At 44.1% G+C, this 72,089-nt stretch overlaps 1 protein-coding gene across 1 annotated transcript; it reads left to right on the top strand.

The window, feature by feature from the left end:
- Window positions 1-48,357: 48,357 nt before the first annotated feature.
- Window positions 48,358-53,281, top strand: cbln1 (cerebellin 1 precursor). Its single transcript, XM_078210256.1, has 3 exons — window positions 48,358-48,918; window positions 49,767-49,886; window positions 52,194-53,281. The coding sequence occupies exons 1-3, from the start codon at window positions 48,667-48,669 to the stop codon at window positions 52,389-52,391; spliced, it is 570 nt and encodes a 189-aa protein (XP_078066382.1). The 5' UTR covers window positions 48,358-48,666; the 3' UTR covers window positions 52,392-53,281.
- Window positions 53,282-72,089: the final 18,808 nt, after the last annotated feature.

Below are 72,089 nucleotides of genomic sequence, written 5' to 3'. Positions count from 1 at the left end.
AGGTGTATTATTCAGGGCAAGTGGCTTGTTAACAAACTAAATCACAAACTGTGGACAGTTCTGTTTTATCGATAGTTACCCAGAAAATGTTAGAAGAATTAAAGTCACTTCAAACTTCAAGGTAAATATTCCAGAGAGCCATGCTGATTCCTGCCATAGGACTAACCCCCCTCACCTCCCATCCTCCCCCCCCACTCCCACCCCCACCCCGCCTGGGGGTCTCCTGACACAACCCCACCAAGGCTCGAGGCCTGACACCCCCCCCCCCATGCCTGACTCCCACCCAGACCTGTTCCGCATCCCCCCCCCAACCCAAGTCCTGATACACAACCACCCCCACACCCCCCCCACAAGGACTGACCACCCTACGAGGCCCTGCACCTCCCGAAATCCCCACTTACCTTACATACTTAACATCTCCCTGCCTTGTCAAGACCATTTAAACTTGGCTGGACCTTTAAACTTAGCTGGTTTATGGCAGCTAGTGCTGTAAAAAAATGGGGTGTTTCCCCCTTCCCTTCAACAGAGTTTGCCTTTGATGCTAGGCCCCGGAGACACGGTACACTGCCAGATCCCACCCAGCCTGAGTCGGAAGGTCGGGGAACAGGGTGGAAAAGCATTTCAGATGCAAAACTGGGAGTGGAGTGGCAATCTGACTTTGATTACCACTCCGAGGAAGTTCAAGCAGAGACAGTTGTCAAAATCATCCAAAAAAAGAAGAGAGGGAACAATTCAAACTGATTAAAATATTCTTTGAAAGTCCTCATGGCCAATACCTTGATTTCATCATTAATCTGGGCATTTAGAAATGGAGTTAAGATTTATAACATTACAAATACATAATGATGTATAGTTCAGAATAAAATGTTTAACACACCAACTTACATCTTACATTTGTACCACTATCAGCACCTTCTATAGACCTCAACACTGCCACTAACATTTCCTTTGTCTTGTGCCCTAAGCATCTTTTTCCAATCTCTCCTAGCTCACACCTAATCTAGACCTTCTACTTTGTTCTACTTTCTCCACCCCTCTTAAGAAGTATAAGATCCATCATATTTCTCCCTCTCTTAGCTCTGAAGGAATCATACGGACTCGAAACGTTGGCTGGAGTCTTATCACCGTTCATGCCAGCGGGATTTTCCCATCTCGCCGCAGTGAACAGAGATTTGGCTGGCTGCCAAATTCTCCAACTTCGCTGCAGTGGGAGCATGGCGTGAATGACAGGTAAGATCGCGCCCCCAAACTCTGTTTTTCTCTCCACAGATGTTGCCAGACCTGTTGAGGTTTCTTTTTTCCAGCTTTTTCTATTTACCTTTCCAATTTCCAGCATTTGCAGTATGAACTTGCTTTTATGTATCACCTTTAACAGAGTAAAATGTCCCAAAATGTGTCACAGAAAAATTTGATGTCAAGTTAGACATGGAGATGTTAATACAGATCACCAAAGGCTTGATCGAGCTGGCAGCTTTGCAGACCCATCTGGGTGGAGGAACAGATGCAGGCCATTTTCTGGAGGATTCAGCACCCTCCCCACTCCCCCAGCTTCACACTGGTGCCCTGGATGCAAAAGCCATATTTTCATTTCAATTTTAAGAAGTTGCAGAGGGGGTGCCTCCCTTTTAAAGCGTCCTCTCTTTAATTACCTTCCATTGCACCATGCTTCTTCAGTCCAACCCCTTCACTCCTGACTTCATAATCAGATGTGAGTGGCAGGCTGAGGTTCTGCCCTGGCCACCTGGTGCCAAGACTATCCCAGAATCGGAATATCAAATATCTCTGCGTTGTTGTTATTAAGGGGAGGTTGATCCCCTCTCTGAGAGCTAGCACCTAACCACTCAAAGAGGGGTACCTCACTTTATGATCCGTTAAAAGTGTGTGAGAAATAGTAAGATCTGCCCTTCAGCAACTTTTACTGGTTAAATCAAAAATAACTATCTGACACACTCTGTAAAATCAACAAGTAACACTTTATTTATCTAACTAACAGTGAACAGGTTAACTAAACTATTAACAAACCAAATAAAACACTATTCTAATAGAATGCTGTTTAGATAAGTACAATTCCCACTTATTAACAAAAAAATAGAATTCTTTTAGTCACTCTCAAAATACAACCAGGTTTTATCTTCCAGAATCTTCTGTCTTCTTTCTGCTTTCCTTTGTCTGGAATCTCTGGCTTCTTTTGGTATCTTTTCTATTCAGATGAGGCTTTGAGCTAAAAGCTATTAGCTGTGGCAGAGAGAGCAGTTGCTGTCTGTCTCTCTGGAGCTGAGAGCTGGCTCTTATATCCCTGATGACAGACCAACATCCCCACAATAGGATTGGTTCTTAGGTTACCAAAACATCAAATTCAAATCTAATAGGCAGCTGTTAGCTAAGTGCCGAGCTTAAACTGATTGGGCAAAATTCAAAAATAGCTTGTTGTCTTGGCGACACTACTGCCTGGCCTCTCGATTCAAATGTTTCACTTTTATATGCACCTGCATCTTCCCTTTTTTTTAAAACTCTAAGCACAGAAAAAGCAAAGCCACCTTTTTAACAGACAATTTTACAAACACCAACTTTGCAACAGTTGTATTTATTATAACCAGGAGGTTCTATTACATAAACATTCTGGAATTGTGTTCAGAACCTCTCTGTAAATGTCGAAAATGCGCAAGGTTTATGATTAACTAATCAGAATCGATGCTTTAGACCAGAGCAATCATGACTGATTATTTTTGAGCATAAATGTGAATAAAAGAAATTCAATTGATGTTAAGCATTTGTATGTTACAAAATACAAAGCCAGTCTCTAAATCACTCTCACCTCTCCACATTTGCAAGTTTCCCTGCCAGCTCTGAGCTTCCTCCTTCCTTTAACTGTCATTTTAATTACTGCTGTCACTGATTCTACAGTTCTTCATCAATGACTAGCAGCTAGTTTTAATAAAGACCCAATTCTCGGCTGGACTCAGAGCAACAATTGCTTATCGGGATTGATCAATTCTCCTTCTGCCTGTCAGAATCAACCCACAACATATTTTACTTTGATAACCGCCATTGTCCATTTCCAACATACAGCTAAAATTACAATGGTGTGAGTTATTATTATGTAACAATTTCTACTCCAGTTTTTACCTGCATCATCATTCTAGTCCCCCCCAAAAATTAATGTACTCCATTTGAAAAAAATATTAAACTTTCTGAAGAATACAATAGCTGCTCGCTCAGACGATGCGAGGGGCAGTTGCTGATGTATTAGCATGGTGTTCAGTTACTTATAGAGACCATAAGACATAGGAGCAGAATTAGGTCACTCGGCCCATTGAGTCTGCTCCGCCATTCAATCATGGCTGATATTTTTCTCATCCCCATTCTCCTGCCTTTTCCCCATAACTCCTGACCCCCTTATTAATCAAGAACCTATCTATTTCGGTCTTAAAGACACTCAATGACCTGGCCTCCACAGCCTTCTTAAACAGTTGCATAGAGGCTAGAAACGTGATTTGGAGGTAGCAAGAATTTTAAAGGTAAGTTAAGTTGTTTTGCCTCTCAGAATTTAACAGGTTAAAATTCTAATTCTCCTTATATTTGATAACTGAGCCTTTTTACATTTATGTTTCCAACATATCTGATAACCTATATTTTTAACTGTAACGTTTAAACTGACTAAATTTGATGTTTTTTTGTGTCCCCTGTCTGCTAACTCTTAAAATGATACACATTTGAAGAGAATTAAATACTCCATCTGTACCCATTTTCCTGAAAACAGATTTGCTGAGTGCAACCACTGCTCGTGAGAGATGCAGCAAGCCTGTAGATTGGTATGGATAACATTTGTGTCTTTTAAAGTTGCCGAACTTGAGTTAATCCTGGATGAAATTGTCCATTTAAAACAGGAGAGCTAGATTCTCCTCGGAATAGATGTGGGCTTTTGAACCTGCCAACACCTAGAGTTTTCCAGCCTTCTTCCTTGCCTCGGCACTGCCTAATCGGATGGCTGACCTATCTCAAGGTCAATTAAGGCCCCAACTCCCAGAAAATCCAGCATCCTGGCAGGCTGGGGATGGAGACGGATTAGAGATGTGTAATTCACCCTGCTTCCCAATCCATAAGTTTCAGCTGCAATGTCCATTGCAGTGATTGGAAAGTTGGACTCCTGTACTCTTGTTGTGACGATTACACCTTCACAGCCTGTATCTGAGTCCTCACACAATGAACATGACATTGCGTCAGCCATAGATTCCAACTTCAAACTGCGATCTTAAATGTTGTAGTCGCACTATGAGAGAAGTACAGCCTAGCACTGCCACCTTGATGCTACCATTGCCAGTATTACAGACTTTGGTCTAGGAATAGCTACAAGCACTTTATGATCTATTGCGAGCATAACGCTTCTATCCTTTAAAAACTGGTTTTGATTCCAAAGCTGATTCCAACGCTTCCTTTTCTATCTGGGTGTGGTTATGTTCATTCTTGGTCAGTGTATGTGTCTGTGGACTTCTCATGTTTATCATCTGTGACGTGACTGATCACTGCTCCAAATCCTTAGTTTGAAGCCTCACGTATTAGCTTCTAGTTGCGATTTGTGGCATCACTGGTCAAGTTTCTTTTGCATGTATCAAACATTTTGTTGTAGTTTAGATCATTTCCATTTCATATCTTTCTTCAACAGCTCACGTAGAGGAGCACATGCCATTGCAAGCTCAGGTCGAAACTATGGGTGGAATTTTATGATTTTTTTTTCAAATTGATATCTCGGGTGGGAAAAGCAGAGAGCAGCCCACCAGCTGCCTTAGAATCATGGAACCATAGGGCGCGATTCTCCCATTGTGACGCGCTAATGTTTTGGTGTGTTGGGTTGGGAGATGTGTGTGTCGGCCATTTCGCGGGATTCGCGCATGCGTTCCTGATGCATGTGCGTCTCACATCGCCGGAGAACATGCTCGTTTGAGGCCACGCTGGAAACCAGCGGGAAGACCATGGGCGGCACAGTGGCACAATGGTTAGTACTGCTGCCTGACAGAGGCAGGGACCCGGGTTTGATTCCCGGCTTGGGTCGCTGTCAGTGTGGAGTTTGCACGTTCTCCCCGTGTCTGTGTGGGTTTTCTCCGGGTGCTCCCGTTTCCTCTCACAGTCCAAACATGTGCGGGTTAGGTGGATTGGCCATGCTAAATTGCCCCTTAGTGTCAGGGAGACTAGCTAGGGTAAATGCAAGATGTTATGGGCTGGCCCAGGCATGGTCGTGGGGGGGCGCAATTGGGCCATGGGGAGAATGGAGGGGTAGCAGTGCGGGGTCCCAGATTGGCCAACTTCGAGCTGGCCAGCAAACAGGAGGCTGACAGATCGGGGCCACTGCGCATGCGCAGAGTTCCGGAGCTGTCAGACTCCGGCGTGAATAGGCTCCACCCCCCCCGGGCTTTTAATAATATTCACGATTGTGACCTCTGCATTGCACAGAGTGGGGAGATTTGAGTTTGAACTCCCATTGAAGAAATAATTGCGATTTGCATCAGTTTTCCTGCCAATTCAGCACTTGGAATTTTGGGGGGAAAATCGGGCCCATAGACTCCCTACAGTGCCAAAAGAGGCCCATCGAGCATACACTGGCCTTCCTGGCTTTTCCCACTAAATTTTCAAGCACTTTGAAATAGAAAGGAAGGGGTGGGACCAATGGTGTCACACTGATTCTGCGGGCTTATTCAGAGTCTGCTCTGCCAGCAACCTTGTCTCCTGACAGATTGTGGCGCTGTTTTTAGAAGACATCCTTGGAAATGGAAACCCCCATCCTGCATGAACAAGGCCCCCACACTCCAGGGATCCCCACCCTGAACTTCCCCAATGGAAGCCCTACCCAGCACTATCAGCACCAGAGTACTGCCTGGGCATGACCCTTCCTCAAACCACAGAACAGCTTCATGTCGGAATATAACCCTATGCACAGAATCTGACCAAAAATGGCAAAGTGTCAGAGGCTGTTTCTCTGCAGAGACGCAGGCCTGTTTTCTCTCCAGATGTTATGGCACTTTGTCACAAAAAAAGAGAGGGGGTGTGTTTCACACCGTCATGTTGCAGGTGTGGGGGTGAGGGGGAGTTTGGGGACGGGGGTTGCCCATACACGCTGGCAAAGCCCAGCTGCACTGAGATTAGGATGCCCTGATCAGAGGAAAGAGTAACCTACTCGCCATGGTGCCAAACTGGCAGTACCCACCTGTGCCAGGGGGCAGTGCCGGCAGCATAGCCAGGCCACTGCTTGGCCATGTCCCTCCCCTCCGGAGGTTATACACCCTCGGGGGAATCCCCATGACAAGTTCACATTCTAGGTGAATCTGTTGTAAATCTTGTCAATGGGACGCCACGTCAGTGCAGTGTGAATATACGGATAAGGGGGAATATATAGTGGAGGAGGGTCTTTAATGATATCGCATTTAAATATATTAAAATCAGGTTCACACCTGTTGTAGGCATGAATCTGATTACATCGCTGTCGAGGGGTGGTGAAAATCAGAGATCACTATTTCGTTGGTGAGATTCGCAACTTTCGGGTTTCACCGTATCTTCAGCCCTTGCCACCATTTTCACGGACGGAGGGTGCATGCTCAAGATCGGCCCCTATGTGTTTATCATGAGATACTGCTGACTCTCTTGATCCACGTTGAGCTGTGCGTTAGGGACAAAAGGAACTTTGTGAATAACGAGGATCCCGCAAACTCTGTTGTACTCTTTGCCAATGTGACGTCACTTGAGAGGTTAGTTGTGGATATTGTTCATCACGCACTATCTAGTTGATTCTGATTTGTAGACCTTGCGTAATCTTATGGTTTTGTCTGACGTGAGCACTTCCACAATTGGGGTTGCCAATCATTGTGATCAGTTTTCACTAGAACACCATGGAAACAGTCCATTTAACTGACCCAAGAGACTCCACACAAACCTCTCATGATAAGATTGGCCAGCAGAAATTTCTTGATTGTGTTATTTGGGGCAGCACAGTGGCACAGTGGTTAGCACTGCTGCCTCACAGCACCAGGGGCCCAGGTTCGATTCCTGGCTTGGGTCACTGTCTGTTTGGAGTCTGCAAATTCTCCCTGAGTCTGCATGGGTTTCCTCCAGGTGCTCCAGTTTCCTCCCACAGTCTGAAAGATGTGCTGGTTAAGTGCACTGGCCATGCCAAATTCTCCCTCAGTGTACCCGAACAGGTGCCGGAGTGTGGCGACTAGGGGATTTTCACAGTGACTTCATTGCGGTGTTAATGTAAGCCTACTTGTGACTAATAAATGTTTCTGCCAACTTATGTTAATATGAGCTCAACCCTGGACAGTTTAGATCTCATATTTCAGTTTCCGCAGAAGTCAGAAAAGGAAATTTGGCATGTCAGCTACGACTCTCACCAACTTTTACAGATGCACCATAGAAAGCATTCTTTCTGGTTGTACCATAGCTTGGTATGGCTCCTGCTCTGCCCAACACTGCAAGGATCTACAAAAGGTCATGAATGTAGCCTAATCCATCACACAAACCAGCCTCCCATCCATTGACTCTGTCTACACTTTCCGCTGCCTTGGCGAAGCAGCCAGCATAATTAAGGACCCCACGCATCCCGGACATTCTCTCTTCCACCTTCTTCCGTCGGGATAAAGATACAAAAGTCTGAGGTCACGTACCAACTGACTCAAGAACAGTTTCTTCCCTGCTGCTGTCAAACTTTTGAATGGACTTACCTTGCATTCGTTGATCTTTCTCTACACCCTAGCTATGACTGTAACACTACATTCTGCACTCTCTCATTTCCTTCTATATGAACGGTATGTTTTGTCTGTATAGCAGGCAAGAAACCATACTTTTCACTGTATGTTAATACATGAGACAATAATAAATCAAATCAAAATCAACTATGAGTCTTTAATTTACTGTAAGTTATGGTAATAACCATATCACAATGTTAACTGGTATTGAATGACAGAATGGAACCAAATTTTTTTTTTCCTTCCAACCTTACCCCGCAAGTTGGTCAGTCAGGATGATCAACCCTGCCTCAGACAAAATGGCCCCACCTGAATTTCCAAATTCCGGTGACTAACCTGAGCCTGACACTCATCCAGAACAGACTTGTCCTCCAGGAGGGTCTTATCCCTAAAATTGAGTGCGGAAATCCAACTGCCGCAGCAGGCGTGGAAGACTTTCAGCCACGATAATGGTTGTTGATGGTGGTGCCTTTCTCTGCTTTGTACCAGACAAGTGAGCATTCTCTGGATGCAATAAAAATCAGTTCTAAATTATCGAAAGCAAATTCATACCTAAAACTGAAATGCAAAAAATAGTATTTATTACTTGCACTTTCCTACAAATCTTGACAGGTCAGCCCAACAGAAGGAGTGTTGGAAATGATTCCCCTGTTAAAATGACTTACTGGTGTCAGTGGATTCTTTAGTTTTTCTGGATGTAATATATTAACTTGCAGGCTTGCACATTTAGTTGTTAACACGTGGCTACGTGTGGGTAACAACTCTTGTTTGTGGTGTTTAATTAGCAGGATAGTAAAAGTGGAAGAATGAAACTCAAGAAAATAGCTGAAAAATATCACCAGTTTGGGGATCTAATCTATATTATTGCAATGAGAGCCACGCTTATTAATATTTATATATAAGGTCTAAAAGCAGGCAGGATAACACAGGGGACACCTCCAGGGGACACCTCTGTCTCTTTTTCCTTGACAATCCTGAACATCAGCCCACTTTCACACTCTCAGGCCAGGATTTTACGAGGGTGCATGCTGGGAAGCATAGGGGAGTGGGCATTGAGGGTGGCGTGTCCATCGCCTGCCCAGTAAGGCTGAAATTTACCAGCAGTGGGGAAGATGGCAGATGGTCAGCTTACGCTTTGACCAATTGAGCCCCTTAAATGGCCAATTAAGGGCCACTTACAGACCTCTTCCTGCCGCCGCTGGTATTATATTGGTAATGGGGTGGGCATTTTGCCAAGTGGGGAAACCACCAGAAATACCTTGGCAGCCTCTTTGCGGGCTTATGGAGGGGTAACCTCATAATCAGTCATCCTATGACCCACTGACCCCTTTGTCAGCAAGAACTGCCCCGACCAAAAGACCCTTCCCATCCTTGATGAGCGATCACCCCACTTCCTCCTTGGGTCTGCCTGATGGGCCCTCACCTCAATTCTGGGGCCTGCTCCATGGATGTAGCAGTGGGCTAGCTGCAGTACCAGCAGTGGCTATCACTCTTGGTGGTACTGCTGAACCTCAAGAGGTGCCAGGTATCTGATCAGCCAGTCACTCTTGGATGCAGGAGCCTATCTCTTAAAGGAGTGCCATGGTCAATTAATTGCCAGAGATCTGTAAAATCCAGTCATGGCTATGATGATCAACCAAGGCAGAGTTATGCCCAATTTTCCAGTGGTTGAAATGGCCACTTACCAGCCCTTAAAGACACACTTTCATAGTGAGCCCTGCAAACTGCTCTCTTATTACGGGGCACTAACTTGGAACATGGGAACATCAGTAGGCCATTAAATCACATCAGTCGGTTCTGTTATTCCATGAGATTCTGTGACCTAGCTCCATGTTCTCACTTTTGCCACTTATCCCTTCATGTCTTTGGTTAATAAAAATCCATCAACGCTTTTTATATAATTAACAACTAATATTGCATTTTTTGTGGAAGTATTTGTTAATTTCGCTCCTGAAAGGGCGGGCTCTAATTTTTTGATTATACCCCTTAGTCCTTGATGCCCCAAGCATCTTGCACTGTGCCTGTCCAAATTCCCCCATAACAAGTGTCAGGGCTCAGGGCTAAAACACCTTCCTCTCCATCAACAGCTTCATAACCCCATAACATTTGCTTCAGCTCGTCAACTTGGCACATTCTCTTCAATTATTGACATTACTCACTCAGCATGCTTGCAGAATAAATTGGCACACAATGCCAACAAAGGCAAGACACTGGAGGGGGCACCCCCACCTTAAAGCCCCTCATCTCCTACAATGGGAAGACAATGAAACCAATAGGCATTCACTGAGCCCTTGCTGTGAGATATGGCGAGCTTGGTAATGTTTTCCCAGTGCAAGGTTGGAAGCTCTCACTGCTACCTTGGTATCTCCATTTAGAATCACGCAGCCACAATCTTCCATCTCCTCCCCAGTCATCCTAATCCCAAGGAAATGAAGCTCGGTCTGGTTTTAGCTCCTGTCTCACACAACAGAAGGCAGTGCATGACGGGGAGGAGGAGGATGATGATGGGGCAGCACAGTGGTTAGCACTGCTGCCTCACAGCGCAAGGGACCTGGGTTCGATTCCCGGCTTGGGTCTCTGTCTGTGTGGAGTCTACATGTTCTCCTCGTGTCTGCGTGGGTTTTCTCCGGGTGCTCTGGTTTTCCCCCACAGTCTGAAAGACATGCTGGTTAGGTGCATTGACCATGTTAAATTCTCCCTCAGTGTACCAGAACAGGAGCCAGAGTATGGCAACTTGGGGATTTTCACAGTAACTTCATTGTAATGTTAATGTAAACCTACTTGTGACACCAATAAATAAACTTTGAACAATCTAGTAAACCTCCTCTGAACTGTTAGAATGTAATTGGTGACAACTTTGTATCGGATGTAATGTGACCAATGGAAACAAGCTGTAAGTGTCAGCTGACCCAGTAAACCATGGAACCAATTACAGAATGATGTGATGGTCAGCTGATCAGCTGACTCACTATAAATAAGAACCTGTTGGGAATTGTAAGGAACTTGGAGTGGCTCAGGGCATGGCCCCAAGTTTGGAGTAATGAAGTTTCTTTATTAAACTCTATCTTTGATTTATAAGTTGGAGTAAGTTTTGTTATATTTTTATTGTCTGCATTTGAAGAGTTCCTTCTGAAGAAACCTGAACTGCCTCCAATGCACTTACATACATCAAAGCTGCACACAGTATTTGAGATATGGTCTCACCAATGCCCTGTATAACTGAAATATAACATCCATACTTTTTTATTTTCAATTCCTCTTGTGATAAAGGAGAACATTCCATTTGCCTACTTGATTACTTGCTGTACCTGCATGCTAGCATTTTGTGAATCATGCACTACAACACCTAGATCCGTCTGCACCTTGGAGTTCTGCAGTCATTCTGTTTCTGTAATACTCTTCCTTTTAATTCTTCTTGCCAATGTGAACAACTTCACATTTTCCCACATTATACTTCTGTGGTGAACCATCGTTGGTCCCCACTAGATAGTACTGAGCCAGGGTCTGGCCAGTACTACAAGTATGTATATATGTTGCTGTTGGGGTTAGGGATGGGTTGTTCTACTTGTTGCTGTTGGGGTTAGGGTTGGGCTGTTACACCTTGTATTATAGTTATTGTGGTACATCCCAGTCGGGCTCCGCCTCCTGGGAGAGGTATAAAGGTCACTGCTCTGTCTGAGACCCCTCAGTCTGGGATCGTGTATATAATTAGTAGCTTCGTTGTAACAGCAAATAAAAGCCTTTATTTCCTGAGCATCTCAAGCCTCGTGTGTGATAACGCTCATCAACTTCACTTGCCAGATTTTTGCCCCTTCACTCCACTCAACTTATCTATATCTGCCTGCAACCTCCTTATGTCCTCTTCACAATATATTTTTCTACCAATCCTTGTGTTATCTGCAAAGTTAGTTACCAGGCCTTCACTCCCCTCACTTAAGTTACTGATATAATTGTAAACAGTTGACGCTCGAGCACAGACCCAAGTGGCACTCCATTTATCACATTTGCCAATCGACAAAGACCCATTTACACATCCTCTGTTTTCTGTCAGCTAGCCAATTTTCAATCTACGCTGAAATGTTACCCCTACACCATGAGCTCTTATATCCTACAATAACCTTTGATGTGGCACCTTATCAAATGTGTCCTGGATCCAAGTGTAGCACGTCTACAGGCTCCCCTTTATCCACAGCACAATTTACTCCTTCAAAGAACTCTAGTAAATTGATTAAACCTGGTTTCCCTTTCACAAAGCCATGCTGACTCTTCCCGATTACGTTGAGTTTTTCTATAATCTCCTTAATGATTGATTCTAACCTTCCCCATGACAGATGTCAAACGAACTGGATTAGTTTCCTATTTTCTGCCTCCCTTCCTTTTCAAGAGAGGTGTTATATTTACTTCTTTCCAGTCTGATGGAACCTTTTCAGAATCTAGGGAATTTTGGAAAATTAATACCAATATATCCACTGCCTCATTGCGGCCTTTTTTAAGACCCTAGGATGAGGTCCATCAGGACCCAAGGACTTGTCAGCCGCAGCTCCATCAGTTTGCTCAGTACCACTTCCTCCTATGATTGTAATTCCACCAAATTCCTCTTTCTCTCCTGAATTACAGCTATTACTGGCATGTTTTTTTATATCTTCCATAGTGAAGACAGAAACAACATATATGTTCATTTAATCTGCCTTTTTGTTATTATCTATATTTAATTCCTAATTGTCACTACCTAGATCTACATTCAATTTATTTCATCTCTTCCTTTTTAAATTCATGTAGAAACTCTTTCTATCCATTTTTACATTTCTAACCATCTTCCTTTCATACACTAATTTCTATTTCCTGATTTAACCCTTTGGTCATTCTTTGCTGTTCTTTATATTCTGACAATCATCTGACCTGCCACTCATCTTTGAGCAGTGATATCCTTTTCCTTTAAGTTTGATACATTCCCTAACTTCTTTGGTTAACCACGGATGGTGAAACCTACCCTTAGATTTTTTGGCGCCTAGCGGGATCTTCCGTTCTGGTGGAAGTGTATGGTATTTTGTATGGTTTGCCTATTCTGTCGCCATAGAACCCACCATGGGGGGATTGCTTTCAGCGGGACTGGAAGATCCCACCAGTGGGAAAGGCTGGAAAATCCCACACTTATTCTGAGTATTCAGAAATATCCCCTTAAATGTCTGCCACTGCTTCTCTATTGATGTATCCTCTAGTCTCATATCCCAGTTCACTTCAGCTAGCTCAGCTTTCATGCCCACATAGTTGCCTTTATTTACGTAGGGTGGCAAGGTGACATAGTGGTGAGCACTGCTGCCTCATAGTCCCAGGACCTGAGTTCAATTCTGGCTTTGGGCAACTGTGTGGAGTTTGGTTGATCTCCCCATGTCTGTGTGAATTTCCACTGGGTGCTCCAGTTTCCTCCCACAGTCCAAAGATGTGCAGGTTAGGTGACTTGGCCATGATAAATCCCCCCTTAGTGTCCAAAGCTGTGTAGGTTAGCTGGATTAGCCATGGTAAATGCGTGTGATTTCAGGGATAGGGCAGAGGGGAGGGCCTGGCTGGGATGCTCTTTCAGGGAGTCGGTGCAGATTCAATGGGCCAAATGTCCTCTTTCTGCACTGTAGGATTCTATGGTTCTAAGTTTAAAGTATTAGTCTTGGACCCGCACTTTTCCCATTCAAATATAAAATTCAATCATACTGTGGTCGCTGCTACCTGTGGGTGCCTTTACTCTGGGATCATTAATTAATCCTGTCACATTACTCAACACCGAGTCTAATATAACTTGCTCTCTGTTGGTTCCAGAACATGTTGCTCTAAGAAACAATGTCCAACGCATTCTATAAACTCCTCATCCATTACTGCCAATCTGATTTTTCCAGTTTATATGTGGATTAAAGTCACCCATGTTTATTGTTGTGTTTTTATCACATGCAACCAATATTTCTTCTTGTATACTTTGTCCTGCATTGCGGGTACTGCTCGGAGGCCTGTAGACCATTCCCAGTAGAGACTTCTTTCCCCCATTATCCCTCATCTCCACTCAATCCTATTCTATATCCTGATCTCCTGAACCAAGGTCCTCTCTAACTATTGCAACAACGCCATGGTTGATTAACAATGCTACCCCTCTACCTTTACCTAGCTTCCTATTCTTCTTGAGTATCATATATGCCTCAATATTCAGGACCCAATCCTTGTCATCCTGCAGCCATGTCTCTGTAACGGCTATCAGGTCATAACTATTTACTTCAATCTGCACTGTCAATTAATTTACTTTGTTATGAATGCTATGTATATTCAAATACAGAACATTTAGTTTTGTCTTTGTTATCTTTGTAACCTCAAGTCTTTTGACTGTTTGTGTTTTCTTCGATTCTTTTCTCTCTGTCTCTTCCTGCCAGTCTCTGACTGTCATTTCCAACATTACTATTTTACTCTCCTGCCTTGACCCTATCCATTGATTTTCTACATCTGGCCAAGCTTGATCCCTCACCCTCCTTGTTTAGTTTAAAGCTCTCTCTACCTCCCTAACTATGTGGCTCACTAGAACACTGGTACCAGCATGGTTCAAGAGCTGCTATATTTTAAACTTTAAAGTAAATCAAATCTGAAAACTTTTATCGCTGCCTCTTTAAAGATGGTAAGAAGTCTAACAACACCAGGTTAAGTCCAACAGGTTTATTTGGTAGAAAATGCCACGAGCTTTCGGAGCGCTGCTCCTTCGTCAGGTGAGTGGGAGATCTGCTCATAAACAGCAAACAGGATATATAAAGACACAAACTCAATTTACCGAATGATGAATAATGATTGGAATGCGAGTCTTTACAGCTAATCAAGTCTTAAAGGTACAGACAATGTGAGTGGGGAGAGCATTAAGCACAGGTTAAAGAGATGTGTATTGTCTCCAGACAGGACAGCCAGTGAGACTTTGCAAGTCCAGGCAAGTTGTGGGGGTTACAGATAGTGTGACATGAACCCAAGGATCCCGGTTGAGGCCGTCCTCATGTGTGCGGAACCTGGCTATCAGTCTCTGCTCAGCGACTCTGCACTGTCGTGTGTCGTGAAGGCCGCCTTGGAGAACGCTTACCCGAATATCAGAGGCCGAATGCCTGTGACTGCTGAAGTGCTCCCCAACAGGAAGAGAACAGTCTTGCCTGGTGATTGTCGAGCGGTGTTCATTCATCCATTGTAATCCAATCATTATTCATTATTCGGTAAATTGAGTTTGTGTCTTTATATGCCCTGTTTGCTGTTTATGAGCAGCTCTCCCACTCACCTGACGAAGGAGCAGCGCTCCGAAAGCTATTGACATTTGCTACCAAATAAACCTGTTGGACTTTAACCTGGTGTTGTTAAACTTCTTACTGTGTTTACCCCAGTCCAACGCCGGCATCTCCACATCTTTAAAGATGGTCAATATAGAAACATAGAAATAAACAGGAGCAGAAGCAGGCCATTTGACCCATCAAGCTGTTCTGCCATTCAATGTGATCATGGCTGATCCTCTATCTCAATGCCATACTCCAACTCTCTCCCTTTAGTGTCTAGAAATTAATCTATTTCTTTCTTAAATACATCCAGTGACTTGGTCTCCACAGCGTTACGTGGTAGAGAATTCCACAGTTCACTATACTCTGAATGAAGAAGTTTCTCCTCATCTCTGTCTTAAATTGCCCTTCCTTCATAGAAATCATAGAAACCCTACAGTACAGAAAGAGGCCATTCGGCCCATCGAGTCTGCACCGACCACAATCCCACCCAGGCCCTACCCCGATATCCATACATATTATACCCACTAATCCCTCTAACCTATGCATCTCAGGACAATAGGGACAATTTTAGCATGGCCAATCAACCTAACCCGCACATCTTTGGACTGTGGGAGGAAACCGGAGCACCCGGAGGAAACCCACGCAAACACGAGGAGAATGTGCAAACTCCACACAGACAGTGACCCAAGCCGGGAATCGAACCCAGGTCCCTGGAGCTGTGAAGCAGCAGTGCTAACCACTGTGCTACCGTGCCGCCCCTAACCACTGTGCTACCGTGCCGCCCCTGGGCCATCCTGGGCCCATGACCCCTTGTTCTAGCCACTCCAGCCATAAGAAACATTGTCCCTGTCAGAACTTTATATGTTTCAATGAGATCTCCTCTCACTCTTCTAAATTCCAGTGAATATAGGCCTATCAACCCAATCTCTCCTCAAAATAGAACCCTCTCCTCCCTTGACTCAGCCTTGTGAACCTTTGTTGCATGATATTTATGGCAAGTATATCTTTTCTTACGTAAAGAGACCAACACTTTTTTTTATTAATACTAATTTCCTTCAATTCTTCCTTCCCACTAGAACCTTGATTCCTTAGCATTTCTGGAAGTTATTTTTGTCTTCCTTCATGAATTAAAGTAGTTGTTTAATTGCTCTGGCATTTCCTTTTTCTCTGTTATAAATTCTCTTGTTTCTGACTGTAAGGGACCTACATTTGTTTTCATTAATCTTTTTCTTTTTATATTCTTATAGAAGCTTTCACAATCTACTTTTTGTTACTTGCAAGTTCACTTTCATACTCTATTTTTCCTCGCTTAATCAATCTCTTTGTTGAATACTGAACTTTTCCCAATCCTAAGGCTTGCTACTTTTTCTAGAAAGTTTATAGGACTACTCTTTGGATCTAATATGAAATTTTTGGTAAGCCATGGTTGGGCTGCTTTTCTTGTTTTGTTTTTGCGTCAGAAGGGAATGTAAAATTGTTGCAATGCATACATTCATTCCTTAAATATTTGCCATTGCCTATCCACTGTCATGCCTTTTTCTAATCTAAGCCAGTTCATGCCTCATACCTTCACAGTTCCCTTTGTTTAGATTTAGCACCGTAGTTTTAGATCAGACTTCTGTACTTTCCAAACCCTCCCTGCAAAAGACCCCAGACTTACCTTGGCCAGGCTCCATGGGTCCTTCATCCTGTGCCTGCTTGCATTCCTGGCAGCACCCACTAAAGTGCTCTTGGCACTATAGGGACTGCTGGAACCACACTAGCCAACAGCTTTTGATAGCTGGATTTCCTCCCCAGTACGGAGTGGAAGCACCACACTGCACCATTTTAGCCCATCCACAGCGCATTCTGGCTGTGAGGTTGGTTGGTATAGAGCAGGTTGGATCCATGCTGACATTGCTTCTGGAAGGAAGTACCACCCTGGTAATATATTGCCCATCAATTGGAGAACAATTTAACCCTCTCTGAGGGGATGACAGGTATAGTGGATGGCATAAATGCCATGGATTTGTACATGGACCTTCTCAAAGTCTTTGACTAGGTACCATACAGAAGACAGTTGAAGAAAAGGGAATGGAATTAATGGTAAGTAGCACATTTGATTATAAATTACTTATAGGGGAGGAAATAGAGAGTAGTAGTTAAGGATAGCTGTGATCTATGTGTTTATGTTCTGGTACTGCATCTATTCACTGTGATTATTGATAATTTTGAAGTGGAAATGCCGGCGTTGGACTGGGGTGGGCCAGTAAGAAGTCTCACAATACCAGGTTTGACTCACCTGATGAAGGAGCAGCGCTCCGAAAGCTCATGATTCCAAATAAACCTGTTGGACTCTAACCTGGTGTTGTGAGACTTCTTATGGATAATTTTGACATGGGTGAACGGGACTTGTCCAACCTTGCAGATGACGGTAACATTGAAAGGATAGTTTAGAAAAAAAATTCTTAGGACTACAAGGAGCTGCAAGGGCACATTGACAGGATGGTGGAGCAGATATTTGGATAGCATGTAGGTTGAATCCTCCAGAATTCAGTTGCAAATTAAACAACTGGAATTGGAGTCAGGATGGCAGAAACATGAAGAAGAAAGAGCAATGTGAAAACTTGAGTTTCAAGGAGTAAGAGAGAAAAAAATTCAAAAGGGAAAATCTTGTTTTTGAGAGAGAAGGGGAAGAAGGAAATTTGATCTCAACAAATCAAGCTCCTTGAAAGTGGAGTCACAGGTGGACAGGGTGGTGAAGAAGGCATTCGGCATGCTTGGTTTCATCGGTCAGAACATTGAATACAGGAGTTGGGACGTCTTGTTGAAGTTGTACAAGACATTGGTAAGGCCACACTTGGAATACTGTGTGCAATTCTGGTCACCCTATTATAGAAAGGATATTATTAAACTAGAAAGAGTGCAGAAAAGATTTACTAGGATGCTCCCGGGACTTGATGGATTGAGTTATAAGGAGAGGCTGAATAGACTGGGACTTTTTTCTCTGGAGCGTAGGAGGCTGAGGGGTGACCTTATAGAGGTCTATAAAATAATGAGGGGCATAGACAAGGTAGATAGTCAATATCTTTTCCCAAAGGTAGGGGAGTCTAAAACTAGAGGGCATAGGTTTAAGGTGAGAGGGGAGAGATACAAAAGTGTCCAGAGGGGCAATGTTTTCACACAGAGGGTGGTGAGTGTCTGGAACAAGTTATCAGAGGTAGTAGTAGAGGCGGGTACAATTTTGTCTTTTTAAAAAGCATTTAGATAGTTACATGGGTATGATGGGTATAGAGGGATATGGGCCAAATGCGGGCAATTGTGATTAGCTTAGGGGTTTTAAACAAAAAAAGGCGGCATGGACAAGTTGGGCCGAAGGGCCTGTTTCCATGCTGTAAACCTCTATGACTCTATGACTCTAACTTAGATTCTGTGAACAGGGAGGAGCAGGGAAACTTAACTCTGGGTTGGGCCAGGGCTATTCACCTGGTACCAAAATTCAGGAGGAAGAAGTTGAAAGGGATTTTGTGTTGTTTGAGAAAATTACTGCATGTTACAAAGGTCACAGAGAAGGTGCCATGGTGGCAATGTTGTTACACTAGGGTGGGATCATACTCCCACTGTGGTAGAATTTGAAGTTCAGTCAATAAGTCTGGAATATGAAGTCAGTCTAAGTAATGGCAACTTTGACAATTATCTTCAATTATTGTCAAAACCCATCTAGCTCACGAATATCCTTTCGGGAAGGAAATCTGCCATCCTTACCTGCTCTGGCCTACATGTGACTCCAGACCCACAGCAATATGGTTGACTCTTAATTGCCCTCTGAAATAGCCTTGTAAGCCATTCAGCTCAAGGGCAATTAGGGATGGGCAACAAATATTTGCCCTTGCCAGTGATGTCCAAATCCTCTGAAAGAATGAGGAAAGCATTAAAAGTGCACTCACTCATTGCTTTCAGGCATACTATTTCATGATTATGATACAGTGAAGAAAGCTGTTCTCAATGCATGTAAAATAATGCCAGAAGCTTACAAGCAAAATTTTAGAAACTCAGGAAAAACCAGAGTCACATAATTGTTACAGCATAGTAAGAGGCCATTCAGCCAATCATGTTTGTGCCAGCTCTCTGAATAAAAACACCCAATGCCATTCACCCACCTGCTCCCTGTAACCAGATTTTTGTGGAATTTGCTCGGGAGAAGAAATGATATTTGATGCATGGTATTGGACTATAAAGTTTGAGCCAGATTTTGAAAACCTTAGAGAGATGATGCTAATGAAAGAATATAAAATAGTGTGCCTTTAAGAGTATCGTCCCACCTAGAAGACCATGACAATTCTAAGCTAAGAGCATCTGCAAACATAGTTGATTATGAATTGTCTGACAAAGATGTGAGTAGAGCAGACTATTGTTTGCAAACCCACACAGAAACTGGAGAGATCTGATAATGAATAGAATATTGATTACAGTGCAGAAGATGGCAGAACGAAAAGACAGATGTGCTTTAGTAGTAAAAAAAGGATGGTATGGAGAATAGTATGATTCAAGAGGACCAATGTGTAATTTTATCATTGGAAATCATCTTAAGGCAAGGATCGAAAGTAGAAGCCAAAACTAGCATCTGCGTGCCTGCATATCATGAGTGCAGGAAATGTACCTATCGGTGGCTGTGGCAAATCAGTACCATTGAGTGTGTTTACTATCGCAAAAGATCAGTGCATAGAGAATTGTGAGGATTTTATGTTCGAGGGAGGTCTCTGCATTTTTGAGTGGTAAAGCAGTCAAACAAATTAAAATTCTTAGAGATATGGGGTCAGCTCAATTGCTGATGGTGGTAGGTGAAGGAAAACTCCTTCTAAAACTCCTTCTAAACTATTCAAGAAAGTATTGATTAAGGGTATGAATTAAGGATATGGGGTGGCATGGTGGCACAGTGCTTAACACTGCTGCCTCACAGTGCCAGAGACCCGGGTTCGATTCCTGGCTTGGGTCACTGTCTCTGCGGAGTTTGCATGTTCTCCCTGTGTTTGCGTGGGTTTCCTTTGGGTGCTCCAGTTTCCTCCCAGAGTCTGAAGGATGCACTGGTTAGGTGGACTGGCCATGCTAAATTCTCCCTCAGTGTACCCGAACAGGTGCTGGAGTGTGGGATTTTCACAGTAACAGTGTTAATGTAAGCCTACTTGTGACAATATAAAATAAACTTTAAATTTTAAGAATGGGGCTGTTTAACAACTCTGTTACATAAAGTCAATTTAAAATTTAATTTCCGGTACTGTTGTTGTGGGAATAATGTCAAAGTTGCCTGTTCACAGTGTCGATTTCATGTTGGAAAGTCAGCTCACGGGAGATAAAAATGTTACTATCTCCAATGATCTCTGTCCAATCTTTGCCCAAGACTGCAAGAAACTACAAAGGGCCGTGAATGAAGCCCAATCCATCACGCAAACCAGCCTCCCACCCATTGACGCTGTCTACACTTCCTGCTGCCTCGGAAAAGCTGCCAGCATATCTAAGGACCCCACGCACCCTGGACATTCTCTCTTCCACCTTCTTCTGTCGGGAAAAATATACAAACGTTTGAAGTCACATACCAACCCACTCAAGAACAGCTTCTTCCCTGCTGCCATCAGACTTTTGAATGGATTTACCTTGCACTAAGTTGATCTTTCTCGACACCCTAGCTATGACTGTAACACTACATTCTGCACTCCTTTCCTTCTGTATGAATGGTATGCATTGCCTCTACAGCATACGAGCAACAACACTTTTCACTGTGTACTAATACATTTGGCAATAATAAATCCAATCAAATCAAATCAAATAAATCAAATGAAAATGATGCCAAACAAATCCAGCGCAATTGTTGAAATTGAAAATGTGGAAAAGTAATCAAATGATGTACAGAAGTCAGTGACTATCTGTAATCCTGTTGTTAAAATCACTGCTTCAACTAAAGATGTGTCCAAAGAGTCAAAAGCTCAGACTTCTGCGTTCAAAGAGACAATGGAGCATTAGAATGACAACAAAGAGTTAATAAATTAAAACTGAATTAGGCCTACAGCAGACCCTAAGTAAGACTTGTCAAAGCAGGTAAGAGCAGCACTCAAAGCTGAAGGTAGAACAAAGGGAGATAGTGCTGTAAAACTAAATGTCTCTGCTGTAAATAACACTGATACCATGGAGATTGAGGAAGGATTTGTTTTCTTGAACATACTGATTAATCTATTGCTCTAGTGAGAGAAGAATTGAAGCAAGTTTGTGCTGAGTGGGAAATCAAAAAACAAAAAACATTTATAAGAATTTATGACTAAAAAAATGCCAGAGGGAAGGATTTTCTGAGGAGAATCGAGAATGGCGGAGGGAGTGGAGAATTGAGTGAGAGACCCAAAACGGCTTTTACGTCGGTGGGATTTCCCCACTTGATTGTCCCCGATACTCACCAATGACATGATGGGGATCCCAACTTCAGAAGTCTAACAGAATCCACCAGAGGTGCACAAGATATAGGCAAGAGAGGGTCATGCCTGGATGGTACCCTGGCACTGCCCCTTAGCACTGCAGTGCCAAGGGGGAGAGAATTTCAGGGGGTACGGGTTCTGTATCCTTTGGGGAGGTTCCATATCAACTGGAGGAGGGGGGGTGCAGTTCTGTGGGGTGTTCCTGTTTTTAATTTTTAATTTGTAAAACTGGGGTCATGATGTTTTGAAAGCCAAAGTTGCTGGTGGGGCGGGCTCACCAGTGTGGCGCTGCGGAACCCATACCTTCCACTTATTATTTCAAAGTGTTTAACAGTATGGCAGGAAAAGCCTAGAAGGCAGCTAACGGCTGCCCTATGCTTCTCCCACCCGAGACAACACTTCGAAAGAAAATTGGAAAATTCCGCCCAGTATCAGGATTTTTTGATTTATAATCTACATGACCTGAACTGAGCTCTGAAAGCAGCGATAGTGGCAATGTTAAAGCTACTGAAGAAAAAACAATGAAAGCTTAAATCATAGGAATGAACTTCTGAGTGACCATGTTCTGTGTTGTAGGCGTATTACAATCACTAAAATTTAACACTTCTGAGCCTTTGGGAAGAAAGGACGTGTATAAATCCAGAAATGTGGCTATTTTTGGTGATGTGAAAAATATCTACTGTTTCTTCATAGATTTTTTTGATTACTCCCATCACTCAGAAAATATCCCTCACTTGTGTGTTTCAGTCTGTATTCTCTAAACAGCCAGCAGATGTCCTCTATGTATCTGACAGCTAATTGTGCTCAAATGAACTATTCACGGAGTCACTGATGAACAGTAAAAATAATTTTCTGACCTATAAACTGTAATTAATGATCAATATGCTTTGGGCCAGTAGATAGATAAATATTATCTCTAGTTCAGTAAATCATATTGTAATGTGAAACATTAAGTTTTGTAAGCTGATTTCAATCCATTTGAGCAATTAAGGCTGCAAAGATTCTGAGGAAGCAGTCTACATTAGCTCATGATGGGTTACTAAGGCAGAAAAAGAACAAAAGATCTCAAACAATCAGAAGTATTAACAATAGTTCACAAAAAAATACAGCTAAACATCCGTGCCTTGATGAGAATAAAGGTCAGATCAAGGATAACATAAAGGATCAGAGAACAATTACAATTATAAAATAGGAGTATAGAAGCACTGTTAAAATTAAACCAAACAATGATCTATGATGATTAAATTGTGTGGATAGCAATGTACACAGCATCCATTATAAAATGTGGGAATAGGAGGCAATAATCTGTACTGAGGAACCAGGTGTTGCATGAGTAACTGAAACATGGCTACATAAGGAACAGGACTGGCAACTCATTATTGCAGCAGTGTATACAATATACTCAGAAATGAGAAGGAAGGAAAATCAGAGTAGCTGTATTAATTAGTGATAACACAATGACAGTAGGTAAAAGGAATATAACTAACAGAAGAATAGAAACAGAATCTATATGGATTGGAATAAAAAATAAGGGGGCAACAATGTATACTATAGACCAGTTAATAGCAGCAAAGAGTTGGAGGAAGGAATATGTAAGCAATTTCAGGCATACAAAATTCTAACTGGGCTGGACAGACTAGATGCAAGGAGAATGCTTTCCCTGGTTGAGGAATTTAGAACCAGGGGACACAGTCTCAGAATCTCATTTAGGAATGAGTGGGGCAGCAAGATGGCACAGTGGTTAGCACTGCTGTCTCACGGCGCCGGGGACCTGGATTCAATTCCCAGTTTGGGTCACGGCCTGTGCGGAGTCTGCATGTTCTCCCCATGTCTGTGTGGGTTTCCTCTGGAAACAGGCGCCGGAGTGTGGTGACTAGCGGATTTTCACAGTAACTTCATTGTAGTGTTAATGTAAGCCTACTTATGACACTAATAAATAAACTTTTTTAAAGATGAGGAAAAAGTTCTTCATTCAAAGGGTGGTAAACCTGTGGAATTCTCTACCATGGAAGGCTGTGGAGGCCAAGTCACTGAATGCATTCAAGAAAGAGATAATTTTTTTTAGATTTTAATGACATTAAGGGGGATGGGGGAAAGCAGGAATATGGCATTGTGATCGAGGATCAGCCATGAGCATATTGAATGGTGTAGCAGGCTGGGAGGGCCGAATGGCCTACTCTTGTTCCTAGTTTCTATGTTTCTGTTCTTCATGCGAAATTAGTGAAGGGCATAGAATAATAACAATTATAGGAGATTTTAATCACCAAATAAACTAGCAAGAAGAGGTAGTAGTGAATGTGTACAGGACAGCTTTGTTGCAAAGTATGTAAAAAGCCTGATGAGAGAGAACAGAGCTAAATGTAGTAGTGGGAAATATAACAGAATAGGTGATGTAAGTGTAGGCAACATCGCGGTAATAATGATCATAACATAATAAGGTTTAAGATAAAGATTGAGGACATAAGACAAAGGCCAAAGTAAAAAATTGAGGGAAACAAAGCTTGATTTGTAGAACGAGAATGGAACTAGGCAAGTTAAACTAGAAAAAAATTACTTGCAAGCAAAGGAAAAAAAATCAGCAGTGGAAATATTTGAAAATAAATATCAGCAAAGTGCAGGAGAAATATATTCCACTAAACAGCAAGAATGACTACCAACTAATGACACATTATGGATGAATAAATAAATAAGGACAAAATTGAAACTAAAAACGAAGTATATAGACAACAAAGGAAAGGATGATAAAAGGAAATACGAAAAGATTAGGAAAGGAGTATACAAAAAAGATTAGGAAGGCAAGGAGAAGCTCCAGAATTAAATTGTCATGGATTATAAAACTAACTGGTGAAGTGTTCTACAGTCACATTATAACAAAGAAAATCAGGATAGGGATAGGGCCAGGAATGGATATGCATGACATGTTTACAGCGATTGACACTGAAACACATCAATATATATTTAAAGAAATTAGGGAAGAGGTATAAAAAATCATTAGGAAAGGGAAAGTGCCAGAGGACTGGCAGGCAGTTAATAAGATTTATATGTTTAAAAAGGAAGATGGAATAAGTCCTGGGAACTGTAGACCAATTAGCTTAATGTTACAAAGAACAAAGAACAGTGCAGCACAGGAACAGGCCCTTCGGCCCTCCAAACCTGCGCCTATCACGTTGTCATATCTAGACCAACTGCTTATATCCCTTTATTCCCCGTTTAATCATATGCCTATCAAGATAAGTCTTAAATGTGGCTAACGTAACTGCCTCGACCACCTCACTTGGCAATGCATTCCAGATCCCCACCATCCTCTGAGTAAAAAATATTCCCCCACACATCTCCACTGAACCTTTCCCCCCTTATCTTGAACTTGCACCCCCTTGTAATTGTCATTTCTACCCTAGGAAAAAAACTTCCAACTGTTCACTCTATCTACACCTCTCATAATTTTATAAACTTCTATCAGGTCGCCCCCTCAACCTCCGTCTTTCCAGGGAGAACAATCCCAGTTTATTCAATCTCTTGGTAGTAGGAAAAATAATGGAATCCTTATTCAAAGGTATTGTAGAAAAACACCTACTTGATTTGATTTATATTTGTCACATGTATTAGTGTGCAGTGAAAAGTATTGTGAAAAGTATCGAGCAAGTGAAAACACAGGAAGTGACCATGAATTTCACAAAGTCAGGCAATGCTTCACCAATCTTATTGAATTCTTTGAAGATGTAATTGAAAGTGTAGACAAGAGTAGATATAATACATTTCAACATCTAAAAAGCCTTTGTTAAGTAAGGTCGGACCATATGGAGCCAAGGCTAACAAGTTGGCTGTGAATCAGGAAAGTGGGTAGAGGTTAGGGATTGTTCCTCAGACTGGCAAGGATCAGTGCTTGGGCACCTATTTTTCACCATTCACCGTATAAACTCATGTAAAGGACAATCTCAGGTAAAAATGGACACCATGATTTTTGGCCTGAAAAGCTGTAATTTTTCGTATACCTAAAAGATTCAGAACCAAAGTATAACCCTAGAGGTGAAATGTATATCAGTGGTAATGTCTTAAGATGAATAAAAGTTAGATAATTAATATGGATGAATTGTATACCGTTTTTAATGTTCTAAAATAAATTTGCATTAGAGAGTGAATACTTTAGTATTGTTGGTTTTTACTTTATTCCATTTGACCATCTTTTCTGGATTTCATTTCGTCCAATTCAAGCATGCATGTCAACCCCTCAAAAATACCACCTGTGTAAAAGTTGACCCCATAACTTTAAGTCTAAAAAAATTGACATTAATACAAATATATAGAGCACCTAAATGACTTGGACTAGAGAAGTAGAATATCAAAATTTGAAGACACTATCAAATTGGGAGTGGGGATTGGAATTAATACAGAGGATGACTGTGACAAAATAGGAACATATTAATTCACACAGAAACAGCAGAAAAGTGGAGTTGAGGATCTGGCCATTACCTGTTGAATATCAAAGAAAGCTTAAAGGGCCAGATAACCTACAGCCTGCTCCTATTTCTTCTGCTCTTATGTTCTAAAGTTAATTCGCAAATGAACTTCAATATAGGTAAGTGTTGGTAAATTTTAATAGAAAAATAAAGAAGCCACACAAACTGCATACACATTGCAAGATCAATATCTAAATCGAGTAGAGGAGCAACGGGACCTGGCCATTCAAATTATTTGAAAAGAATGAGGAGTGAATCTCATAGAAACCTATAGAATTCTAACAGGACTAGACAGAGTAGATGCGGGAAGGATGTTCCCGATACTGGGGGGAGTCCAGAACTAAGGGTCATAGTCTAAGGGCACAAGGTAAACATTTTAAGACTGAGTTGAGGAGAAATGTGTTCACCCAGAGAGTGGTAAGCCTATGGAATTCACTACCACAGAGAGCAGTTGTGGCCAAAACATTGTACGTTTTCAAGAAGGAGTTAGTTATAGCTCTTGGGAAGAAGGGAATCAAAGAATGTGGAGGAAAGCAGAATCAGGCTATTGAGTTGGATGATTAGCTATGATCATAATGAATGGCAGAGCAGGCTCGAATGGCCTACACCTATTGATATTTTCTATGTTTTGATGTTTCTATGTTACACAAATCACTGGACAGACAGAAGTTAGTGATCCCACAACCACGGAAAATCGAAGCTCTGCAGTCCTGCCACATCCAGTCATGAAAAATGGTGAACAATTAAACAACTCACTGATTTTCAGAGGTGAGGTGAGAGTCACTGCCCTTGACAGCAAAGCAGCATTTGACCAAGTGGAGCCCCAGAAAAACTGGAGTCAATGGAAATTGGGGGAAAACGCTCCATTGGTCTGAATCATATCTGGCACAAAGGAAGATTGTTGTGGTGGTTGGAGGTCAATCATTTCAATTCCAGGACATCACTACAGGAGTTCCTCAGGATAGTGTCCTAGGCCCAACCATCTTCAACTGCTTCGTTAATGATCTCCGCTTCATCATGAGGTCAGAATGGTGATGTTTGCCAATGATTGCCCAATGTTCAGCACCATTCGCAACTCCTCAGCAGTCCATATCCAAAAACAGCAAGACTTGGACAATTATTCAGGGTTGGGCTGATAAGTAGCAAGTAACATATGTGCCACAGAAGTGCCAGGCAATGATCCTCTCCAAAATGAGTGAATCTAACCATCTTCCCTTGAGATTCGGTGACATTACCATCACTGAATTCCCCACTTTCAACAACCTGGAGATTACCATTGACCAGAAACTGAACTGGACCAGTCTATATAAATAGAGTGGCAAGAAGAGCAGGTCAGAGGTTGTGAATTCTGAAGAGATCAACTCACCTCCTGATTCACCAAGGTCTATCCACCATCTATAAAGTACAAGTCAGGACTGTGATGGCATACTCTCCACTTGCCTGGATGAGTGCAACCCCAACAACACTCAAGCTTGATACCATCCAGGAAAAAGCAGCCCAATTGATCAGCATCCCATCCACTTCAATAAACGTACCATTTACATGATGCGCTACAGCAACTCACCACAGCTCCCTTGAAAGCACCTTCCAAACCTATGACCTCTACCATCTAGAAAGAAAAGTGCAGCTGATACATGGGAACACCACCACCTGCAAATTTCCCATCGAGTCGCACACCATCCTGACTTGGTATCACTGTTCCTTCACTGTTGCAGGGTCAGAGTCCTGGAACACCCTTCTGAACAGTACTGTGAGTGTATTTATAACACATTGTTCAAGACCTTCTTAAGGACAATTAGGCATGAACAATAAATACTGGCCTAGCTAGAGATGCCCAGATTTTAAAAAAACTAAAAGCAGCAATACATGTTAGTTAGGCCATGAGAAAGCAAACAAAGCTTGAGGGTTTATTTCTAAAATTGAAAGCCAGAGAAGTTATGTTAAACTTATATGGAACCTTTGTTAGACCACACAGAGTACTGTGAATAGTTCTGGCTCCAAACTGTGAAAAGGATATAGAGGCACTAGAGAAGGTGCAAAAAAGATGGGATAACAGAATTGAGAGATGATACCCATCAGGGAAGAGTGCACAGGCTGGATGATTTTTTTCTGGAAAAGAGAAGGTTGAGGGATGACACAAAAGGGGTACTTTAAGATTTTGGGCAGCACGGTGGCACAGTGGTTAACGCTGCAGCCTCACAGCACCAGGAACCCGGGTTCAATTCCGGCCTTGGGTCCCTGTCTGTGTGGAGTTTGCACATTCTCCCTGTGTCTGCGTGGGTTTTCTCTGGATGTTCCAGTTTCTTCCCACAGTCCAAAGATGTGCAGGTTAGGTTGATTGGCCATGCTAAGTTGACCCTAGTGTCAGGAGATCAGCAGGGTAATATGTGGGGTTGTGTGAGTAGGGCCTGGATGGGATTGTGGTTGGTGCAGACTCGATGGGCCAAATGGCTTCCTTCTGTACTGTGATTCTATGATCATGAATTTGTTTGATAGGGTAGACAAGGAGAAGATGGCTCCACTGGTGAGGGATAAAATCTAGCAGCCAAAAATATAGGACAGTTACCAATAAACATGATAAGGAATTCAAGAGAAACTCCTTTACCCAGTATGTATTTGGATGTGAAACTCATTACAGGGTGTAGTTGAAGCAAATAGCATAGATGTATTTAAAAGGAAGCTAGCAAATGCTGTCTAACTGCATTTGAACTTCTGTACAATCTGAAGTGAGTTACTGACAAAACATACTTCCTAGGTATACTTCCCACAGATAGGAGAATGAATGTGTGAAAGTTTCATGTGAATAATTGTTGAACAAATGTATAAAATCTCACATTTTATTTTGATGACGCAAGCAAAAAAGTTAAACGTTCCACTGTTGCCTTTTAAAAAGAATAAATTACAACAATTTCTTCCTCATAAAGCTAATGAAATAAAAGAATAAAAGAATAAAAGAATGACTAGGGTGAGGTTAGGGCCAGTCAAGGACAGTAGTGGGAACTTGTGTATGGAGTCAGTAGAGATAGGAGAGGTGATGAATGAATACTTTTCTTCAGTGTTCACCAAGGAGAGGGGCCATGTTTTTGAGGAAGAGAAGGTGTTACAGGCTAATAGGCTGGAGGAAGTAGATGTTTGGAGGGAGGATGTACTAGCAGTTTTGAATAAACTGAAGGTCGATAAGTCCCCTGGGCCTGATGAAATATATCCTAGGATTCTTTGGGCGGCAAGGGATGAGATTGCAGAGCCTTTGGCTTTGATCTTTGGGTCCTCACTGTCCAGGGGGATGGTCACAGTAAGAAGTTTAACAACACCAGGTTAAAGTCCAACAGGTTTATTTGGTAGCAAAAGCCACACAAGCTTTCGGAGCTGCAAGCCCCTTCTTCAGGTGAGAGGGAATTCTGTTCACCAACAGAGCATATAAAGACACAAACTCAATTTACATGAATAATGGTTGGAATGCGAATACTTACAACTAATCAAGTCTTTAAGAAACAAAACAATGGGAGTGGAGAGAGCATCAAGACAGGCTAAAAAGATGTGTATTGTCTCCAGACAAGACAGCCAGTGAAACTCTGCAGGTCCACGCAACTGTGGGAGTTACAAATAGTGTGACATGAACCCAATATCCCGGTTGAGGCCGTCCTCGTGTGTGCGGAACTTGGCTATCAGTTTCTGCTCAGCGACTCTGCGCCGTCGTGTGTCGCGAAGGCCGCCTTGGAGAACGCTTACCCGAATATCAGAGGCCGAATGCCCGTGACCGCTGAAGTGCTCCCCAACAGGAAGAGAACAGTCTTGCCTGGTGATTGTCGAGCGGTGTTCATTCATCCGTTGTCGCAGCGTCTGCATAGTTTCCCCAATGTACCATGCCTCGGGACATCCTTTTTGCAGCGTATCAGGTAGACAACGTTGGCCGAGTTGCAAGAGTATGTACCGTGTACCTGGTGGATGGTGTTCTCACGTGAGATTATGGCATCTGTGTCGATGATCCGGCACGTCTTGCAGAGGTTGCTGTGGCAGGGTTGTGTGGTGTCATGGTTACTGTTCTCCTGAAGGCTGGGTAGTTTGCTGCGGACAATGGTCTGTTTGAGGTTGTGCGGTTGTTTGAAGGCAAGAAGTGGGGGTGTGGGGATGGCCTTGGCGAGTGTCGAGCAGTGTTCATTCATCTGTTGTCGCAGCGTCTGCATAGTTTCCCCAATGTACCATGCCTCGGGAGCCACACTGTTCTCTTCCTGTTGGGGAGCACTTCAACGGTCACGGGCATTCGGCCTCTGATATTCGGGTAAGCGTTCTCCAAGGCGGCCTTCGTGACACACGACGGCGCAGAGTCGCTGAGCACACACGAGGACGGCCTCAACCGGGATATTGGGTTCATGTCACACTATTTGTAACCCCCACAGAGTTTCACTGGCTGTCTTGTCTGGAGACAATACACATCTTTTTAGCCTGTCTTGATGCTCTCTCCACTCATGTTGTTTTGTTTCTTAAAGACTTGATTAGTTGTAAGTATTCGCATTCCAACCATTATTCATGTAAATTGAGTTTGTGTCTTTATATGCTCTGTTTGTGAACAGAATTCCCTCTCACCTGAAGAAGGGGCTTGCAGCTCCGAAAGCTTGTGTGGCTTTTGCTACCAAATAAACCTGTTGGACTTTAACCTGGTGTTGTTAAACTTCTTACTGTGTTTACCCCAGTCCAACGCCGGCATCTCCACATCACGGGGATGGTGCCAGAGGATTGGAGAGTGGCGAATGTTGTTCCTCTGTTTAAGAAAGGGAATAGAAATGACCCTGGTAATTATAGTCCGGTTAGTCTTACTTCGGTGGTTGGTAAGTTGATGGAAAAGGTCCTTAGGGATGGGATTTACGACCATTTAGAAAGATGTGGATTAATCCGGGATAGTCAGCACGGATTTGTGAAGGGCAAGTCGTGCCTCACAAATTTGATAGAATTTTTTGAGGAGGTAACTAAGTGTGTTGATGAAGGTAGGGCAGTTGATGTCATATACATGGATTTTAGTAAGGCGTTTGATAAGGTCCCCCATGGTCGGCTTATGATGAAAGTAAGGAGGTGTGGGATAGAGGGAAAGTTGGCCGATTGGATAGGTAACTGGCTATCTGATCAAAGACAGAGGGTGGTGGTGGATGGAAAATTTTCGGACTGGAGGCAGGTTGCTAGCGGAGTGCCACAGGGATCAGTGCTTGGTCCTCTGCTATTTGTGATTTTTATTAATGACCTAGAGGAGGGGGCTGAAGGGTGGATCAGTAAATTTGCTGATGACACCAAGATTGGTGGAGTAGTGGATGAGGTGGAGATCTATTGTAGACTGCAAAGAGACATAGATAGGATGCAAAGCTGGGCTGAAAAATGGCAGATGGAGTTTAACCCTGATAAATGTGAGGTGATTCATTTTGGTAGGACAAATTTAAATGTGGATTGCAGGGTCAAAGGTAGGGTTCTGAAGACTGTGGAGGAACAGAGAGATCTTGGGGTCCATATCCACAGATCTCTGAAGGTTGCCACTCAAGTGGATTGAGCTGTGAAGAAGGCCTATAGTATGCTAGCTTTTATTAACAGGGGGTTGGAATTTAAGAGCTGTGGGGTTATGCTGCAACTGTATAGGACCTTGGTGAGACCACATTTGGAATATTGTGTGCAGTTCTGGTCACCTCACCATAAGAAGGATGTGGAAGCGCTGGAAAGAGTGCAAAGGAGATTTACCAGGATGCTGCCTGGTTTGGAGGGTAGGTCTTATGAGGAAAGGTTGAGGGAGCTAGGGCTGTTCTCTCTGGAGCGGAGGAGGTTGAGGGGAGACTTAATAGAGGTTTATAAAATGATGAAGGGGGTATATAGAGTGAACGTTCAAAGACTATTTCCTCGGGTGGATGGAGCTATTACAAGAGGGCATAACTATAGGGTTCATGGTGGGAGATATAGGAAGGATATCCGAGGTAGGTTCTTTACTCAGAGTGGTTGGGGTGTGGAATGGACTGCCTGCAATGATAGTGGAACATTTTAGGAACATTTAAGCGGTTATTGGATAGGCACATGGAGCACACCAGGATGATAGGGAGTGGGATAACTTAATCTTGGTTTCAGATAAAGCTCGGCACAACATCATGGGCCGAAGGGCCTGTTCTGTGCTGTACTGTTCTATGTTCTATGAAATTTGCCTGATCTTCTCACTCCTTCCTGTCATCTTCTGAAGTGGGTGTAAATGGTCCGAACTGTGCAAATGTTTGAATCCACCATTGTATTATGGTTTTAATTTTACTTTACTATAAAATACACCTTAATTATATCATTCTGCTATTCTTATATATTTTTGGAGCACTTGACTTGGCAACGATAGATTCACATGAGAAGACGGAAAACCAAATTGGAAAATAGCTGATTTATTATTTTTATTGTAAAGTGATCTTTAAATTAATACGTACTTTATTTATAGTGTATGCATAATCACATTATTTGTGATTATGAACATTAATTGGGTTTTGGCATTTGTTCCAAGGGTTGATGCAATTGTCTTTTCTCCGTCTATTTGTCATCTCAGTTTATGAGCAATAAGAAACTTTATTGTAGGAGAAATACTAATGATCAGACTCAGTGGAACATATATTCCAGTCCCACTAACGAGAGGCTTACAGAAGATAATGTCTATAATAAACTCTGTATAATAGACCAGGCGAAAATCTTCAAACCAACTTTTTATTTTTATTTTTCATCAATGTTGCAGATTTTACTGGTATGTTCATTTTATAGTTGTCAATCGTATGCACTTATTGTACTTACATTATTTTATTATTGCGCAGTAATTACACCTCCAATACATATTCTTGAAATCTCTCTCATAATAATATTTCTATTATAATGAATAGTAAATATCCTAAATAGTAAATATCATATTCTATATGATGTGACACAAAATATAATTTAAATTCACTTTATATTCTTTTGTAGTATCTTAGTAAAATATTGAATAACTCGTGTAAAATAACATAAAACTGCCATTATCCCACATGAGGGGTGCAAAAACTCAAGATTCTACTTAAAATTCATTGCCTGCATTATTGTTGAGAAGACAAGTAGAATGCAGGTGATGAATTCGGACAAATATGAGGTCATGCATTTTGGAAGGTCTAATACAGATAGGAAATATACAGTAAATGGCAGAACCCTTAAGAGCATTGATAGGCAACAGGATCTGGGTGTACAGGTACACAGGTCACTGAAAGTGGCAAGGCAGGTGGAGAAGGTAGTCAAGAAGGCATACGGCATGCTTGCCTTCATCGGCCGGGGTACTGAGTTTAAAAATTGGCAAGTCATGTTGCAGCTTTATGGAACTTTAGTTCGGCCGCACTTGAAATATAGTGTTCAATTTTGGTCGCCACACTACCAGAAGGATGTGGAGGCTTTGGAGAGAGTACAGAAAAGATTTACCAGGATGTTGCCTGGTATGGAGGGCATTAACAATGAGGAGAGGTTGGAACGACAGAGGTTGAGGGGCGACCTGATAGAAGTCTACAAGATTATGAGAGGCATGGATAGAGTGGAGAGTCAGAAACTTTTTCCCAGGGTGGAAGAGTCAATTATTCGGGGGCATTGGTTTAAGGTGCGAGGGGCAAGGTTTAAAGGAGATGTAGGAGGCAGGTTTTTTTACACAGAAGGTGGTGAGTGCCTGGAACTCGCTGCTAGGGGAGGTAGTGGAAGCAGATACCATAGTGACTTTTAAGGGACGTCTTGACAAATACATGGATAGGATGGGAATGGAGGGATATGTGTCCCGGAAGAGCAGGGGGTTTTAGTTAAGTCGGGCAGCATGGTTGGTGCAGGCTTGGAGGGCTGAAGGGCCTGTTCCTGTAATTTTCTTTGTTCTTTGTTCTTTCCTTGTTCTTTGTTCTTTGATTTTTACGGAATACTTCAGGTGCTAAAGAGTCTCTGAGATGGCCAGGATGGGGTCTTAAGTTGAAACACTTGCTTAGCCAACGTTTAGTGCAGGGTGCTATCTTGGTAGAGTTGCTGACATCAGAGCTATGAATGGCCAACTGGAGGCTTGTTAAAAAGTTGGTTTTCACTTAATATGCCTGCTAACATTCATTAAAGAGGTTGTCTGACACTTTGGTGGCAAGCACCTTAATTAAACCCCTCTCTGAACAGTGACCGGTTGTTTGAGGATAAACTTGGGACTTTGTCAAAAGCCTTCTGAAAGTCCAAATAAACCACTTTCACTGGCTTGCCCTCTTCAACTCTAGTTGTTACATCCTTGAAGAATTCCAGTAGATTTGTCAAGCATAATTTCCCTTTCTTAAATCCATGCTGACTGTCCAATCCTGTCACTGTTTTCCAAGTGTTTTGCTATAAAATCTTTGATAATGGATTCTAGAGTTTTCCCCACTACTGACATCAGGCTGACTGGTCTCTAGTTCCCCGTTTTCTCTCTATCTCCCTTTTTAAATGGTGGGGGTTACCTTAGCTACCCTCCAATCTGTAGGAACTGTTCGGAGTCTGTAGAATCTTGGTAGATGACCACCAATGCATCTACTATTTCTCAGGCCACTCCCTTTAGTACTCTGGGATGTAGATTATCATGGTCCATTCCCCACCCGCTGCGATTCCCGTGGGACAGGAAAATTTCCCCCTGTATGTTTTCAAGAAGCAGTTAGATCTGGCACTTGGGGCAAAGTGGATCAAAGGCTATGAGGGGAAGGCAGGATCAAGCTATTGAGTTGGATGATCAGACATGATCATAATGAATCGTGGAGCAGGCTTGAAGGGCCGAATGACCTCCTCCTGCTCTTATTTTCTAGTTTCTAAGTCCCTGTTTGACCTCTGCTTTGGGCCCTGAGTCATCCTGCAACATGCTAATGTATGTTAACCAGAACACTCCATGCTTCAGTGAATGTGAGTCCAAAGATATGCTTCACAAAACTTGCATTAATCAACCAGGGTGGTAAAGCTGCAGCTTTCAGATTTAGCACCTGCAGGCAAGTTCAGATTATGATAATCAGCAGTTGGGACCAAGACTGTCTGTTAAATCCAGAGAGCTAAATATCGCCCCCCCACCCTCCCCTCCCACCCCCGACCCTTAACCCTCCCACCACCCACCCGCCAAAATGAACGTAGAGCTGGCGATACAGGATTACAGTAAGAAGTTTAACAACACCAGATTAACCAACGTCCATTGCTTCTGATGCAGGCAATATGCCAACTTCATGCTGTCAGCTAATTAACATGATTGCATGGTGCATCCAGCATTATACATGTTAATGAATGATTGCAAAACTCAGCTTCAAAGTTGTTAGAGGGTAGCACCAGTTAAAACCAGCCTGTGCTACTTAAAGTAGGGGGAATGTATGTGGATGGAGCAGGTGTTGGATGTCATTCCACGACTGATTTTGAACCACAAAAGAACGGCACAAAATGGGAGAAAGGATTCAAAGATTTTCTGACCCAGCACTGGAGGCGTTGGTAGAGGATGAACAATATATTCTAACTTCAGTGGACTCGGAAACATTCCAAACAAAACTCTCAGAAGGCAGAGGTACTGGGGAGCAGTAGATGTCAATGTGAGGGGTCAACTCCTGTGGATCAGGAAGCAGTGCCATCCAGTTCAAAGAACCCATATGATGGTCAAGGTCAGTGAATGCATCTTCAATTGGAATATTCTATTGACGGCATCTTTAGAACCATAGAATCCTACAGTGCAGAAGAAGGCCATTCAGTCCATCGAGTCTGCACGGACCACAATCCCACCCAGACCCTATCCCCATAACTCCATGCATTTATCCTAGCTAGTCCCCCTGACACTAAGGGGCAATTTATCATGGCCAATCCACCTAACCCGTACATCTTTGCAGTGTGGGAGGAAACCGGAGCACCCGGAGGAAACCCACGCAGACACGGGGAGAATGTGCAAACTCCACACAGTACAGTCTCAGTACTGTTCAATGCACCACGCCACACTCCCATCATTCACCTACTAACAGTCTCTAGTAGTCAGGGCTCATGCCTAACATACATCAACATTTTCAAACCCACATTTCACAGACTGGCAGCTATTCAACCAAGACAACCACATCACTTTAACACATGCAGCACATTCACTGATAATTCCTGCTCTCTTAGAGGACAAGGTGACACAAACACAAACAGCAGGTGTTAACTGCAAGGGGACAGGCATGACTGCATGTCTGTACTCGATGAAGGAGACAGTACTCCCAATCATTGGAGTGGCTATTGCAGAGGCCATGGCCAGCAATGGGGCTGAAACAATAAAAGATGATGATATTGTCATACCTAACCCTACTTCTCACATCCCCTTATCTCTTCTGGTTTATAAGCTGCAGATGTTGTAATCATGCAAGTCTTACTCCTCACTACAACTCTATCACTGTATCTTTCTCTTTTCAGATACCTAAGAGCTCCAAACTGGCCAAGCAATGGTGGAAGAACAACAAGTGGAAAAGGAAGGAGACAGTGATAATGAGGAAACACCTTCACTCAATCTCACACCAACAGCCATTAGCTCAGATATGGTCACTGCATATTCTTTCAAAGATAGGTTAAAGCTGGTGAGAAACTGGTCACTGTGACTGAAATCAGGGCAGGGGTCAAAGGTAACACAGGGCAACTTCTCAGAAGAAGGGCCAGGGAGAGAAATCATGGGCCTTGGTACTTCTCCTGTTTCCAGGCCCCATATTTTCACTGCCAGTCTTTCACCCTCGGCAGTGTCTGCCAAGAACTTTTGCGAAGCCTTTTGAGTCCTATAGAATGGAATAGTGCAACCGAGAGAGAGGCCATTTGGTCCATTGAGTCTGTACCGATTGTTTCGAAGAGAAATCTAGTCAGTCCTACCAAACCACCCCTTTGCCATTCACTCTTGCCCTATTTTTTTTCCAAGTATTTACCCATTTTCCTTTTGAAGACTGATTTGAATCTGTATCCACCACAATATCAGAGAGAGAGTGCATTCTAAATGCTAACCACTCTTCCTCTGGAGTTTTTTCCTCTGGTTTTTTTGTAAATCAGCCTTCTGATTATTGATCCTTCAGCCATTGGAAACAGTTTCCATTGATTCTATTCAGCGCTTCATAATTTTATACACCTCCATCAAATTCCCCCAGGCTTCTTAGCTCTAAGGGAAACAATCCTGACTTTTCTGTAATCTGTTATCCTGAGAGCCATTCCAGTAAATCTCTACTGAACCTGCTACAAAGCCTCCAGTGCCCAGAATTGTGAATAAAGTCACAGTTAGGGTCAAATTGGTCCATATAGGTTCAGCAAAACGTCTTGGCTTTTGTCCTCTATGCTTCTATTTATAGATATGATTGGAAGTACAGGTTCCAGTATGATATACTTTACAACCACGGCTTTGTCAAACAATTGCACACAACTTTGTTCTTCATATTATGCAACCAGCTCCATTTCTTTGAACCTGGCCCTATGTAATGTCCAGACAGCAACATCTAAATGACATGCAGGTCAGAAAGGCCGCAAAGAACAATCCCATGTACAAATGAAAGGAGAGTGCGATGACTCCTTGTTTCACTTCCAAGTTTAAAAATGGCAAAACTATTAGCACCAACCAATTCACCAACAATAATAGAGTGGCACTGCTGTCTCACAGCACCAGCGGCCTGGGTTCGATTCCCAGCTTGGGTCACTGTCTGTGTGGAGTTTGCACGTTCTCCCCGTGTCTGCGTGGATTTCTGCTGGGTGCTCCGGTTTCCTTCTGTAGTGCAAAGATATGCGGATTAGGTTGATTGGCCATGCTAAATTGAGTTTCAGGGGATTAGCAGGGTAAATACGTGGGGTTACAGTATAGGGTGGGATTGTTGTCAGTGCAGGCTGATGGGCTGAATGGCCTCCTTCTGTATTGTAGGGATTCTATGATGCTAATATACTTTTTCTATCCACACGAGTTTTTTTTAAATTCATTTGTTGGACATGGGCATCACTGGCTGGCCAGCATTTGTTGCCCATCCCTAGTTGCCCTTGGAGGGCAGTTGAGAGTCAACCACACTGCTGTGACTCTGGAGTCACATGTAGGCCAGACCAGATAAGGATAGCAGAATTCCTTCCCTAAAGGATGCTAGTGAACCAGATGGGATTTTCCGACAATCAGCAATGGTTTCATGGTCACAAGTGGATTCTTAATTCCTGATATTTTTTTACTGAATTCAAATTCCACCATGACGGGATTCGAACCAAGGTACCCAAAACATTTGCTGGGTTTCTGGATCAATAATCTAGCAATAATACCACTAGGCCATTGCCTACCCAGGAGGCTTTGTTAACAGAAAATATACACTTTGCATTGAGTGATAAATATTTTCTCATTTTAAATTAAAATTAGCCACACTTACAAATGTCCATGTAGCATATATAGGAGAGCAAAGTACTGCAGATACTGGGAATCTGAAATATAAACAGAAAATGCTGGAAATTCTCAGCATGCAGAGAGCAAAACAGAATCAAGGTTCACTGATCTCTGTTTCTCTCACAGATGCTGCCAGACATGTTGAGCATTTCCAACACTTTCCATTAATATTAGAGCAAAAATAACCCCTTTTGCCAGCCTGCAAAAAGCAATCGGACTTCTTGTGAGCCTTTCATTGCTCTTCAGCAAGAAACCCAGCAGCAGCTGCCCGTGACCTGGTCTGGCACAACATTAAGCATGAATTTAAAGATAAAAGTTAAGATTAGATGAAAACATAAAAACTTGCTGATCAAAAAAAGGCAAAGCAATAAATTTATGCTTTTAAAAATTGAGTAATTAATAAAAATGACAAGTAGCAGAACAACTAATAAAACCCTTTCCACCTTTTCGCTTGAGAAGCCAGCTAGAGGGACCGACTAGGTCTCAAGTCCTGGTCACCAGTGAAGGGGATCGGGCCAAGCTAAACAGTTGGGTTTAATACCAACTTTCCATTTAGTTCTAGTGACGCACGCCCTGAGTTGGCCACCTCGGCAGAATTCATAAGGAAGTGTGGGTTGGAAGCAGATTGCCTTTCAGACTGGGTTTTCCTCCTCTCCTGGACTTAGAAAGTAATTGCGAGCCTGGACCATTTCTATGTCCAGAAGCTGCTAAAATCACTGGTGAATCGTAAACTACTCTACCTGAACTGTAACACTGAATAGCTTTGAGGAGAATTTGGCTGATCTTTCTACCCCCTCTTTTGTTTGGGGAATTTGGCTTGGTTAGGGGAATTTTACAGTAACTTCATTGTTGGGTTGATGTAAGCCTGACTTGTGACTAATAAATAAACTTTAACTTTACTTTGTGCAGAAACCCGCTTACGTTTTTTTCCCAGTCTCAAGACATCTTCTGTCCCACTTTCTCTTGTACTTTCATAGAATCATAGAATCCCTACAGTGCCGAAGGAGGCTATTCGGCCCATCAAGTCAGCACTAACCACAATCCCATCCTGGCCCTATTCCCGTAACTCCACATATTTACCCTGCTGATCAATCCCCTGACACTAGGGTTAATTTAGCCTGGCCAATCAACCTAACCCACACATCTTCGGTCTGTGGGAGGAAACTGGAGCTCCCGGAGGAAAGCCACGCAGACATGGGGGAAAAGTGCAAACTTCACACAGACGGTGACCTGAGGCTGGGATAGAATCTGGGTCCCTGGCGCTATGAGGCAGCAGTGCTAACCACTGTGCCACTGTGCCGCTGTTAACTTTATTAATACTACTTACACACAAGTGTACCACTTACATACAACTCACAGTCTAAAGATGTGGAGGTTAGGTTGATTGGCTATGCTAAATTGCCCCTTAGTGTCAGGGGGATTAGGAGGGTAAATATGTGAGGTTGCGGGGATAGGGCCTGGGTAGGATTGTTGTTGGTGCTGTACTGCAGGGATTCTATGAGATCAATTCTCAGCATTTTACAGCCTTTTCATACATTAATATAATTTTTAAAACTTCCACTTTAAGAACTAAGCTGAATCTTTGTGAATAACTTTTAAATGATGAAGCAATTCTTTCTTTTCAATCTCTTCTCAACATGTTAGAACATAGAACATAGAACAGTACAGCACAGAACAGGCCCTTCGGCCCACGATGTTGTGCCAAGCTTTATCTGAAACCAAGATCAAGCTATCCCACTCCCTATCATCCTGGTGTGCTCCATGTGCCTATCCAATAACCGCTTAAATGTTCCTAAAGTGTCTGACTCCACTATCACTGCAGGCAGTCCATTCCACACCCCAACCACTCTCTGCATAAAGAACCTACCTCTGATATCCTTCCTATATCTCCCACCATGAACCCTATAGTTATGCCCCCTTGTAATAGCTCCATCCACCCGAGGAAATAGTCTTTGAACGTTCACTCTATCTATCCCCTTCATCATTTTATAAACCTCTATTAAGTCTCCCCTCAGCCTCCTCCGCTCCAGAGAGAACAGCCCTAGCTCCCTCAACCTTTCCTCATAAGACCTACCCTCCAAACCAGGCAGCATCCTGGTAAATCTCCTCTGCACTCTTTCCAGCGCTTCCACATCCTTCTTATAGTGAGGTGACCAGAACTGCACACAATATTCCAAATGTGGTCTCACCAAGGTCCTGTACAGTTGCAGCATAACCCCACGGCTCTTAAACTCCAACCCCCTGTTAATAAAAGCTAACACACTATAAGCCTTCTTCACTGCTCTATCCACTGGAGTGGCAACCTTCAGAGATCTGTGGATATGGACCCCAAGATCTCTCTGTTCCTCCACAGTCTTCAGACTGTTAATGTAGATGTTAATCTACACTTTTTGGAAATTGAAGCTGATTTTTCTCTTTCAGCAGTTTCAAACTGATCAATTATTTTCAAATTTGTTCCAGCAAATTGGGCTACTTTTTTTTTGGTTTTCTTATGTGGGGGTCTGTGGTGGGGGGCTATTAATGACCAACCAGCACCAGTACAGATTGAGATGGAAGCCATGCAATTTCCACATACCCACTTAATCTGCATCATTGTAGTGTTGACGTAAGGCAGTTCCAGTGCTGTATCCTCTTTGTCTGAGCTGCTCTTGGGCTCTGCACACAGCAGGGGTGGCTGACCAAGGCCTAGGGGAGGAAGATGCACTGGGACTGGTGTGTCTGTAGGATTAATCTCCCTGGGAGTGACCAGGAGCTCTGTTGAATTAGGGAGAGTGGCTGCGTTTCAGAGTTGGGACATGCATTCACTGAGGCCTGTGGACAAGGTTGCCTGCCACTTCCACAGACGGGGATTACTGCTGGTAAAGCAAAAGATCTGAGATGAATCTGGGACCCCAGTCCACCTCACCTCCCCACCACCCACATGGCATGGTTCCTGGTATTTTGTACCTTGTACGTGAGCCATGCCTGGAAGGTAAGGTTGTATATGTGTTCCACTGCAGAGGACGCAGCTTTCAGGACATCCTGAATGAAGCACAGACATCTCACTCTGCTCTGTGTGGAGGTATAGGTGGGAGAATGGCTCCCTTACAACCCTGGGTGGATGTGGTCTCCTGTTGTGAACCATCTCACCCTCTTCCTACTCTCAGTCTCCATGTCATAGTATACTCGAATGATAATGTCTACTGCTCCTTTCTTAAAGTTACAAAGCCAATGCTCAGAATGGACCGGGCAAACTTAAATCCATCCCTTGCTTGTTCCAGAAACCAAATTCAAAATCCAATTGAATCCGATTCAAGGTCCCCACAAGGGAGACAAACAGGATCCAAGCTGACAAGATGAGACATTGCACCCCATCTTGGGTTTGATCTGACGCTTGATCTTAGCCAATCTGGGATCAATTGGTTTGTGCAGAAGCCTTGAAGCCAGGATCAAGTCCTCCAGCCACGCTACTCCCTCCAGACTTCAGCAACTTTCAGAACTTTTAAAAACCACCCAAGTCTGGAACAATTGCAGCAATAGCCAGTAAAAATCAATCAACAACTAGTTTTTGTAGTTTTTTAAATATTCATTCATGGGATATGGGCGTCACTGGCTGGCTAGCATTTATTGATTTTGATTTGATTTATTGCTGTCACATTTATTAACATACAGTGAAAAGTATTGTTTCTTGCACGCTATACAAAGCATACTGTTCATAGAGAGGAAACGAGAGAGTGCAGAATGTAGTGTTACAGTCATAGCTAGGGTGTAGAGAAAGATCAACTTAATGCAAGCTAAGTCCATTCAAAAGTCTGATAGCAGCAGGGAAGAAGCTGTTCTTGAGTCGGTTGGTGTGTGACCTCAGGCTTTTGTATCTTTTTCCCGAAGGAAGAAAGTGGAAGAGAGAATGTCCGGGGTGCGTGGGGTCCTTAATTATGCTTGGCTGCTTTGCTGAGGTAGTGGGAAGTGTAGACAGAGTCAATGGATGGGAGGCTGGTTTGTGTGATGGATTGGGCTAAATTCACGACCTTTTGTAGTCCCTTGCAGTCTTGGGCAGAGCAGGAGCCATACCAAGCTGTGATACAACCAGAAAGAATGCTTTCTATGGTGCATCTGTAAAAGTGCTCATTCCTAATTCAGTCCTAGTTGCCGGAGAGCATTTGAGGGTCAACCCCATTGCTGTGGCTCTGGAGTCACATGTAGGCCAGAGTGGGTAAGGACAGCAGATTTCCTTCCCTAAAGGGCATTAGTGAACCAGGTAGGTTTTTCTGACAATTGACAATAGTTTCATGTTGATCAACTGTTTGGATAGCGATGGTGGGGCGTCCACGCTACTTCTGAATGAAATGTGATTAGGTGGGGATTTGGTTCCTATATCACACTTATGGTGTCAAATCAGTGTGATTGTTGATTGATGCCATGGTCTGCCTACTCTACCTATTCTGACAGATGCTTGGCGTGGGTGCTAATACCCTCACCGAGATGATGCCTGGCACCACTGGCACCTGAGGTGTGCACACATTCCACCATTTCGGATCCCTAAGGTCACTTGTCAGTGCCCGGCGGGCACACCTCCGACTTTCAAACATATCAGCACTGTCCCAATTTTCATCTTTGGTTAAAATTGCCCCGCCGTGTGTGCTGACTTAGACATGAAAGCTGCGTCGCAGTTTCTATTGGAGTATAAACAGACCCCCCCTCCACCCCTTCCCCAAAGAGAGGAGTTAAAGTGTAAACCACTCACATTCGAACAGATTAAAGTTACCAATTCATTATGCTGCCGCTGCATTATTTGCGGTCTTGTGTACAATGTTAAACCGTTCAACTATTGGAGGACAGTTGAAAGGAAGCGACCGTCTTTCAAACAGGAAAGCGTGTTAGTTATTCAGTTATACCCGCAGGGGCATTTTAACACTGAAATTCTACAGAATGCTACAAGAAAAACAGAATAACAAAACAAAACGAATGCGCGCTTTTTGCAGCTTTGCCTGAGTTCATAACAAGACAGAAATGTGCGGACAGACAGGGAGAGACTGGAGCTCAGAGCGGAATGAGAGCGCTGCGGCTGGCCAGGCTGCTGGGAAAGAGGGTGCTCTGCTGGGGTCGCTGAGGCAAGGAGGGAGAGGGAGGGGGGAGTAGGGAGTAGGGGAGAGGAGAGGGGGTAGGGGAGGGGAAAGGGGGTAGGAGAGGGGGGAGGGGAGGGGAAGGGGGTAGGGGAGAGGCGTAGGGGAGAGGGGGTAGGGGAGAGGGGAGGGGGAGAAAGGGGAGGGAAGAGGGGGAAGGAGGAGGGAGGGAAGAGGTGAGGGAGGAGAGGAGGGGCGTAGGGGAGTAGGGAAGAGGGGAGTAGTGGAGTGGGGGAGGGCGGGAGGGGAGGGGGAGAGGGAAGGGGGGTAAGGGGAGGGGCTAGCGGAGAGGGGAGGGGAGAAAGGGGAGGGAAGAGGGGGAAGGAGGAGGGAGGGAAGAGGTGAGGGAGGAGAGGAGGGGCGTAGGGGAGTAGGGAAGAGGGGAGTAGTGGAGTGGGGAGGGCGGGAGAGGGTAGGGGAGAGGGGAGGGGAGGTGGAGAGGGGAGGGGAAGAGAGGAGGTGGAGGGGGGTGGGGAGAGGGGAGGGGGTAGGGGTGAGGGGAGGGGTAGGGGAGGAGAGAAGGGGAGGAGGGGAGGAGAGTAGGGGAGAGGGTAGGGTAGAGTGGAGGGGGTAGGGGAGGGGAGGGGAGTGAGGGAGGAGGAGAGGGGAGGGGGTAGGGGAGAATGGGGGGGAGAGGGACGGGGGAGGGTGATGGGGAGGGGGGAGGGGAGGGGGGAGTAAGGGAGAGGGGAGGGGAGGGGAGAGGAGGGGGAGGGGAAGGGGAAGGGGAGGTGGGAGGGGGCGAGGGGAGAGAGGGGTAGGGGAGTAGGGGGGAGGGGAGAGGAGAAGAGGGGAGGGGGGAGAAGGGAGAGAGGGGTGGGGGAGTAGGGAGTAGGGAAGAGCGGAGGGGTCTAGGAAACAGGGGAGGGAGGGGGAGCAGGGAAGAGGGGAGGGAGGGGGTAGCGGAGGGTGATAGGGGAGTAGGGAAGGACTAGGGGAGGGAATGGGAGGAAGCGGGATGGAGTAGGAGAGGGAAGGGGAGTAGGGGAGGGGGAGGGATTAGGGGAAGGAGGGGGTAGGAGTAGGGGAGGGGGAAGAGGGATATAGGGAGAGGGGGAGAGTGAAAGAGGGGGTAGGGGAGAGTGGGAGAGGAGGAGAAGAGGGGGGAGGGGACCCGGGGAGAGAGAGGGAGGTAGGGAGAGAAGCGGGTGGTAGGAGAAGGGGAGGCGGTGAAGGAGGAGGGGGAGGGCATGAAAGGAGAGGGGGGGTGTGCAGGGGAGGGGAGAAGGGGTGGAAGGGGAGAGAGGGTGAGGGGGAGGGGGACAGAGGGAGTGTGGGGTGGGGGCTGGGTACTGGGAGGAGAGGGGAGAGAGGGCAGTGGGGGCTGGGAGAGGGGAGAGAGGGGGGAGAGGGGTTGGGGGGAATGGGAGGGATGGGGAATGGGAGGGAGGGGGAATGGGGAATGGGAGGGAGGGGGAATGGGGAATGGGAGGGAGGAGGGGGAGTGGGGGAGAGGGAGAGTGGGGAGTGGGAGGAAGGGGGAGAGAGGAGTGGGAGGGGGTGAGGGGAGTGGGAAAGGGGGGAGGAGGGGTGGGGGTTGGGGGAGGGCGGAGAGGGGAGGGAGAGAGGGGGAGAAGGAGAAGGAAGGGGAGGGAGTGGGGGAGGGGGGAGTAGGGAGTGGGGGGGAGTGGGAGGTGTGGGGAGTGGGAGGAGGGGGGGTGGGGAGAGTGAGGAGTGGGAGGGAGGTGAAGTGGGGAGTGGATGGGAGGGGGAGTGGGGAGTGGGGGGGGGAGTGGGGAGGTGGGAGGGGGCGATGGGAGAGAGGGATAGGGGAGTAGGGGGGAGGGGAGAGGAAAAGAGGGGAGGGGGAGAGGGGAGGGGGTGAGCGGCGGGGGGAGGGGGATCGGGGAGTAGGGGAGGGAGAGGGGGAGAGGGGAGGGGCAAGTAAGGGAGAGGGGAGCGGGGACGGGGAGGGGGGAGGGGGAGGGGAGGGGAGGGGTAGGGGGAGGGGGGGAGAGGGGAGAGAGGGGCGGGGGAGTAGGGGAGTAGAGAAGAGCGGAGGGGTCTAGGAAAGAGGGGAGGGAGGGGAGCAGGGAAGAGGGGAGGGAGGGGGTAGCGGAGGGGGATAGGGGAGGAGGGAGGGTCTAGGGGAGGGAATGGGAGGAAGTGGGATGGAGTAGGAGAGGGAAGAGGAGTAGGGGAGGGGGGACGGGGAGGGGGGAGGGGAGGGGAGGGGGAGGGGGGAGAGGGGAGAGAGGGGTGGGGGAGTAGGGGAGTAGGGAAGAGCGGAGGGGTCTAGGAAAGAGGGGAGGGAGGGGGAGCAGGGAAGAGGGGAGGGAGGGAGGGGGTAGCGGAGGGGGATAGGGGAGGAGGGAGGGACTAGGGGAGGGAATGGGAGGAAGCGGGATGGAGTAGGAGAGGGAAGGGGAGTAGGGGAGGGGGAGGGATTAGGGGAAGGAGGGGGAAAGGGGAGATAGGGAGAGGGGGAGAGTGAAAGAGGGGGTAGGGGAGAGTGGGAGAGGGAGGGGACTCGGGGAGAGAGAGGGAGGTAGGGAGAGAAGGGGGTGGTAGGAGAAGGGGGGGTGGTGAAGGAGGAGGGGGAGGGCATGAAAGGGGAGGGGGGTGTGCAGGGGAGGGGAGAAGGGGTGGAAGGGGAGAGGGGGTGAGGGGGAGGGGGACAGAGGGAGTGTGGGGTGGGGGCTGGGTACTGGGGGGAGGGGAGAGGGGAGAGAGGGGGGTGGGGGCTGGGAGAGAGGGGGGAGAGGGGTTGGGGGGAATGGGAGGGAGGGGGAATGGGAGGGAGGAGAGGGAGGGGTAGTGGGGGTGTGTGGGGGGGGGGAGGGAGAGTGAGGGAGGGGAGTGGGGGGAAGGAGAGAGGGGAGTGGGAGGGAGGGGAGAGGGGAGTGGGACAGGGGGGAGGGGGTGGGGGTTGGGGGAGGGCGGAGAGGGGAGGGAGAGGGGGAGGGAGTAGGGGAAGGAAAGGGTGGGAGTGGGGCAGTGGGGGGAGTGGGAGGAGTGGGGAGTGGGAGGGAGGGGGAGTGGGGAGTGGGTGGAAGGGTGAGTGGGGGTGGGAGGGAGGGGGAGTGGGAGAGAGGGGGAGTGGGAGGGAGGGGGAATAGGCAGTGGGAGGGAGGGAAAGGTGGAGGAAGTAGAGGAGGGAAAGGGAGGGGGAGGAGGGCAGGTGGAGAGAGTGGAGGGAGGGGAAGGGGGAGGGAGGGGTGTGGGAGGGAGAGAGAGTGGGAGGGGGAGTGGGGGGGAGTAGGGGGGAGGGGGAGTGGGAGAGGAGTAGGGGGGAGGGCGAGTGGGAGGGAGGGGGAGTTGGGGGAAAGGGGAGAGGGGAGTGGGAGGGAGGGGAGAGGGGAGTGGAAGGGGGAGAGGGGAGTGGGGGGGACAGGGAGAGGGGAGTGGGAGGGATAGGGAAAGGGGAGTGGGAGGGAGGGGGAAAGGTGAGTGGGAGGGGGGGAGAGTGGAGTGGGAGGGAGGGGGAGGGGGAGTGGGAGGGAGGGGAGATGAGGGTGGTAGGGAGGGGGAGAGGGAGGTGGGAGGGAGGAGGAGAGGGGATGGGAAGGAGGCAGAGAGATGGGTGGGAGGGAGGGAGAGGGGAGGGAGGTGGGAGGGGGGGGGAAGGGGCAGGGCGGGGGAGAGCGGATTGGGGAGGGTGGGGGAGGTGAGTGGTTGGGGAGGGTGGGGAGGTGAGTGGGGAGGGAGGGTGAGAGGGAGGGGAGGGTGGAGAAGGGAGCTGTGGGGGGGAGGGAGGGGACAGTGGGGAGCAGAAGTTGGGAAGGGGGCGAGGGATAGTGGTGAAGGAGGGGGTGGTGGAGAGGGGCAGTGGGAGGGAGGGGGAGTAGGGGAGGGGGAGGGGAGGGGCAGTGGGGAGGGAGAGTGGTGAGGGTGAGGGACAGTGGAGAGTGGGGAGGGAGGGAGGGACAGTGGGGAGTGGGCAGGGAGGGAGGGGGAGTGGGAGGGAGAAGGTGAGGAACAGTGAGGAATGGAGAGGGAGGGGGGAGTGGAGAGGGAGAGTGGGCAGTGGGGAGGGAGAGATGGAGGGACAGTGGGGAGTGGGGAGGGAGGGATGGAGGGACAGTGGGGAGTGCCAGGGAGGGAGGGGGAGTGGGCAGGGAGGGAGGGAGGGACAGTGGGGAGGGAGGGGGAGTGGGCAGAGAGGGAGGGGGAGTGGGCAGAGAGGGAGGTGTGTGGGCAGGGAGGGAGGAGGAGTGGGCAGGGAGGGAGGGAGGGACAGTGGGGACGGAGGAGGTGTGGGCAGGGAGGGAGGGGGAGTGTGCAGGGAGGGAGGGGGAGTGGGCACGGAGGGAGGGGGAGTGGGCACGAAGGGAGGGGGAGTGGGGCAGGAGGGAGGGACAGTGGGGAGGGAGGGGGAGTGGGCAGGGAGGGAGGGGGAGTGGGGAGGGAGAGTGGGGAGTCAGGAGGGAGGGGTGGATGGACAGTGGGGAGTGGGCAGAGAGGGAGGGAGGAAAGGAGGGAGGGGGAGTGGGCAGGGAGGGAGGGGGAGGGCCAGTGGGGAGGGAGGGAGGGGGAGAGGGCAGACAGGGAGGGGGAGGCCCAGTGGGGATGGAGGGAGGGAGGGGGAGTTGGGAGGGAGGGGGAGTGGGCAGGGAGGGGGAGTGGGCAGGGAGGGAGGGGGAGTGGGCAGGGAGGGGGTGTGGGGAGTGGGCAGGGAGGGAGGGGAGTGGGCAGGGAGGGGTAGTGGGCAGGGAGGGAGGGAGGGGGAGTGGGCAGGGAGGGAGGGAGGGGGAGTGGGCAGGGAGGGAGGGAGGGGGAGTGGGCAGGGAAGGGGAGTGGGCAGGGAGGGAGGGGGCTCTGCTTTGACCACATGCTGCCAGTGCTGGGAGCCGCTGAGCTGCTGCCCCCTGCCCGGGAGTGAGGAGGGCAGCAGAGCTGACGGCTGATTGGCGGAGGGCGGGTTGATTGACAGGAGGGGCAGGCGCTGCAGCCAGTCAGGGGGCGGCAGCGGCGGGGCGGGGCGGGGCCGGCCTCCAGTTGCCTGGCAGCTCCCGGCCATCAATAATTCACAGCGACTCTGGGCGCAGCGCTATGTATTCATCTGTGCGTCTGCTTGTCAGGGGCCCTTCTTCCACTTCAGGGGTCATTTAATTCTTGCTAGAAACGGAGAAAGAAGCGAACGGGAGACGCCGGCACTGAGCGGGGGGGAAGAGGGTGAGAAAATAACAGGAAAGCAACATTTGAAAACAGAACACAAAAAGAGGAAGAGGATCAGTAAAAAAAACTCCAGAGGAAAAGAGAGAAACTGGATTCGATCAGGAGATAAAAGGAGCAAGCGGCGCTTCAGAGAGTGTGGAAGTCGGCGGTGTCTCTCGACATGTTAGAGTTGCTGTTCGCGGCGCTGTGCTTTGCGGGACTGGTGTGCGGGCAGAATGAGACTGAGCCCATTGTGCTGGAGGGCAAGTGCCTGGTGGTCTGTGACTCCAATCCCACCTCGGATCCTACAGGGACTGCGCTCGGGATCTCTGTGCGGTCTGGCAGCGCCAAAGTGGCTTTCTCAGTCATCAGGAGCACCAACCACGAACCCTCAGAGATGAGCAACAGAACCATGATCATATATTTTGACAATGTAAGTGGCGTGGAGGGAGGGAGAGGGGGATATTGCTGCTGCCTTTTTAATGGATTTCTCCTCTTTCCCTTTCTCCTTAGTGTCCGAAGATGTGTACGTGTAGGGGGTTACGGGAAAAGTGCCTGGGTGGGATGTACCTTTAGAGAGTAGGTGCAGACTGGATGGGCCAAATGGCCTCCCTCCGCACTGTTGGGATTCTATGACTGGGGGTGGGGGGGATGAAGGAACAGAATAGCAGGTTTAACTGTGTCCAGTGCGAAATACCGGGTCCCCCCGAGGTGGCCTGTTGGATCATTTTAGATGTTTGTGTTCAGGTCCACTTCTCACAGCTCAGCAGGGCTCCCAGCAGGTGCAATGTAGCGGGCGCCCAGGTGAGGGAAATATAACTCGGGGAATGAGAAATCCAGAGTTGGAGGAAAGTTACTGAGTTTTCATTCGCGGGGAACTGTATCAAAAGGCAGGGGAACGGGGATGTGAGCCTAATGACTCGCCATGGGAAGAAAAAGGGGATAATTGAAGAAATGTTCTTGCAGAACTGGCGGTGTCGTGGAATCTGGAGTGGGGTATAGTGCCAGCGGGCTAGTTAATACAGTGAATAGACAGGGCGACAGGAGGGCAGAGGGGGGAAGATGGGAACGCAGCGCTTTTAAATAAAGTAGAAATGGCCAGAGTCTTTGTAAATACAAAGTTAGCCAGGGCATTAACTGACACTTAGAGAACCGAAGCTGCTGTTGGTTTATGATTCTCACAACTCACATATCTGTCAAATGCTCCATTCTCCCTGCTCCTCTCACCTTGGCGTGTCTGAATCGCCCCAGTTTGGTGACATTGGCTCTGTCTGCTTTCAGATCCTAGTCAATGTCGGCTCTAATTTTGACTCGGAAAGAAGCACCTTCATCGCGCCAAGGAAAGGGATTTACAGTTTTAACTTCCACGTGGTGAAAGTGTATAACCGGCAAACCATCCAGGTTAGTGGATTTCAGACACTCTCTTTTATCTCTTACTCGGGAGAACACGGGGTTGGGTTTTAAATGATTCAGCGCTTGCTTCCCTTCCCGTCTCATAATGAAATCCTTCAGGCGCTCAGTGCCTGGCGGAGCAGCCCAATTTATACAAAGTCAGGAAATTAACTGCAGCCTTATCATCGCCGCAGAAGGCCCGGGGCAACGGCGGGTTCGAGGAATCCACAGTTGCTATTCAGGACATTCCGGCCACTCGGTGTTTTTCAACATTGTGTCTCGGAAGATTTGACATGACTTGTAAACAGACCATAGAAAATGCTGGTGAGTGAAAGGTTAATTAAAGGTCATAGATAGTTGTTAGCAATACAAAGGACGGGCGTCAAAATAACAGCTGGTAACCAGAGGCTGTCCAAGGGCTGATTTATTTATTTAGTGTGGGGGGAGGTATATTTTATTCTGAGGGTACAGAAAAAACTGATATCAACGAATGTCCCCAGTGTCTATAAGGTTGGATGACACTGGGCGGGGATGGGGGGGGGGGGGGGGGGGGGATACCCTACCCTCCACAGCTCCACAAGACGAGGGCTCCGCCTCCTATTCACCCTTACTATTCCATATTTTTATCAATCATTTACAATATTACGCTACAAGAGCCATTGGCAAAAACATCCCGCACACTATCACAGCAAAACACAGCCGCTGCTGTAATAGTTCAGAGGTAATAAGAAAATCGCACGAACAAATTCCATGAGATCCAAATGTCACTTGATGTCTGAGCATTGGAACTGGGAGGTAAAGTATTCCAGTTTTCAGCAAGGCAGTTCCATCGCTCACTCCAGGAGAGAGGTGGCTCAACAAGGGTTGTACAATCCCATCTTTACACTGAGTAGCCCTCTCACCGTTACAGAGCAGCCGGCAGGATTGGAAGTATAGGACGTTTCCTTTTTCATTCAAACACACTGCACAAATACATCAATTCTGTGTGTTAAAAAAAAGCGTTATTTTACGAACAGACTTAGCCGAATCCCCTTTTAAATTATGTGTAATTGACAGTAGCTTTCAGGCATGACCCACCCCCACCCCCAGGGTAATTGGTGGATGTGTACATTTTACCGTATTTGATAAATAATACGCCGAAAAAAACAAAGATCCACTTATTCGCTCAATATTAAGGTGTGTTTGTTTGCATGTTAATTATTTACCTTAAATGGGGAGTTATGTTAGTGAACTATAACTTGACACATCCATCACTGTTGACTGAATGTGCTGTCTTTATCATAGAAATCATAGAAACCCTACAGTGCAGAAGGAGGCCATTCGGCCCATCGAGTCTGCACCGACCACAATCCCACCCAGGCCCTACCCCCACATATTTTACCTGCTAATCCCTCTAACCTACACATCCCAGGACTCTAAGGGGCAATTTTTTAACCTGGCCAATCAACCTAACCCGCACATCTTTGGACTGTGGGAGGAAACCGGAGCACCCGGAGGAAACCCACGCAGACACGAGGAGAATGTGCAAACTCCACACAGACAGTGACCCGAGCCGGGAATCGAACCCGGGACCCTGGAGCTGTGAAGCAGCAGTGCTAACCACTGTGCTACCGTGCCGCCCCATTTTTTAATTTGTTAGACATTTTTAAAAATGTTAGAGTAAAATAAAATGTACAGCATGCAAACCAGTCCATGGCAAGTAATAACTTCCATTTACCTTATCTATTAAATAAATAGTATGGAACCTCGGAGGGTGTCATTGGTGCCTTGAATAGGTCTTTTTTTAAAATAAAAGAACATTGTAATTAAAATGCTCGAGCAGACAATAAATATATTCGAGAAAGCAAGTTGATTTTGAGTAATGAGAAACAGGAAAGCTGCCAGTGTTGGCAAAGTGAAATTAACACATGAAATGCTGGCAGTGTACAGGAGGTCCATCCCCATCCCCAAGAGGTTAACAGTTGGCTGTGGCTTTTCCGATCTGAGGGAAGGTAACACCTGAATGGTTCAGCTGTGATGCCCTTTCCAATAAACGCGCGAATCTGCTTATGGGCTCCCCATTTTTCTGTTTTAATTGGGATTTCCACCACTGATCTTTCCATGTTTTATTTTTAAACCATTGTTGACCGTAAACTTGTTACATAAGCAAACCACCCAGCACACCCTAACCCTAACCTCACTAGAGAATTCTTATTAATTTTCAGACAACCTACGCATTCGTGTCGCTTTGAACGCTTAGTTTACCGATGCCACGATCTATGTAGGTGCCGATGACAGAAAATGATGGCATGACTTGAAACATTTGTTTCTCTGTAGGTGAGTCTGATGCTGAATGGCTGGCCGTTGATCTCAGCTTTTGCAGGAGATCAGGATGTGACAAGAGAGGCTGCGAGCAATGGAGTGCTGACTCAGATGGAGAAGGGAGACCGAGCCTATCTGAAACTGGAACGAGGGAACCTAATGGGAGGCTGGAAATACTCGACTTTCTCCGGATTCCTGGTTTTTCCGCTTTAAATGAAAACCACCTTGTTTTTTTTCCCCCGAACCCTATACCGTCACAAGAGGGTTGATAACTTTTTGTTTCCCCAACAGCGCAAGTGCGTCTCAGAGCTAGACAGAAAACTTATATTAAAGGGACAGTATCCCATTTGGTAGCCTACATTCATAAGCACCAATTAAGCGTACCTTCAACCTTGACACTCATTCATGATTTATTATCGATTTAGTATAAGAACTAGATCGACCGCCACTTAAAAAAATTGTGAAAAATTACCACTGCATAAATACGTTTAATTGGCTGTTTCTTCTTAAACGGAAGAAAAAAATATAATTCTGTAAATGTTTCTAATTTTCACCGCTATAGACTTACTGTCCGGGTCCGGCTGCCAATACTGTCTGAAGGGTTTGTCAGGGGCAGTTCTGTTAGGTCTGGTTGCCAAAAACGATACTGTCTCTTCAACAATGTAAGAAAGCAGAAAAAACATGCTTCCCTCTGCCTGTATATGTCTGCTATGCGGAATTCTAGAGATGGTTGCAGCCCCAAATGCAGCATACATTACGTTTCTTTGATTCGCCTTTGTATTTCTATACCCTATAGATACAGTATTGTCAATTCCGCGACAGAAGGTTAACAGTCTATATAACCAAGTATAAGCCTTCAAAAAAACCCGGAATTATGGTAATTTTGACCTAGCCAAATGAGGACGATTAGTTGTATTTCAGTATTTCAGTGTATTCTGTGGAGGCTGCTAAGCGTTCTGATGCATATCTGTCGTTTTTGTTCCAGTATAATGTGGCCATATTGAACGGCAGAAATATTATGAAAAGTTGATCACTGTAATATATGTGTGAATATTTATAAAATTGAATTTTGCTTTATTTCAATAAATTTTAAATGTAACTTTTATTTTTGTTAACCAGAAATCATGGTTGGTGCGCATATTTTCTTGTTCTTCCATAGCTGTCCGTTCACTCTGAAATGAGACACAAAAAGGGGCGATGGGTCGCCAGCACGTCGCTTCTAAGTTATCAGGTGAACGGTGGGTCATTGCCAAAAGATACAGTTTGGCGGGCAGAGCAAAGCAGATAACTGTCGAGTGAAATTGGTCCCACAAAAGCTGGAGTTGATGCGCTGTGGGAAAGTTGCACCTCCATCAATATTCGCGCTCCACTATTCAGTAACTATTGTGTCTGTTGAGTGGCTGCATAATTCAAGTCACTGGCACCGCGTATGCATAATTCCGTGTGTGCTGGTTAATCGCTAACACAATTCGGCTCGGTGTAGAGATTGGGATATTTCAAAGCATTAGGGCAGCATGATGGCACAATGGTTAGCACTGGCTTAGGTCACTGTCTGTACGGGGTCTGCACGTTCTCCCCGCGTCTGCGTGAGTTTCCTCCAGTTACCTCCCACAGCCTGAAAGACGTGCTGGTTAGGTGCATTGGCTATGCTAAATTCTCCCTCAGTGTACCCGAACAGGCGCCGGGGAGTGGCGACTAGGGGATTTTCACAGTAAATTCATTGCAATGTAAGCCTACTTGTGACTAATAAATAAACTTGAATAAGATTTTTTTATATTTGGAGAAGAACAAGGTGTTTGTTCTTCTGGTGAATAGAGACAAAGGTTGCTGCTTACATTTGCTATTTCAGTAGAATCTTATGGAATGAGCACCTGTGTAGTTTCAACTGTTCAATTTAGTTGAACTCCATGCGTTCTTGAATCTTGAGATTTTTGATTTGAGGAGTCCTCACTCGCTTCAGCTCATTTGTGCCTCATTGGAGGACAGCATTCTTTATAATTATTACATTTCTTTTTAACAAGGACTGCCCTGCACTCTCAACTGTGTGGAGACATGTGAAACTGATTTCAATTTACAGAATATAGACCGCCCTTTCTTCCCAAGATTATTCAATTTTAACTTGATTCTATTCCAAAGGACAAAAATTTAAGCACGTGATTGGATCCCGCAATAATTTAGATTGTTTATTTTCTGTGCTGAGATTACAAACACGAGGTCTAAATTATGTTCGTGCAAAAAGTCCAGAATATGTAAAATAAAAGTCAGACACAATGGCTCAGGGTGTACTCATAGGTCAACGAGACAGGGCTAGTTTTTTAAAAAAGTATTTTATGATGTGAAGTCTCAGTCACATTATAATACTGAAGGAAAACACTTGAGAGGTGGGAATAGAAACACCAGGCTTGACTGCGGTTAATCTAAGAACTCCCAACTCACTTCTGCAGAGAACGAGTAATTAGCTCCTCAGGGGAAAATTAACACTTTCATAATCAAAGATGCTCCACTTGCAGCTGTATTAGTAGCAAATGGCCTGATCCCTGCATAATCATCCATTCTAAGCATAGTTGATTTATTTTAGATTAACAGGATTGTGCTTTGATGAATAATAATATTCGGTTTTTATTGTTGGCTGACCTTTTCCCTATAAAATTTTGATGGACTGGATTTGAGAGATGCCCGCGTTTGTCCAGGATACAAACTAATGAGTCTAGTATCACAAGCGAAGGCAATTGTGATCTCCACTTTGTACATACATTCCATCTGTACTGGCTGACCAACTTTGTAAGACCTTCCTCGGATGTATTTTTTTCGGGGGGGGGGGAATACTTAACTGGCTGATACAACGGTATTTGTGTTCATTTGAACCCAGTGACATCCACCAGAGGCCAAACACGCTGCGATTGGACCTGTCTAACATTTCAGTCCAAGCTTCAACAAAGACTGCGAGAGCCAAGAGCCGTTTATCCATCATATTGTTAAAACGGCGAGAGCCTCGTCCCCGCCTATTAGGACAGGGCTGGAGTGGTTGCTGTAGACATTTCACTGATATTCTTTTTAAACCATCAACAGCAGGTGAACACAGTTCTTTTAGTGCACCTTGTCCGGAAGTTAGGATTCTGGCACAGACCCTAACCCTATTTTAACTCAAACCGACGGCTTTTATTTCAGGAGATTCAGAGAAACTGTCCGCTGTAACTCCAGCGAACACGCCGAATTTTTTATTCTTAATATATACTGTAAGGCAATTGTTTCATGTTTAAAAAATCCCTCACATTTGGCTATCTTCAGAAGTACTAGAGTATCGATTCGCTGTTTGAAAAGAGAGCCACAGTTTTTAACAACAGCAGAGTGGCCGCGCCTGTATCTGAAAATCCAATTGGCGTTCGAATTGCACCCAGCTTTCAGGCGTTGATTTGTTTTATTATTGCGCTCCTTAACGAGAGTCATTCGCCAATAGGTGTTATCACAGCTTTGTGTTCATTTCTGAGGAGTTGACAACCCCGGCTGAATTACATCGCTGTGTATTTTTCACCTCCAAAAGGTAAACATTGCGATCATTTGGATCGAAGTACAATGTAATCTCAAAACAGAAAATCAAACCCACTTAAGAAATCCCGGGTCATTCATCATCTAAATTACTGAGTATACCAGAAATATGTGGCGAAAAAAACTTTCATCTTGCATCACATGCAATTACAGCGTTACAATACAAATCGATCAATTATGTTCTACTGTCACTTCAACCAGGGTTATATAGCTTGGAAAATCTTCCTAATTTTAATTAAACACGGTACTACTTAATGCCTGTATCCATGGTCACAAAGTAAAAGTTTGAGGGACTCGGTGCAACTGAATTAATTTTCTCTCACTATTTAAACCGATTTAATTCCAATTCGAATGCAGACTGGGCGGAATACTTGCTTAAGCCATTCCTTCACAAACATATCAACTTACAAGGGCATTACAAATATTTAAAAAGTCAAGCGTAATTATTCTGTATCACCAAATGAAGGGTTTGACACTATGTTCTTGAATAAGTTATTTTGGAATGTTTATCTGCACCAAATGAAACTTTAACAACTAATCACTTTACTTAAATATAAACTACCTCCTACAATGCTCTCGAGATCCGGGCATTTAAATTACTTCAGTAATCATTGCTTTGTATTGGTTTCCCTGTACAGAAACCATTTACAGATTGAAGAGCGCACATCAGAGACATTTTAGGAATCTTAACAATTATTTCAGTGAATCACGAGCAAATATATCTTGGGTTCTGCGGCGATTTTTAAAAAAAATCTAAGTTTACTGCGTTATGCAATGTAGAAATGTTTTTGTCTCCAATATTGTTATTTATTCCGTGTGTGCATAAATACAAGCATTAAATGGAGAGCATTATTTACCAATACAGTTTTTTTTTTACATTGGCTCGTTGTCAGCGCAACCTGATGTCAGGTCCACTTGATTCATTCAGTTTGATAACATGGCGCTGTGCAATGGGACAGATAACAGGCTTGGTTCTGGGTTACTGAAGAACTATATAGGTGCTGGCAAAACGGGCCTTTGGTGTAACATGTGCGACAACTTGGATCCTTAAAATAAACAGAGAGCATTGAGCAAGCCTTTGAGAAACTGGCGAATGGTAATCAAACGCATTAGTTAATGAAACGAAATGGAAGTTAGCAAGTACCAGAAATCCAATCGTTCATAGATGTGAGATAATCGGTTCGTGATCAGTTACCAAACTCGCAATCTTCATCTTCTTAAACTCTTCACTGACGGGTTTATCTTGGGGCGGTATGATATCGCCGCCTCTTATCTGGACTATAGATAGAAGCCACATAAGATGCCAAATCTTGTAGTCGCAGTTTGAAACCGTTTGACAAAATATCCAAATGATAGAACACTTTTCACCTCAAACCCACAGATACGCATGTCAATCTCGTTTTTATGATACACAAACATAAATTGTTGGAAAATCTCATGAGGTCTGGCACCTGAGGTCTGTGGAAAGGGAACAAATCTGGATGACTCTTCCAGACTCGAAACGTTGGCTCTATTCTCTCTCCACAGATGCTGTTGGACCTGCTGAGATTTTGCAGCATTTTATTTTCTTGTTTCAGATTCCAGAATCCGCAGTGATTTGCTTTTGTGGTTTTTATGATAATTTGGAGCAAGATCTTCTCTAAATGCTATCTCCAGCTATTATAGATCACAGGGGGAAATAGATACAGGACCTGCAGACTTAGTGAGTGTGCCAAGCAGAAGTGTGCCGATGTTCAAGATTTGAGTGGTTTGGCCAGTCCCAAGAGGGATTCCCTAGCATCACCGATCTGGAATCCGCTCCGTCCAACACTCCACTCATATCAATAAGAAACGTGTCCAATCAAACCGAAAGCTCCACGTAAACAACAAAACGTCCCAATTAAAGCGAAACCAATCTTTCCAGCGAAGTCATAATGTTGCCCATAGCGGCAAGGCACTCAGAAGCCCGCAGTACCCCGTCTAAATAATAGCACTGAGTAGGTAATGTGGTCAGGTACTTGCATGGGGCAGGGTAAACTGCATAGACTGCCCCAATGGTCGATTTCAAGATTATAACTGATGTATTTCTATGTAGTTTGCAGAGGGATATCTGGAGGGAACAGGTATGGCTTGGCCATAGTGTCCTCATAACACACAATATATTAAGGGTTAATGCAAATACCTGGGTTATTTTGGGTGGTGGGATTCTGAGGTCGGTGATTGAGGTTCACTCTTAGATTTGATAATGAACCAAATGAAAAAAAATAACACCAGCGGTAGCAGCAAACCAATAACTTTATCATCCCCCACAGAGGAGTTTGCAGTTTAATTCTCATTTCCAATATACAAGGTTGATCTGTGTAGCAAGAGGCTGCCACTGAATTGAAATTGATCCGGAGATTGACACCAACTCCATAACGACCGCAGCGTCCCTGGCAACCAGCGGGCGACACACGCAAGCGCCAAGGAAGTTGCCACCGCAGCGGGCCCTCAGTGAGAAAATGCTGGGCTTTGATTTAGACTGAATTATTCTCAGGCGTGGAGAGGGGAGCGATCACCCGTCACAGGGGTGGGCTGAGCAACAACAAAGCAGTGGCAGGAGTGACATCCCTCCGCTAGCTGCAACTTAGTGATTGAGGTGGCGCCCGGGAGTGGTGAGTAAAGTTACTGGGCTATGGGTCACACGTTATCCCTGCCCTTCATGGCGTTCACTTGTGCTTATATCAAAGAGCCAGTCCCCATCAATCTGCCCTGGAGTTACATCTATCTTATCCCGATAAGATCTGACCGGCTTTCTATTTTAATCCATTCATGGGGTGGGGGTGTCACTGGCTAGGGCAGCATTTGTTGCCCATTCCTAATTGCCCTTGAACTGAGTGGCTTGTTCGATCATTATGTTTTGACTTTAATCCCGTCACCTTTTGCAAAACAAAAGCGGTGCTTGGTGACAGCTTGGTGTTCTCTCTCTCTCTGTTTTGTAGAGTGCTTTGGTCAATGTTTACATTGCTCTCGCTCGGGTCATGAAGGTTGTTGAAGTTTTCAGAGTGTGAGGTTCTGGGCATTGGGGCTCCTACACTCCCCCTTTTCTCAGTGTCTGTCCGAATGAAACATCCGTGGCTCAATCCACGATCATATCGAGGACGGAAGATACACTCACAATTCTAAAACCCTCCCAGATATATATATATATATATATATATATTATGTTCAGCGATTGTATTGTGCATCTCACGACAACTGCAAGTCTAAAGTGACTTTCCGGATAAGGTATTTAAACATTGAACTGCAATAAAGGAGGATTTTTAAACGTTCAGTCAAACGTGTTGTTGACAGGATTCAAGGATTGACACCTGCTCTGAATATTCAGCCTACAAATGGTTCATTCGATTTTTATCCTCAATTTCTGTAAAATGTCTGCACTCTTTATGCTCAATAAATTCTACTTTTTTGTAAACGGGGTGTGGTGGCGTATTTAGAAAGTAAAATGCAGTGCAATTTATCTCGCCATTTTCATTACTGGGAGCTATTTTGATTTTAAAAAAGAGCGGGGGGCCTAAGTTCTCACCTTTGCCTTCCTTATTGGTTAAAGGCGTATCTGAGCATGGGGACATCAGCTGCAGCGAGCTCAGTCTTGGGCAGGAGTTAGTGTGCCTGGACTGGGCAGAATGTATTGGGAATGGGTGAATCGTGGAATAGTTGCAGCATGGGAGGTGGCAATTCGGCCCATCATTTGGGTGCTGCTCATTACGAGCAACTTGTCTAGTCCTACATTTTCCCCTAGCTGTTGTAAAGTGTTGGGTTGTAGATCGGTAGGTCTTACTTGTAGTCTTGGGTGGTTCAAAATATATATTTAATAACTAATAGAAACTGTATACATAGGGCCAATAAAGATCCAAGCTGGGAGCATCAACCAACACGAAACTGACCCCTAGATGTGGGCCATGTGTTCTCTTGCATCACTGTGTAGGTAGTACTGTACTTAGTCTCATGTTAACCCTTTATATGCCATACTTTTATACTACACTAGCTCTGAATGTTTTTCCTCTCCAAGTAATGATCCAATTCTCTTTTGGAAGCCATGATTGAATTTGTCACCACCACAATCTAAATTAATGCATTCCAGATCCTAATCACTCCATGCAAAACAAAATTCCTCATGTTGTCATTGCTTCTTTTGGCAATTACCTTAAATCTGTGTGCTTTGGTTCTTGACTTTTCCACCAATGTGAACAGTTTATCTCTGTCCAGACACCTCATTATTTTGAATACCGCTCTCAAATTTCACCTCAACCTTCTCCAAGGAGAACAGCCCCAATGTTTCTAGTCTATCTACATAACAGCAGTTCCTCATCTCTGGAACCATTGTGGCAAATCTGTATTCTCTATAATGCCTTCACATCCTTCCTAAAGTATGTTGTCTAGAACTGGATGCAATATGGCATTTGAGGTCAAACCAGTGTTTTATGCAAGTTTATCATAACATCCTTGCTTTTTGTACTCTGTACCATTATTTATAAAGCCCAGGATCCCATAGGTTTTTTAACCACACTCCTAACCTGTCCAGCCACCTTCAATGATTTGTGCGCATATCTCCTCAGGTCCCTTTGAACCTGTACCTCCTTTACAATTGCAACTTTTATTTGGTCTTTCCCTGTTTTTCGTACTAAAATGATTCACTTCACAATCCCCTGAATTAAATTTCATTTGCCACCTGGCCATCCATTGCACCAACATATATCCTTTTGAAACTTAACACCATTTTCCTCGCATATCACAATATGTCTACGTTTTCGTGTCATCTGTAAATTTTGAAGTTGTGTCTAGGTCACAAATGGAGAGAGATTGCAGAACTCAGTGATATGGAAGATCTGGGGCGGTACAGGAGGAATGGAATGTTGCCATTCATTGCAAGGGGGATGGAGTATAAAAGTAGGGAAGTTTTACCGTAGTTGTACAGAGCCTTTTTGAGACCACATTTGGAATACTGTGGACAGTTTTGGTTTCCTTATTTAAAAAATATATATAATTGTTTTGAAGTCGTTTTTAGAAGGTTTCAGCTGACTGATTCCTGGGGTGAGGAATTTCTCTTAAGCAGAAAGATTAGACAAGTTAGGCCTTTACCCATTGGAGTTTAGAAGTATAAGAGGTGATCCTGTTGAAACAGAAGATACTGAGGGGACTAGGTAGGGAGGATACAGGGAGGATGTTTTCTTTTGTGGGTGAGTCTTGAACCGGGGATATAGTTTTTTGAATAAGAGATCTGCTATTTAAGATGGATGTGAGGAGATTTTTTTCTCTTAAGCAGTCATTCATATATGGAATCCTCTTCCCCAGAAAGTAGTGGAGGCTGTATAATTTAATTTATTCAAGGCAGAGTTGGACAGATTTTTGATGGAAAAGGGAGTTGTGAGTTACGGGAGGAAAGTGGAATTGAGACACAACCAGATCAACAATGATCTTATTGAATGGTGGTGTGGGTGCAAAGGGTTGAATGGCCCACTCCTGCTCTTTGCCTGATGTTCCTACATCATTAAGAGCAGTGGTCCTAACATTGACCCCTGGAGAACCCATTATAAACTTTCCTCCAGTCCAAAAAACAGCCATTCGCCACTACTTACAGTTACCTGACACTTGGCCAATTTCCTATCCATGTTGCTACTGATCCTTTTGTTCCCTGAGCTTTTAACCTTACTCACAAATATGTTCTGAGACACTTTATCAAATATTTTTTGGAAGTCCATGTACGCCACATTAATTACCCACCCATCACTTAATCTAAAAACTGAAACAAGTTAGTTAAATGTGATTTGTCCTTAACAATTGATTGCAATGTACATCATGATGTCCAAATCAGTAGGGTAGTTTAGATCCATGAAACATTACCCCAACATAAATCAATACTACAGGATACGAAGGGAAATAAACAAATTAAAAGATATGCGGAAACTGAATGAATTGGTCAATCTGATGTATGGAAAGGAGGGGCAAGAGCCTGGCATGGTATAATGCACATCCTCCGAGGGCATCAAAACTAGGCACTATTCCAGATATGGCCTGACCAAGGCTTTGACCATAACGGGTAGTGTTTCTTGTGCTATATTTAATTATGTTGGCAGGACAACTAAATAAAATCAAATTACTGTGGATGCTGGAATCTGAAACAAAAACAGAAAATCTTGGAAAATCTCAGCAGGTCTGACAGCATCTGTGGAGAGGGAACAGAGCTAAAGTTTTGAGACTGGACGACCCTTCAGCTCTTCGTCAGCTCTGACTTGAAACATTGGATCTGTTCTCTCTCCACAGATGCTGTCAGACTTGCTGAGACTTTCCAGCATTTTCTGTTTTGGTTCATCCTAATACCCATATTTGCTTTCCCAATAGAATCATGGGTGCTGGTCATTTCACTCATTTCGGTGTGCATTGCCTGAATGCTGTTCCTTGGCACTTGGTCTATTGATGCTTCATCCTGAGTTGTTTAATTGACAGTTTTTGCGAGTGATGGTTTGCTATTATCTTTCACTCTCAGGGACATGGCAAGCAGGAATGTCACAAGTGTACTTCAGCCAGATTGGGAAACAAACCAGCATAATTCTGGACTACATGCTAATCATCTAGTTAACTAAACTATCTGGCCCCCATGATGCTGATACCAAACATTTTAATAATACATGCGCTATTCTTTCCAGGTCCTTCCCTTATTCATCGGCCTTAAGCATGCAATCTTGCATGTTATATATATGCTTGAAATTGCCATTACCTAAGTGCCATATGGTACATAGGTACAAGTGCAATATGGTACATGTACATATTCAAAAACATTAACCAAATATGAACCCATCCTCCCCCTTCCAATTCTAACTGGATCCATCTGCAATATATTTTTGATCCAAGGTTTTTACATTGCACAAAACTTCATATAACAACATTGATAAGTGAATTTTGAAATGAAATATTGACAATTAAATTTGACTAATCACTGAGCAATTATTGCAATTCAAGACATATTTGAGATCTCATTGCAGAACCGAATGGCAATGTTGGTCATGATGCTTATTTCAGCAATAAAAGTACTCCGTGCCACTTTTCAAGTATTCTTTAAGTAAATACAGCGCCGCTGGAGCTGATGAGTATCCAAGAATAATTGGAATGGCTATACACTGATGTCAGATTTCAGAGGACTTGTGATTTTCAACTGATGGTTTGTGATATGGATTCTTCAGATAGACATTTTTCTCTTGTAGTTACTGCCAGGGGACCAAAACTGTATGCTTTTTAATAACATATGTCACTGCTAAATCATAAATAAAAAAAACTGGACAAAGGCTTTAAAATGACTGAAGCCACATCTGGCCATGACTCAAACAAAAGAAATGTACTGGTATTCAGAGAAGCTGACATCACATTATCTCTAAAGAGACACGAATGACCCTGTGACTGCAGAGATCAAATCCAAGGGCATTGTACAAAGGCCTACACTTCCAAGGCCAGGCCCAGCTAATGGAGATGTACAGGGACAAATAATAGGACAAATCTCTTTTGAAATTATCAATGGTTGAAACATTAACAATCCCTTGTCCAAGCCAAAGGGGAGAGGTGGGAGTCACATCTTAGGTTAAGGTCTACCCTCAGTACTGTTTGGTCGTGTGTTCCAGGATTTGACTGGGTGACAATGAAGGAATAATGATATTTGAGGATGATGCATGATTTGGAAGGGATCTTGGAGGTGGTGGCGTTTCCATGCATTTGTTGCTCTTGTTCGAGGCAATAGAGTGTCAAATTTGGAAGATGCTGTTGAAGAAGCCTTTGGGAGTTGCTGCAGTGCATCTTGTAGATAGTACACACAAGTCAATACATTAGTTTAAAGCTTTTTCATGGGATTTTGTTCAAAATATTTTAGAGATTGTTCAAAAAATCTGTTAATGTTATATTACTATTAATTTCTCTTTATCTTATTGTAATATTAACTTTTAGTCTTTGCCTGTTTACATAGGAAAGTGTAAGTAACTTTCAAAAACATTTTGGAGCAATAGTCAGTTTCATAATGAAGTAACAAGACATGCCATCACATGCTGATTTATAAGTTTCAGACAACTTCTATCATTTGTTAACAATGTGGACAGCAGTTGATTGAAATAGAAAAGATCTGTCCATACATCACCTTTTTAATTAATACAAATATTGCAGAAACAATAATTAAAGGTTTCACTTGAAAGTAAAGGAATACAACTGAAACTATTCACAAGTATATTTGATTTGATTTATTATTGTTACATGTATTGGGATACTTGTGCGGTATACAGACAAAAACTTACCATTCATAAAGTACATAGGGGAGAAGGAAAGGAGAGTGTGCAGAATATAGTGTTGCAGTTACAGATAGGGAGCAGAGAAAGATCAGTTTAATATATAATAGGTCCATTCAAAAGTCTAATGGCAGCAGGGAAGAAACTGTTCTTGAATTGCTTGGTATGTGTTCTCAGACTTCTGTACCTTTTTCCCGATGGAAGAAGGTAAAGAGAGTATGTTCTGGGTGCATGGGGTCCTTGGTTAAGCTGGCTGCTTTTCCGAGGCAATGGGAAGTGTGGACAGTCAATGGATGGGAGGTTGGTTTGCGTGATGGACTGGGCTACGTTCCCAACTCTAATTCAAACCAACAGAAAAAAAACGAATTAAGGAAAGTTAAAGTTATTAACAGAGGATGTAATTTAAGTTTTCTTTTTAATGGAGTTGTGTTAAGTTTTATATAATTTTCTAAAGCAGAATTATGTACTTTGTCACAGAGAGAGCAAGAAAAATGTATAAAAACTGATGGGTTGCACAGTATTTGGTATCATAAAGGATTAGGATACTGAACTCCAGAATTGTAACATGTTTGAATTCACAACCAGCCATAATTAGGTGTATTTGAAAGTATTACTTTTTAAAATGTATGTTTAAGTATTGTAAGGTTAATGAGCTTTGAAGCCAAGTATCGTAAGTTTAAGAGCCTGATTGAAAACCTTGTTTTATATGGAAGCTGAATGAAGTCTGTGAGTGGAGTGCAGTGACTCTCTGTCATCACTTTTTACTCAAGGCTCATTGCTATATTATTCACCTGCTTACCCAACTTCAATGTTGTATAAGCCAAAACCTCCTACAACACCATTTGACCAAATTGACACTACCCTGTTTGATCATTGCCAGATTTGCCTCTGGATCTGACTTATCAATGCTACTGACCGCCTGTTCAGTCTGAACTGCGTGGCATCCAACATCAGCATTCCAGTTGTCCCAGAACCGAGCTTTAAACCCTGTATTTGGTCCATTATTGAGATTGCCTCTTCCAGCCACTGCTCATGTGTAATTTTATTTCCCCCACTGCCACTGCTGAAACTGTATGTGCTTTCATCACTAATTTTCCAATAGTCAATGTTCTTCTTGTCTGTTTATTTTTGCGTCACTCTCAAAAACAGATCCAAAACTGTGGCTGGTGTCCATTTTCACATGCAACCACTGTCGACTTAATAGAGGCATACAAGATGATCAGAGGATTAGATAGGGTGGATAGTGAGAGCCTTTTTCCTCGGTTGGTGATGGCTAGCACGAGGGGACATAGCTTTAAATTGAGGGGTAAGAGATATAGGACAGATGTTAGAGGTAGGTTCTTTACTCAGAGAGTAGTAAGGGCGTGGGATGCCCTGCCTGCAGCAGTAGTGGACTCGTCAACATTAAGAGCATTCAAATGGTTATTGGATAAACATATGGATGATATTGGAATAGTGTAGATTAGAGGGGCTTTAGATTGGTTCCACTGGTTGGCGCAACATCGAGGGCCAAAGGGCCTGTACTGCACTGTAATGTTCTATGTTCTATGAATGGTGCTTATGAGTGGTTACAAAGTAATAGTGTCATCAAGAGTTTGTAAAATATCAGTTGCAAGTGTAATGCTGAAACACTATTTGCTATTTTTCAATATGCTGGTGGAGGGGTAAATTATGTGGTACTGTGAATTTTGTAAATTGAGGGCCATTCATACATGGTTTTGTGGTGTCCCTGTCTTTTGCATATTCTAATCACCAAGAAGTATGTTAGTACTTCTCTGAGGGCATCATAAATCAGTTAGTACCTAACATACTGATTTATGATATTCAAAATGTCAGCTTTATGAAGTTTATTAATCACCAATTGTCCACTCATATTTAGAAAATTACACCAAACTTTATTTAAAATACAGCTCATTTTGTGCACACATTTCTCTCGTTAGGCAACCTGTCTTTGCAGTGCTGCCCACTTTCATACCTGGGCTGATGAGAAAGATATTTTGAGGAAGGGAACCTGATTCGTAGATGTAGGCAACATTCTGTGTAATACTGCCTCAAAGTTAGCACAGAAGAGGTGATAAATCCGGATCATTTAAACAGATGGACATCAAATCCCATCTTATTCTCACAACACATTGCATTTCCAAGGGGAATTGTATCAGGGACATTTTTCACCTTTTTCATATCATTGACCCGGGTTGTACGCCTGAAATAACAATAGCAAATGAATGTAATAAAGCAAGAAAAATCTAGCGGTGAGTCGGTACAGACATCAAATTGATTAGTTAACAACAGTAAAATTACTGTAGAGTTAGTCTGAATCTTGTTTTGTAAGCAGAAGTGCCCAAGCCATTGTTTAGATGCACAAAAGGCGCAGGGACGCAGAATAAATTTACTTCCGTGTTCCAATCCTTTGTATGTACCTAAAGCAGCCGTTCTAAAAAGATTATGGAGTTTTGATTGAAGCTTTATTCACAAATGAGGCAACAGTGCCAAAAAAATACCAATTCCAATGTAATACAAGTGCAGATTGGATCATAGTGTTTGATTACCCCACTACGGAGGAGCAATGCAGATGGTCACAAACTACAAACAAGTGTCCGGTTTTACTACTTGTAAGTGAACAATTGTGCTTCTTTGTAACATCGGTAGATGACTGATGAATTCAGTTTTTGTTTCCATTCTCCTACTTTAAGTTCTCTTATCCCATTATGAAGTCTCACAACACCAGGCTAAAGACCAACGGGTTTATTTGGAATCACGAGTTTTGAAACGCTGCTCCTTCATCAGGTGAGTCCAGCGCTCCAAAAGCTCATGATTTCTTATTGATTTCTCGTGACTTCTTACTGTTCCCACCCCAGTCCAACGTTGGCGTCTCCACATCATGGCTATCCCATTATGCCATGGATCTATTCTTGCCTAAGAAATTGTTTTATCCTCTTCTTGCCATTTCTGCTCTTGAACCAGCCTCTAGTAAATGTATTTTTTATTCATTCCTGGGACATGGGCATCGCTGGCTGGCCAGCATTTATTGCCCATCCCTAGTTGCCCGAGGGCAGTTGAGAGTCAACCACATTGTTGTGGCTCTGGAGTCACATGTGGGCCAGACCTAAAGGACATAAGTGAACCAGGTGGGTTTTTCCTACAATTGACAATGGTTTCATGGTCATTAGTAGATTCTTAATTCCAGATATTTTAATTGAATTCAAATTCCATCATCTGCCTTGGCAGGATTCTAACCCGGGGCTCCAGAACATTAGCTGAGTTTTTGGATTAGTAGTCTGGCGATAATACCACTGAAGAATGTTCCTAATGATGATTGAAATTCAGTTTTCATATCCAGAACTGTGAACCAGAATTCATTCTGGCAGCACGGTAGCACAGTGGTTAGCACTGCTGCTTCACAGCTCCAGGAACCTGGGTTCGAATCCTGGCTCGGGTCGCTGTCTGTGTGGAGTTTGCACATTCTCCCTGTGTCTGCGTGGGTTTCCTCCGGGCGCTCTGGTTTCCTCCCACAGTCCAAAGATGTGCAGGCTAGGTTGATTGGCCATTCTAAATTGCCCCTTAGTGTCTCGGGATGCATAGGTTAGAGGGGTTAGTGGGTAAATATGTAGGGATATGTGGATGGGGCCTGGGTGGGATTGTGGTTGGTGCAGACTCGATGGGCCAAATGGCCTCTTTCTGCACTGTAGGATTCTATGATTGTATTGGGAGACAAAATGCTGTGCCAAATTCCTGGATTGCTAGTATATGAACATTAGGGAAGTAATGTCCCAATTATTGAAGCATATCAGAAAAATATTTAAGAATTAGATAATCATCCATGGCTTATGTCATATGTCACTGAATAAAATGCTCTTGGCAAAGTGACACAGTCTTATTAGTGCTGGTACTAAGATAAATCTGCAATTAATAAAATCTTTGTGTAATCTATAATGGATAGCAGATTGTCATCTGTTATTCTTAATTTGCATTTACATAATGGCTTGATTGCAAAACATTTTTCTATAATTTGTACTACTGTGCCTTACACTGCAAACAAGTTAGCATCTTCATTTCATGAAAAAATCCCAACTTTGAAACAAGGTTGGCATAGAAACTCTGTTACAACAAATAACTCATTCTTTTGAAGATTATACTTTCGAAACACACAAATTGAATCAATAGAGAACAGGAATATGTGTGCGTCATCTCAGACTACAGCTAGACTACAGTTAGTACAGACTACAGATTGGATTTTCAGCCTTGTTTCTGGACACCATGTGGTCCTTCATGTCTAGCAATTAATGACATGTCTGTCTGGTTTAACAGCAATGTATTTACAAATGAATGAAAGTACAGTGAAATGGGCAGTAAGGTAATTTTTACATCTGCACCAATCGTTCTTCCAATTGAAGTCTTTCATGGATGGATACTGCCCATTCCATTGGGCACTACCTGATTAGTGTCAGAATGACTACTGAATGGCTCTGTGGGCGATTTATTTTAAACAGCAAAACCAAACTACTACAGATGTTGGAAATATGAACTTCAAACAGAAAGTGCTGGATATACTCAGCAGGTCAGGCTGCATCATGGAGAAAGAAGCAGAGTTAATGTTTTAAGGTTGATATCTTATGTCAGTTCTGAAAAAATGTCATCGACCTGAAATGCTAATTCCGTTTCTCTCTCCACAGATGTTGTCGGACCTGCTGAGCATTTTGTGTTCGAATTTCGCTATGATGGTATCCCCTCTAACACTGCATACTGACCTGGGGGAGATTGTACTTAAAATATTTGCTCAACGTTTTATATTGCTGCCCTAAAATTTTATAAAGTCAGTATACATGTTTTTGTTAGATTTGCAAAAAGAGCAGTGAATTGAGGTTTCATTAAGCAGGACATTAAAAAAAAAGATTCTCTTTTATTCACTCAAGAAAATTGAAAAGGTTGTTCCTAATTAACATCTCCATGGCTAATCTAATCCATACTTCAAACATTTTTCTGACCCCAATGTTTTTTGCTGCTCATCTATTCAAAATTCTCTTGAGCAAAGTACGCCATGATACCATAATACAAATGTACACATTAATTCAGAAGTATTTCAAACTAAGCCTAACAATCAAAAAAGTTGTTTTCTTACTGATGATGCTAAAACAACAGTTTTTGAAAATCATAGCAATGTGTTGGTGATTCAGTGTTTATAATTAAACTTATTTGTTAAGTAGGTTGGGCTTTATTTGATCAATCCTTGTACAATTAATTATTGCTTGATCGAGTGATGGATATTGATTTCAGTATAACAATACAGTAAACTGGCAGGAATTGTGGCTGGCAGCGGCAATATGTTTAATTACAATCAAAGACAAATGATGCCCCTAAAACTATGGGAAATTTTACTTGTCTGCTAGTTAGGTATCCTCAGAATTATTGTGTAAATGAACCTAGAAAAATTTGAAAAAAGGTTATTGTTTTCTGAACCTTACTTTCTGTCCATCAATTTCAAAACTTCATTTTTATTTCAATTCTCTCCAAATTAAAAAGCACTCAACAGATCAGGAAATACAATTCTATGATGTTCTCATGATTGGGACAGTTTGAAAGAAGAGTTGTATCATAAAATGGAAGTGGCTAGATAATAACTTATCGATGTTCGTCACTGAATCACCAAATCCTGGGGAACGATTATTTCTAAATGAAAATAACACATACATATCAAATTACATTTCGGGGATTGGTACATATTTATTTTTATGCTGTACACGCCAAACTAGAATCATACCTGTGATTTTGACAGGATAGATAATTTTCCAAAAAATGACCAACATGTAACACATTATGCAGTATAACTTCAGAAAGCTATTCGGTAACCTGGTTGAAGCAAATGGAGCACAATGTTCGCTACATAAATTATGATTTAAATGTACAAGGGCACTGCAGTAAATCATTTACCGCTGGAAGAATAAGTGACCAATAATGAATCCCTGAGGAACCCCTAACCTTCATGGGAGGGATTTTCGATCTAACAATTATTTGGCACTGTCCCATAAAGTATGGAAAATATCAATTAATATTTAGTGAAATATTATTACAAAGCAATTGATTACAAACCGAAATGTGGTTAAGTGGCTTTGACCAAGTTCGGAATAATGACTCCGAATATGTTTATCAAGCCACTTGATGATTTTGCTCATGCATACACCAGTGCAATTTCACTTGTGTGGTTCTACAGCAAGTTGGACTGACATTGTGAAATCAATGAACAGTCCCTTAGTTTTGAAAGAATGTATCCATGGGCCAATTGAAAATTTCCTTAGGACAATAGAAATAATGAGAAGGGTAAATCTTGGACAATAATCTGACTTCTGTTGTGTCTCCTGAGTCTTTGTACAAGCCATCATACTTCCAGATTTCCAACTTAAAAATATTAGTTGAATCAATGACTGATGTACTGAAGATTTAACCAAGTAAATTTTGTTTTTGTGTCATGACATATTTAAGTCTGGGCATTGTAGTCAATTTGTTTAAATTTTGAATACTAGATCACGTAGCTGAAATTGAAACTTGTTTTCCTCTTCAGTGTATTTACTATATCCAGCTAGAATGCATGGTCTTCTAGCAGGCCTCTGTTGTATCAAATCATCTGTTGTTTTGAGAATAACCGATAGGGTGACACCCTTTTAATTTTTTTTTGTTTGCTGCAATGTATTTTGAAATTTCCAAACAGTTCATGGCCGAGATTGGAATTCATTATATGCAGGAAATTGAGTCATGGATTTGTGTCCTTTATTATTAAGATCGAGGCCTCAGTAAAATGAGAAAACCAGTGATTATTTGTGCGTGTGTGTGTGAAAAAATAATTTAAGTCAATGTGTGCTGTATGTTCAAGGCTAAATAGCAGTCACTAGTTCACTGCTGTCCTTCAGGGAAGGGAGGTTGCTACTCTATCTAGTTTAGTCTGTATATGACTCCAGTGTCATGTTATGTGGTTTACTCCTAATACCCACTAAGTTGTTCAGAGAGTCAGTCATTTGTAAAAGATTGCTACCAAGCGTTTTAATTAATGGATAGCCCTATCAGCCCCAATTGTTTCAGGATAAATCACAGCAGTGAGGGTTTGACAACAAAGACCTCCACAAGTCAACAAAAGTCCTAGTGTACAGAGCTGTGGTCATTACCATACTCCTGTATTGCAGTGAGACCTAGATTGTCTAACAGTGAAACATAAGAGTGCTAGAGAAATTCCATCAGCAATGCCTCTGTTGCATCCTCTGATTTAATGGGAGGACCATTGAACAATGCTGGTGTCATTCTTGAAGGCAGCTCCACAGGCATTCAGACAAAACGCCTGCAAAATCAATCTTGTTAGACTGGACACTTGTGTCTGAATGGCTGAAAACTGTCTCCCCAGCCAGGTCCTATTTTCTCGACTCTAATTGCTACTGTTCCAGGGGCGGACAGAGAAAATGTTGAAGCTCGCGGCAGCAATGACATTAATGACTGGGAGGAGTTTGCTACCAATCATTCAGAATGGTGATAACTTGTCCACAAAACTGCATCATACTTCGGGTCACAACATCTTAATGGTGAAGTAGAGCACAGCAGAGAACAAAAGAAAATAAAGCACATCCTGTGCTCTGGATCCCATTACCCAGTGGGACATCCTTCCCCATGTGTCCAAAGCTCTCTAGGTCGAGAATCGGCTTGATCAGGCACATGACAATCCATGGCAGAATTTGGTGATCCTGAGTGGATGTTATCCTCGAATTGAGGGACAAATGATACTGATGACAATGATGCTTGGGTTCAAACTTGGGCAATCTTGAAAACTCCTCCTCACTGGAATTTGGGCTCTGGTGTCCAAGTTGGGAAATATGCCCACACACTAGTCAAGCAACAGCCTGGTGTGGTCGTACACCACAGATATTGAAGCAGTCTATATCCATATACAGAAAGACCTGGACAACAGTCAGGCTTAGCCTGATAATTGGCAAGCAACATTAATGCCACACAAGTGCCAGGTAATGATCATCTCCAACAACAGAGAATCTAACCAACTTTCGTTGTCATTTAATGGTATTCCCATCGCTGAGTCTCCCTCTATCAA

Source organism: Mustelus asterias, chromosome 4 (assembly GCF_964213995.1).
Source record: "Mustelus asterias chromosome 4, sMusAst1.hap1.1, whole genome shotgun sequence".
Lineage (NCBI taxonomy): Eukaryota > Metazoa > Chordata > Chondrichthyes > Carcharhiniformes > Triakidae > Mustelus > Mustelus asterias.
This window is presented reverse-complemented; position numbering and strand designations above follow the sequence as displayed.

What these genes read in the sequence shown, in the direction of transcription:
- cbln1 (XM_078210256.1), top strand. Translation starts at nt 48,667, where the DNA reads ATGTTAGAGTTGCTGTTCGCGGCGCTGTGCTTTGCGGGACTGGTGTGC. An exon ending in TGATCATATATTTTGACAAT is followed by an intron (nt 48,919 to 49,766) that starts GTAAGTGGCGTG and finishes GTCTGCTTTCAG; the next exon opens with ATCCTAGTCAATGTCGGCTC. An exon ending in ATAACCGGCAAACCATCCAG is followed by an intron (nt 49,887 to 52,193) that starts GTTAGTGGATTT and finishes GTTTCTCTGTAG; the next exon opens with GTGAGTCTGATGCTGAATGG.